Raw genomic sequence first — 72,089 nt, 5'->3', positions numbered from 1 at the left:
CTCCATTATATGATGAGTCACTTTTCTCTGTCTGCCTTCAAATTTCCTCATTGTCTATGACTTTTGACAATTTGCCTATGACATGCCTCATAAGGCCCTTTAAATTTATCCTCTGTAGACTGGAGTTCTTTAGACTTCTCAAATTTGTATATTTAGTCTCTCATCAGATTTGGGAAAACTTCAACAAGCTTCACAAATTCTTTTTTGAATAGGTTACCTGCTCCTTTTTCTTGTCCCAGAACTGCCATTCATGTATCCTATAGTTCTCGACTCTATCCTGAAGTCCTGTGGACTCTATTATTATGCCTATACATTTGTGCCTTCACTTTGGCCATTTAAGAAATCTTCCTGAGTGGGGGGAAGGATAAAAGGACCCAGAGGAGACAGGAGCTTCACAAGAAGACCAACAGAGTCAACTAACTAAAGCCTGGGGTGGGGGTACTTTCAGAGACTGAAGCACCAGCCAAGGGCTAGGCAACAACTGGACCTACACCCCTTACACAGATGTAGTTGATGGGGAGCTTGGGCTTCATGTGGGGTCCCTAGTAAGGGGAATGGGGATTGACTCTGACATGGACTCTGTTACTTGCTTTTTGATCACTTCCCCCTGGCCTCACCAGGTTACAGGGGAAGAGGATGCTCTCAGTCCTGATGCAACTTGATGTGCTGGGGTGGGTTGGTAGGAAGGTGGCTTCTCTTTTTTAAGTAGGGGAGGGAGAATAGGGGGAAGAGGGAAGAAGGGTGGGACCAGGAGAAGAAGAGGGAGGCGGCTAAGATCAGAATGTAAATTGAAAAAAATAAATATATAAATAAACAAGTAAATAAATAAATAAGTTTCCTTCCCAAGCTCCCTGATTATTTTTCTTTTTCCTGCCTAAGCAAGTCTGCTGCTGAATTTTTTCCAGTTACTGCATCCTTCAGATCATAACTTCTATTTTGTTCTTGATTGGAAATTTTACTTTATTCATGAGTTATTTTCCTGATTTCATTTATTTGTATAACTATGTTTTTTTAATTGAGCATATTTATGGTTGTAATTGTTAATTATTTATATGGCAATTTACATTTCTTTTTAAAAGAGCACATTTCTAAAACTTAACTTGTTTCTTTTTTTAATTTTTTTATTTTTAAATAATTTTATACATTCACTTGTATCCCAGCTGTAGCCCTCTCCCTCTTTCCCTCCCAATCCTTCCCTCCCTCCCTCATCTCCCTGCCCCCTTTCGAGTCCACTGAGAGGGGGTGTCCTCCTCTCCTTCCGTCTGGCCCTAGCTTATCAGGTATCTTAAGGATGGTTACAATGTCCTTATCCGTGGCCTAGCAAGGCTACTCCTCCCTCAGGGGGAAGAGGAAGCGCATGAGTTCGTGTTAGAAACAATTCCTCTCTCCCTTACTAGGGAACCCACCTGAATACTGAGCTACCATGGGCTATGTCTGAGCAGGAGTTGTAGGTTATATCCATGCATGGTCCTTGGTTGGATAAACTGTCTCATAGAAGACCCCTGTGCTCAGATATATTTGGACCTTGTGGGGCTCCCTGTCCCCTCTAGGATATACTAATTCCTCCTTCCTTCATATGATTTCTGACACTCTGCCGAAGGTTTGGTTATGGGTCTCAGCATCTGCTTTGATACACTGCTAGGTAGAGTCTTTCAGGTGCCTTCTGTGGTAGGCTACTGTCCTGTTACTTGTTTTCTCCTATTTCCAATGTCCATCCCCTTTGTCTTTCTAGATGAGGATTGATCATCTTACCCCAGACCTCTTTCTTGTTTATCTTCTTTAGGTGTGCATATTTTAGTATGTTTATCCTATCTTATAGGTCTATATAAGTGAGTATATACCATGTGTATCTTTCTGCTTTTGTGATACCTTATTGTTTTCTATTTCTTTTCATGTCTCCGGGTTTTTTGGTTGTTATTGTTGTTAAAATTTGGCATTTAAAGAACTGTGCAAATCTTCCAGACTTGGTGATTTGAGTTTCTATGAAGGGAATTTTTCCTAGTCCGATAGACAGACATTCTGGAAGCCTCTCAGGACTTTCCAGGGATTGTGTCCTCTCTGAGCTCTGGGTATAACCTATTTGAAGAGGTTTCCCGGTTTCTCCTCAGGAACATCAGAGGTCTGTGATGCTCTACCCGTCTGGTGCTGTGGTAAACAATGGTACACATACCCCATGTATTTTAGCCACACCGTAGAATTCGGTTGACTATCTTCCTTTTCTGACGTCCGAGATCTGGTGGGCTGTTTCTGCTAGTATAGTCCTATGGAACAAGACAGAAGGCATCCTCTGTCAGAAAGTCTGACATCCAGGAGTTAGAAGTTTCTTCTTTATCACCTGGTATGTGGTATGTGGGGTGTTCTGGTGAGAAATACATAACAGAGGGCATCATAGATTTCCTATTCAGCTTCATCATCATCTGGGGTATAGAAACCTTTGCTTGGTCCCTGGGTTTTTTACGGGTGCATTTAGAATGTTTCTTATTAAAACCATGTTGCAGTGGGGGAAGGTGATGCAGGCCCTCCTGGTCCACCGTTTTGCTAATACAATTCCTCTGACTTTTATCAACATAAAACAGAACCTTGCAGTTTTCTCCAAACAAGCACACACAATGTGCATTTCTCATGATTCACATCTTCCATCACTTTTGCTGACAAAGGTCTTGAGCCTAATTTCTTTAAAATGCCCACTCTTGAGATTGAAAGCTTACATCCTGATTCTACCTTGTTTTCTACAGCTAAAATCATTTGTTTCAGCTGAGAACAGATTCTCCCCTTTCCCCTGGACAACTAGTCTAAATGCAATGTTGTTACATAATTGGAGACACAGACATTTCTAAGGAGGCCAGGGAATGCCAGGCATAAGGAATTGCCTGTTAGATACCTACAGGCTATGGCATCCTCTTGGAAACTCATCTCCAGATGGCAAGGGCAAGAGAAATGGAACACCAAGGAGCAAGAGACATCAGTTAATAAACAAAATGACACAAGACTCTGAGCCCTGCCAGGGAGCCATTTGTAAAGCATGCACTGCCAAATGCGCTCCTATGGGGGACCTGTTGTAGAGATACAAGCTGTTGACCGTCTGTGGCATTTCTTGTCCCAGCATTTCTTGTCCATGACCGAGTTTCTGAACTGCACCAGTTAGCCCTACATGCTGGTGAGGCTCCAGAAGTTTAGGTCACAGCAAAGTACATTAAGGAAAAAAAAGAGTGAAACACATCTTCTGGAGGACTTTCGCCTGTTTTCTGGAATAGTCACTTCTGAGGCCTGGCAGCTTAATGTTCTCTGTCAGCAAGAAAGGCCATTATCTAACAGTTGGTGGAGTGGGCAGGAACCACTAAGCCCAGCATGTTACCTCTGCTAAAACAGGCTGCCATAGAGGTAGAGCCACAGAGCAAGGCACTCACTTCTTCTACCCTGGACCATTCAATAGAGGAAGGTGAGTTCTGCTATGGAACAGAGAAGACTGTAGACTCCACACTGTGATACAACTTCTGGAAAAGTGGAAACTGGTTTTTTGTTTATTTGTTTTGTTTTCGTCTCTATGGTTCCACAGGTGCCAGAATATAATTTTGTACAGAGGCAAAACCCAGTGAAATGGCCAACTATAGGCTAGAGAATCTGCTAGTGCCTGTGGACATTTCCTTACTCATGTCTGTTCTATGTGGTCCAGATTCCAGTCATTTCTGAGTATATGCCTTCGGACTATTAGTCATTTCTCAAAATCCATCCCCCCATCTCTGTTCTGTTTAGCTTTACTTTCATCTGTAAGGTGGAGATACTATTTCAGAATGATAGAGATTGTGCACACGTTGAGGTGATTTGTGAAATGGTTTAAGATGGTAAGCGCTGTTGTTTCTGCGATGATGCTGAGAACATAGCCAGTAGCAAGGACAGGGAGAAGATGCTCCATTTTAGATTGGATGGAAATGGTATGAAATGACCAGGTGAGATTTATGAGGAGTGCAGCAAGGAACAAGGGTAAATGTGAAGAAAAAACTAAAGGTACACAGAAACATAAACCCCACCCAGGCTTTTTTTTTCCTCATGTGGCTTGTGTAGCCACCCTTTGTGTATTAGCTTTGAACCCCACACACCCACACAAGAAAAGCACATCCCAGGTATAGAGTGTCTGGCTTCTGCTTCTTCCTTGTGTACTTTATATTGTATATTGTTCAAGCAAGCAGTAAACATTTTTTTTTTAAAGGAAGGAATGATTTGATGAAGGGTGACATCAGCCCAGTGGCCAGAGAGAAATGAGGAACAGAAATTGCTCCCTGAATGCAATTTGTCCAGGCAGATTCAAAACTCTTCTTGTCATTTCCTGATTTAAAAAACTCTGTTGGCTCATTACAGCACAAGAAATAAAGTCCTAGCATATTAGAAGGGAACAGAAATGTCCTTTAAAAAAACAGATCCAACCTGTGCCTCTAATCTTATCTCTCACCAAAACATTTCTCTGAACTCTAATTCCTTGCACAGTAATAGTCCAGGGTTTCCCAGCTTCTTAGAGTTCCCTGAGCACGCTGTTGGCTTCACAAGCTTCTTTCTTACGTTGGGAAACTCCTATGTTCTTGGGAGATTTAGCATCAGTCCTTATTCTGTAACATGCTCCCTAATGTCCCACTGCATGCATCCATTCATTTGTTCTTTCATTCGTTTATTCATCCAGCAAGCTTTTTCCTTGTTGCCCGATATGAGTGAGTTCAGACACCGGTCTAAATACTGGGCACCACAGGGAACCAATTGGACCAGAGGTCTGTCTTCATGAGAACATAATTCTGAGGTGGATATTTACAAAGGAAAGACAGCATGAATGTTGTTAGAAGTGGTAAAAATGAGGGGATGTGGAAGGGTTGAAGAAGCCTAGGAGTCTTTTTATTTACATAAATATAATGTATCAGTCAGAACTGATTATGTTGCAATGACAAACAACCCCTCATATCTTAGTGATTAATAACAACAATTATTTGCTTCTAATGCATCCTTTATGACTTCTGAAGAGCTTCTTAGGTTTGGATTCTTTATTCCTCACTCTGAGCACAAGCTCTAGAGCAGTGGTTGTCAGCCTGTGGATCATGACTCCCAAAGAGGTCTCATATCAGAGATTTACATTAAAATCCATAACAGGCGCAAAATTACAGTTATGCCTTAGCAATGAAATAAGTTTATGGTTGGGGATCACCGCAACATAAGGAACTGTTTTAAAGGGTTGCAGCAATAGGAAAGTTGACGACTACTGCTCTAGGTGAAATTTCTTGTTGCCCTTCTAGAGCTGAAAGAAAATAGGGTGAGACACGGCACTAGCTATTAAAGGTTTTACCTGAAAATGGCAAAAGTCAGATATACTCACACTTCCTTAGCCAAAACTTGACTTATGGTCAACCTCAGTTAAACAGGCTATAGAACAGTTCTCCCGTCTTCTTACAAGGAGAGTGAACCAGATGTGTGAACAGCCCTGATGCTCGATACATGTGGCCAAGGAAGGCCTCTCCGAACAAAGGGCATCTGAGCCAAATAACACAAAAGCAGGGGGCTACCTAGTAGATCCAGGGAAAATGTCAAGCCCTGTTTCTCAGACTCAGCAGCCTGGAGGGTTGTTGTTGTTGTTTTTGTCTTTGTCCTCTTACCTTTTCACAGCCCACATCCAAGCCATCACAACTGCTATAGTTCCAGAGCATCTAGAACTGGCTGGAGCTCACTGCCTCTCTTTCTGACTCATCATCCTCCAGAGGATGCAGGAGCCTTCTAACTTGTGTTTGCTTCTGTCTCTGCAGCCTGACCTCCTTACATCAGCCAGAGGGACCTTTCCAAACCTACGTTATCATGATGCTTCTCTGCCCAAAGCCTTATGAATTTCCATCCTTCTCTTTGAGTGAAAGTCAAAGTTCTTAGAGGTTCTTACATCATCCATGCCCAACCCATCCTGGTATCTCTCCAGCCCCAGCCATTGCTTTCATTCTGGGTCACTTTGCACCAGGCACCAGCACTAACCACTTTGCGTTTTGTTCATTCAATACACACTTGAAGGCTGAAGGTATGGTAAGAAATGTCTGTGAATATTACAATTGTTCTACCTATTTGCCTCTCCCACAGAATCATCTTGTTCTCATATTATTCGTTCGTGAATCTTAGTGAAAACATCATGTGCAGCACAGCAAGCTTTCATTGCATATTGCAGTGGAGAATGAAAAACTGGCTGTCAGGGTAGATAGATAAAAACAGGGATGGATTAGATGAAATCATGAGTGTATGGATGGATAGCTTAAGTAGATAAAGAGAAACCTCTCCCCTCCAACGGAGCTGTGGTGTGTGCTGTGGGCTTCTCTGAGTTGTTATGAACTAGTTGTTATTAACTCTCACAATTACAAGGAAAGCCTGAGTGCAGAACACCCTGTCTACATTTAATCAGCATTTTAAGGAGACAAAAAAGGTAAAATATTTTCCTTCCTTCTGAGATAGATGCAAGTTTAAAAAAAAATTAATATTAGTTACATTTTATTAAGTTTGTATCCCAGCTGTTCCTACTCCCTCATTCCCTCCCAATCCCATCCTCCCTCCCTCATCTCTTCCCTGCACCTTTCCAAGTCCACTGATAGGGGAGGACCTCCTCTCCTTTCATCTGTCCTTGGTTTATCAGGTATCTTCAGGCCTGGCTGCAAAGTCCTCCTCTGTGACCTAGCAGGAGTTCTCCTCCCTTGGGCCGGGGGAGGGGGGTCAAAGAGCCTGCCATTGAGTTCATGTCATAAATAGTCCCTGTTCCCCTTACCATGGGAAACTAATTGGTTACTGAGCTACTACGGGCTACATCTAAGCAGAGGTTCTAGGTTATATCCATACATGGTCCTTGGCTGGAGAAACAGTCTCATAGAAGACCCCTGTGCCCTGATATATTTGGTCCTTATCAAGCTCCTGTCCTCTCCAGGTCATATTAACTCCCTCTTTTTTCATATGATTCTCTGCACTCTGCCGAAGGTTTGGTTATGAGTCTCAGTTTCTGCTTTGATACACTGCTAGGTAGAGTCTTTAAGGAGCCCTCTGTGGTAGGCTCCTGTCCTGTTACTTGTTTTCTCCTACATCCAATGTCCATCCCATTTGTCTTTCTAAGTGAGAATTGATTATCTTACCCAGGGTGCTCTTTCTTGTTTATCTTCTTTAGTGTATAGATTTCAGTATGTTTATCCTATCTTATAGGTCTATATAAGTGAGTATATACCATGTGTGTCTTTCTCCTTCTGGGATACCTCACTCAGAATGATCTTTTCTAGATCCACGATTTGCTGCAAGTTTTGAAACCATTTTTTTTTCACATTAGATGAGTCAACCCTCAGAGAGAAACAGACTCTGGTGGTCAACCTCAGGTTATTTCTGAACCTCATCATTTGCCACACTTGATAGGGGGCAGGAAGGAAGACACAAGTAGCATATCAATGCACAACATTGTAGTCAAATATGTTAGGGCCTTTCCAGGATCTGTTTAAGCTAACATTTTATGTTCAAGGCTTGTAATTAGCTTCCTCAGATAGGAATATAAAATCTTACCACTTCTGCCCATGTGACCTCAGGAAGCTAGAAGCACTGAAGCATGTCCCAGAAGCAGTTATACCTGAAGAGTAGGTTGTGACCTTTGCTGCTAAGAGACATGATAATATTTAGTGTAAGTCTAGGAAAACAAGATATAGAGAATATACCTCAACAAACCGGCAACCCATCTATCTACATGGATGACAATTCCCTTCACTTTTGGAGAAAAGAAAATGATTCCTCTCTAGTCAGGAACAAAGAAGCCATGAGGTTTTGCTACATTTCATGGAGACGGAGTTCTGCAGTTTGTCTGTCTGATATGTTGTCAAGTTCCTCCTCCTACTGCTTGTTGAAAGAAAGAGAGGGGCCAGTGAGTGGGGTTGTGGAGAGGTCTCTCAATGAGTACAGAAGCGTTGGGATCCACAGGCTTGCTGATAGATGACTCAAGGCAACACCAGACAACTTGTAGAACTCAGAACACTTAGGAACATTTTGTGTGGTTGTCTTTTAGTCATCTTTCACAGCTCAACCAGACAGTAAACTCCTGTTAAATAGGGTTCCTGGGATCTACTTTTAAAGCACATTAATATGTCATATGTTTGAGTATTTACTTACATATGATAACTTGACTTAAATTTTTTTTTTAAATTATGTGGAGCAAAAGCAACATGTTCTTAGTAGAAACCAGTGTTGGAACTTTGGTCCTTTCATGGGCTAGCAATATGCGATGCAAACTTCCCTAGGATGCTGGGTAGTGGCACCAGCCGCAGGCCCTTTGGTCATGTGCCAGAAGACCCAGAGCTGATCTCCAGCTGATACCACTGTGTTCAGGTGTATTAAATGCACTTTCAACTCACAAGATATTTGACTTCTATCACAGTGCTATCCTATTGTAGGATGAGAAGCAGCTGTACGGCAACGTCCCTGGCTCTCTGCTGGCTGTCATGAAACAGGTTTCTTAACAGCTTGTTTCTCTAACTGTAACCAGTTCTTAGCAACACGGTACATGGTTAAATGGGTTCAAAACCCACCGTTGAGTCAGCTGCTTACTCTACTGCTCTAAGTGAGCATCTTGCTCAATACGACGTTTGTGTGGGACGCTGTGGTGGAGGGAATGGCGCTATACGAATTCAGTTAGGTTCACTGGCAGCTGCCGTGCTTGCCCTGGCGTAACTCTAGTTGGATTTACTCATATGATTTTTCATATTGCCTTAAGTGGACAAAGCCATTAGAGTAGTATACAGAAAAAGGGCAAGGATATGCCCTGTGCTGACAGGACACATCGGGTACGTTCTGACCGATGTTTTCATGTCTTTACTGACATATACCTTTCCTCCTGAGCCAGGTAATGAAGACACATTTGGTATTGCTGGTCATTGAGTTCTCTCAACTGACTGCACTCTATAAAATCCTGGGTATGTTGTTCTCTTTTTCTTCAGTCTCCTATAACCTTGAAGCTAGTTCTTATGTACTGGAACCAAGTTCTCCTAGAACAAGGATTTAATAAATCCACAGATAGGGTGGTAGTTAAATGTTGGCAGACAGAGAAACTATATGCAGGCCTAAATCTCTCGGAGGTATTGAAACCTGCTGGGGTGGGTGTTAGTCCAGATGATGTGGCAGGCAGGCTAGCAGTATCTGGAACGTATTCAAGCTCTCTGCAGAGGGACAAGTTGCATAAGTCCAGGGAGTTGATGTATCTCTGAGGCAACACCCTGACAGTGGAGACGGTTACTTAATACACTTTGACTTAGAACGTTCAGTTTTTCAATACAGTGGAAACAGTGCAATTCAATTGAAACTGTATTTAATTTTTCTTATTTTAATCTCTTCCCGGGTTAGAAATATCCAGTACCTAAAGATGCTGGGCATCAAATGTGAGCTGCCGCTCCCAGTAAGTCACTCAGCTATCAGGGTAAACCACTACTCACAGTGAGCTATGCTGCTGAACTGTGATGTGTGGCAAACTGGTTGTATTAGATGCGTTTCTGTGTCAAAATATTTTCAACTTCTGATGAGTTTTTCAGGTTGCAATTTCTTTATAAGGGAAGAACTGTCTGTATGTTCTATCCTATTAGGTCAAATCGAACTATGCCTGGCATTTCTTGCTTTGAAAGAAGAGGATCGATAGGTGCATTTCAGATGCTGCAAGATGCTCATATACTTAGATTTATTTACTTTGTATGTGTGTGTGTATATATGTATGTATCTATGTATATGTATGTACGCTGCATGGCCAGTGACCATGGAAACCAGGAAAGAAAGAGCACTGGATCCTTTGAAACTGAAGTTGTAGATAGTTGTGGGCCACTATACTGGTGCTGGGGAACAGAACCCAGGTTCTCTGTAAGAGCAGCAAGTGCTCCCAACTTCTGAGCCATCTCTCTCACTCCAGATGTGTCTATTGGGCTCACAGGATAGGCACATTTGCTTCAGTCAAGAGACCACATGAGTAGTTATAAGTTATAATTAGAATAACGCCCTGATTGGGCTTACAATAAATTACTATCATTATCTAGTTCTAATAAGGAGCAAACTGTTAACTAGATGGGAATGTGAAAGTCTATGTTTTCAGACTCGCAATAATGGAGTTTATGGCTTCAGTTGACTATGAAGTGCATTGTGTATTCTTAAATTGTTGAGGATTATCCCATAAAATGATTGCTTTCAGAGAGAGAGAGCCCTTAGAAAATAATTAGGATTTGAGGAGACCATAAGGCCCTTAGTCCATTGAACTGTTGGTCTTTAAACCAGACTCACTCACTCTTTCTGACCACCCCCATACACATGTGTTTACACATGCCATGAAGCATACATAGTATGAAGAAACAGAAAGGCCATGTGAACACATAAGGAGATGGAAGTCAGCTGCAAGCTAAGAGAAAAGGCCTCAAAATGAAGCCCACCTTAACACCTTCATCTTGGACCTTCCAGATTCCAGAGCCATGGGGGACACCTTTCTCTTGCTTAAGCAGCCCAACCTGTGATACCTTGTTAAGGAGACCCAAGCAGACTAAGACATTGAAGGCGAAGCATTACTCTTGACTTACTCCTTTGGTAGAAGGGAGCAAGAGTCCAGTTAGTGGACTCTGAAGACCTCTGAGTAAATCTATTTTCATGTCTATACTCATGATGCACTAAGAAACTAGGGCAATAACCATAGGGTAGGCTTGAGCTTTCACTGAGTTTCCTGTGAGGTATAATTCAAGTGAAATCTGGCTCTGTTGGATTCTCAATACCCACTGAAGGGAATGAGAGCTAAGCCTGGCATGTGGACATTTGTGTTGCTCAGGGACTGTGCCTAAAGTCCTGAATAAGCTAACTGTTACCTTTTCGCGTAGTAAATAACCACAGAATCCTTTGAGAAGCCACAGGATAATATATACAGTACAGATGTGATAATTACATGCTCTTCCCTAATTAATCCAAACCTACCCATCAATCCTTTCAGGGGCTGCTAGAATTTAAATTGACCCCTGCTTTTTTTTTATTTTAAGTATTTCTTTTATGTTTCCTCAAGTGCAGCCTTTGTTCATAATACTTAATGCTTTGAGGGCTTTGCTACGAAGAAAGCTGTTGGTTTTTTATTTTATTTTATTTTATTTTATTTTATTTTATTTTATTTCTTTATTAATTACACTTTATTCACTTTGTATCCCCCCTGTGGTTCTCTCCCTCCTCCCGTCCCAATCCCTCCCTTCCTCCACCCTCTGCATGCATGCCCCTCCCCAAGTCCACTGATAGGGGAGGACTTCTTTTCCTTCCTTCTGATCCCAGGCAAGTAGGTCTCATCAGGAGTGGCTGCATTGTCTTTTTCTGTGGCCTGGTAATGCTGCTTCCCTCTCAGGGGGAGGTAATCAAAGAGCAGACCAATCAGTTCATGTCAGAGACAGTCCCTGTTATAATGCAGTCTTTATTTTTGCTTTCAGTGTGTCTTTGGATCCCAGTATCAATATAAACTGGGGAGTTATCTGAAATGCTAGTCCTTGGTTCTCATCCGTATTTACCGAGTCACAAACTCTAGGGATGGACTGCAGGCATTGATCACATTTTTATTCATCTATTGTAACTTAACAAACTTTCTAAGTGTTTACGTAAGCCTGAGGACCACTGATTCACTCACACAGCTTGTTAATTCCCATGTATACACCACGTACATGGAATGATAGCCATACCTGCTCTGCCTCACCTGGTTACCTATGCTGCATGCCTTTTGCCACACTCAGCGATCCTAGGCTTTCCATGTAATGATAGAGATTTCCTTTCAGCTTTGTATTAGAATCTCTGGCCTATGGGACTTTCCAAACAGCAGTGACATCCTCTTTATCAGTCACACCGTGTATCCCAAAGCTGCTGAATGAGTGTGTATGTGTGTGTGTGTGTGTGTGTGCTGGGACTTCTTGGGACATCGTTAGCCTATGGATAAGTATTACACTAAAGAATTTTGTTCTTCTGACCTTCAACAAATGAAAACCTGCTAACCTGAGTCACTAGTCGACCAATGAAGGAAATATTTAGAGACACTCTCAGGCACTTTAACTAGTAGACGGAATCGAAAACCTTTCCTAAGTGACATATCTTAAACTCTTTCTGCTGCTATAGAAACAGTTATTTATAAATCACTATTTACAAAGGAAAAAAAACCCCACTTATTTCTGGCAGTTCTTGTTTTTCTGTGTTCTCAAGAGATGGAAAGGTCGGGTGGTTGTCTGGAGACTCTCTCATAGGAAGTTAAACATGTCCTAAAAAGCCTGATCTCCTAACATCACCATCCTGGGGGCTTGAATGCCCACATCCCATCCCATGTTGAAACCTAATCCCAATTGTCAGGAATAAAGAGCTAGAACCATGTGGGATCTTGAAGAGATAATCGGGTCCTGAGTGTCCCCTCACTAATGGCTTCCTCTGTTAATACGTCGATATATTAGTGGGTGAGTGGATTATCATGGGAATGGCTGTCTTAAATGACAGAGTTGCTTTTGGTAGGTTTCCATGTTCTCACCGTATGAGTCCCTCCACCAAAACCATGACACAGCAGGAAGACTCTCACCAGGTCCGCAGTGGGTATGGTCATGCCCTTAAACTTCCAGAGCCACTCTCGAAACGACCCTATTTACTCTATAAATGACCCAGTTTTTGGTTTTTCAGTTGTAGCAACAGAAAACAGAGTCAAACAGGGTTTTAGTTCCAGCGTATGAATTTTACAGGGATGTGCAATTGTATGTTCCGTGAGAGAAATCCAGCTTGATCTAAAATTACATTCTTTGTTCCTTAGTCTAGAGCTCCCACATCCATTTTCACAGGTAATCACAATATTTGCTGAAAAAAATGACAGAATGTTTCAACTGTTTAGTCATCCTTTCCCCTCTGGGTCTGATTTGGATATTGGATCCCTGCTGGTGCTGGGTAGGTTCTGATCCTGGTTTGAAGCCTAAAAGGTAATGAGGAGGAGGGAAGATGAGGTTTGAGAATTACCTGATCCTTTCCAGGTAATTACCTCAGACAGGATCACTTTTAAAGTGTGAAAGCAAGGTAGGAATACCTTCTTACCCAGAGCGCAGGAGCTGGCTCAGCTGTCAGGTGGCCTTGGTGAGGCATTAGGTAGTATGTCCTCTGAAGCTGTGGCATGTATGACTCAGGTGTGCTTTCATAGACACTTGCTCCTGTTCAAGGTTATAGTGTTTCTGAACAACGCCACATTTTTTTCCACAAGAAGTATAGTGCTTTTTAATGACTTCCACAGCAGGCATGTGTCAACATGGCCCCAGAATTACTGACCTATGTTACCCTCCCATGCTTAAAGCATTGTTGATACTGTTGATTCCAAAATTAAAACCCTCTCCAGTTCTTTCATTTGTAAGTTCACTAAGTCAGATGCTGCAGAACGGTCCTGAGCAAATCTATAGGAAATCAAACTCCCAAAAGTTCTGAATTCCTCCCTCCACACTGACGGTATCCAGACAGGTGCAGTGGACTCATACTTACATTGGTGGTCCTTCAAAGCTTCCCTGTTTATGTAAGAGTCCTCTAGTTCATGTCACATGGCTCTAGAGACAAATGTTCATGCATTCTTACGCAGCCCTTTATGTGTGTTATCGGCAGTGAGGTCTCCTTTCTACATCACAGCTTCAGGGTTCTCAGGGAAAAGAGTGAGGGCTGTTCTGTCTTTTACTGCATGCAGGCCTCAGGATAGCAAAGTTTCATTACATCACTATCCTATCCAGTTCTGTGTTTAGCTTTGTGACCTGGACCCTGAAGAACTTGTTGAGCTCCAAGTATCACAAAGTCTCTGTGACAATCATCCATGTTTCTGCTGGGAAACATTCATTCAGAGTCAAATGTGGTCCCTGGTGCAGTGTGGGTTCAGAGGAAACTGATGCTGCCTTTCTTGTTGTGATCCCTTTTCTGTACCTCTGATGCTTAACCTATCCTTTTCCCCCATGATCTATAAAGGTCATCTCCATCTTTAGCATGTTATGTCCAGATGGGTTTGATTTCCTATAGATTTGCTCAGGACCGTTCTGCAGCATCTGACTTAGTGAACTTACAAATGAAAGAACTGGAGAGGGTTTTAATTTTGGAATCAACAGTATCAACAATGCTTTAAGCATGGGAGGGTATTTCAATGTTTGTCACAGTGGCTTGTCATCATGACTCATACTTCACAAGCCTCCATTTAGCTCTACCTCACCAGAACGTTTTAATCCAGCAAGAAGTGAACTTTAGTCATTGTCCCAAAGCAACATAAATAGATGTGCTGTCACCAACGCAGAGATCAGCATTTTCCTGTATCAGTTCTTGGGCGCTTGCCTCAAAGATGACACATACATTCCCCATACCAAAAGTTCTGTTCAAGAACTTGGTTCTAGCAGCTGAAATCTCTCCTGGTATAGGGCATGTCTGACTGAGACTCAGTCACAAGCCTAAGACCCATTTCTTCATAGAGAACTTGGGCTCAATTCAGGGGTCCTCATGACTTCTTAAAAGATATCCAAGGACACGTCTGCTAATGAAGAGATGTATTCCAATAACGAACTGTGTGTTCAGAAATGTATCTGGATTAAAACTAAAGCAGGCATCTAGGGATTCATCCTTTCAAATTTATAGGGTTCCTAATAACCCTCCAGTAACCAAATTAAATGAAATCCTCTTGATCATCCTATTGATGTCTCTTCTTCCTTTAGTAGGTATGAATCAAAGAAACAGGAGAGAATAAAGGAAGTGTTAGATCCAAACCCTTTCTCTTATTTAGTAGCCATTTAGCTCCAGGAAGACTGCTTAATTTCCCTGAGCCTAAGTTTTCTGCTTTCTGTAGGTAAAGCAATGTATTTTATCTTTCCAAGGAGGATATAGGGTATATAATGGTCTGGAGATACACCAGGTCTTCAGTAACTGTCAGTTATTATCATACAGGGAACAATTTTTACTCAATGCTCCCCCCACACATTGTTCTCTTTCTACTTCAGTTTTCTTCTCTCATTTATTCATTCACCAGTATTAACAAAACATTTATTATTTATCAGATATTTTATTAGACACGGGATTTTTAAAAAAAATATAGGTTAAAAAATAAGTAACATTCTTCTATAGAGGAATATCAAATGGCAGAGAAACACTTAAAGAAATGTTCAATGTCCTTAGTCATCAGGGAAATGCAAATCAAAACAACCCTGAGATTTCACCTTACACCCATCAGAATGACTAAGATCAAAAACTCAAGTGACAACACATGTTGGAGAGGATGTGGAGAAAGGTGAACCCTCCTCCATTGCTGGTGGGAATGTAAACTTGTACAACCACTTTGGAAATCAATCTGGCGCTTTCTCGGACAATTAGGAAAAGTGCTTCCCCAATATCCAGCTTATCTACTCTTGGGCATATATCCAAAAGATACACAAGTATACAATCAGGACATTTGTTCTACCATGATCATACAAACTTTATTTGTAATAGCCAGAACCTGGAAAAAACCCAGATGTCCCTCAACTGAGGAATAGATACAGAAATTGTGGTACATTTACACAACAGAATACTACTCAGCAATTAAAAACAAGGAAATCATGAAATTTTCAGCAAATGGTAGGATCTAGAAAAGATAATCCTGAGTGGGGTATTCCAGAAGCAGAAAGATACACATGGTATATATTCACTTATAAGTGAATATTTGACCTATAATATAGGATAAACATACTAAAATCTGTTCACCTGAAGATGCTAAGCAAGAAGGAGGACCCTGGGTAAGATCAATCCTCACTCGGAAAGGCAAACAGGAAGGACATCGGAAGAGTAAGAAAACCGGAAACAGGGCAGGAGCCTACCACAGAGGGTCTCTGAAAGACTACCTAACAGGGTATCAAAGCAGATGCTGGGACTCATATTCAAACTTTGGGCAGAGTGCAGGGAATCTTATGAAAGAAGGGGGAGATAGAAAGACCTGGAGGGGACAGTTGCTCCACAAGAAGAGCAACAGAACCAAAATACTGGGCCCAGGGGTCTTTTCTGAGATTGATACTCCAACCAAGGACCATGGGTGGAGATAACCTAGAACCCCTGCACAGATGTAGTCCATGGCAGCTCAGTATCCAAGTGAGTTCCCTAGTAAGGAGAACAGGGACTGCCTTTGATATGAACTCAGTGGCTGGCTCTTTGATCACCTCCCCCTGAGGGAGGAGCAGCCTTCCCAGGCCACAGAGGGAGACAATACAGCCAGTCCTGATGAGAACTGATAGGCTAAGGACGGATGGAAGGGGTGGAGGACCTCCCCTATCAGTGGACTTGAAGAGGTGCATTCGAGGAGATGAAGGGGGATTGGGAGGGAATGAAGGAGGGGCTACAGCTGGGATACAAAGTGAATAAACAGTAATTAATATAAAAACATATAGTCTACTAGGCTAATAGGTAGAGCAGCTTAGAATCTCCAACTATCATCAGCATGATAACTGAGTAACTGCTGTAGCAGAGACTTGCACACTCATAGCCTAGACATCAGCCCCAATGACCTAATGTGAAAATTTGAGCTTTGTGCTGAAGAACGAGCCAAAATTTTCCAAGCAAACAAAGAGGAAAATATATCTTCATAAAAGGATGGTTTTCTACAGAATGGATGAAAATCAGTTACTATGCAGCACTATGAGGCTCAACAGAAAGTATTTTACCTCTTAATTCAACCTTGGAACAAATGCGTTATGATTTTTGCTGTCCACAAAGTCTGAGATATAAAGGCATTCTCACACAGGTTGAAATTGGTCCTTGAACGTTTACAAGCACAGATGTAAGGACTTTCAAGGGGGTGGAGGGATGGCTTTGTGGTTAAGAGTGCTTGAGTGCTTCCTGCTCTTGCAGAGGACTCAGGTTCACTTCCCAGCACCCACACCAGGAAGCTTATGACCACTTGCAACTCCAGCTCCAGGGCTTCTGGCATCCTTTTCTGGCCTCTGTAGGCACCTGTGCACATGTGGTGTAGATTAATATATGCAGGTACATATATGTACATATAAGTGATTTTTTAATCTCACTTAAAATGGGAAATATTTATGCAATGGGAAGAGAAAATAGAGCATATAAATCTTAATTTCAAAAGAAGTTTCAATGTGGTACCAATATCAATGTTTCTGATCTAAGGGCCCAAGGGATAGAAACCATATCAAACCTAGGATCTCAATCTCTAAAAGACGTTACCCTCAGACAAGTCAAACTAAAACTAAGACCAACTAAAGAATAGCAAGTCCGGTTTTTCCTCCCAAACACACTTGTACTGAGTGGGATGACGGAAGGAAACACTTAGGTTTAAATATAGTCCCTTCTCTGTCTCGCCCTTCCCATGCCTTGCCTTCCAAGCGGATATACTGATTTTGCTCCAATCCAATTCTTGTCTAAAGTAAGTTTGAGTCCTTCCTTATATAAGAATTTCTCAGCAATTTGATAAATTAAAAAAAAAAACTGGTGAAATATTTAACTGTACACTCTTATCCCATGCTTTATCGCAAGAATCATAGAGGCAGTCAGTGAGTGTTAAAGGCCTTTGCGGTGTCTGTTTGGCAAGCTCGTGAGGGGCTGATGATACCCAAGATTTGAGAGGCAACTCTTAGCCAGTCACGATGGTGATGATGGTGACAGTGAGTGCAAAGTTCCGCAAAATTCTTTTCCCCTTCGATCATTAAAAGCAGTTAAATTATCTTTAAGCCACATTTTATGCCTTTATGAAAAGGAAATGCCCAAACATTTTAATTCTATCTGAAAATAGAAGAAAACCTCAAGTGATAACGCTGTGTGAAGATTGTAAAACAGGAACAGACTCACTTTGAAATGCCTGGAAAGCACGGTTGTTAAGATCAAAACAAAATAAAACAGAATGGCGAATACTCCATACTGTTTAAGTACATTTTAATGAACTTCCAAGGGCACACTGTCCATCAAAGTGTTATTCAAGTGTATTAAATTAATCCAGAGTTTCTGAGCATTTAGTGTGTTTACTGTATTTCAGTTTTTCCATAAACCAGATCTAACAACATGCTATGTTCCTCATTGCTTGCCAAAGAATTTTATATCTTAAAAGAATAATCATAGCATTTCAGGTTTGTGCTTCTAATCCAGATATGTTAGTGGCAAACTCGCTCATTTTTGAAATTCCTATGGCCAGCTAATTAATATCTTACTGGTATAAAACTTAGTTTGCTAGAAAGTTCCTTATGAAAACTGGGCATGGCAGCAATGTCTGCCATCTTGGCACTCAGAAAGTCCAGGCGGAAAGATCAGAAGTTTGAGTTCATCTTCAGTTACATAGGGAGTTATAGCTATTGTCAGTTCTCTGTCAGTTAACAGAGAGTGCCTTCTGGGGTTAGAGACGCTGTTTCAACAGTTAAAATGATGCATCACAGTAATGGACTAAAGACGAGGGGATGATGCTCAGCCATGGAGGACTTGTCTATAGCGTATGCCATAGACTGAGCAACCATTTTCCTCCCATCTGAGTAAGTTACCTAGAAACCTATCAGACAGACTTGATGATATGAGTTTTACATTAAAATGGTACATAGAGCGGGGCCTCTCAAGGAGAAATGGCATAGTTGAACATTGTTCTTGATGTACGTACTGTGTTCCATCTTGTCAAAGTTTGTCTGTGTTGATTATTACTGTGTACATATGGGTGTGAGGCACAGATCTTCAGCTGTCTTTTTTTTTTAACTTTTTATTGATACTTTGTGAGTTTCACATCATAGACCCCTATTCCACTCATCTCCCTGTCCCCCATATCTAACCCCCACCCTTGCAATCTCCCCTTAAAAATAAAAATAAAAAAAAATCACACACACACACACAAACAAAAATGAACAAAACAAAACAAACTACATAAAACATCCCATCTTGGAAGCTGTCGTATGTCATATCCTCTGTCCACGCGTCTTCACTAGCAAATGTTCATCGTAAATGAGCCATTGGTCTGCTTCTAGGTCCACCATCAATATTGACTCATCACGGGAACTTCTCTGCGTTATTCTCTTGGTGCCCTCTGTCGTGGAGATCCCGCAGCTCTGGGTCAGCAGGACCAGCCCTTGATATGCCCCAGCAGTTCACAGAGGATGTAGATTTTGGGGTGGGACAACCCAGAACCTTGGTTCTGGGCCTGGGGGAGGGTAGCTGAGCCGGTCAGTCTGCTGGTTTTCCCTTATCGGTACCACCACGGCGAGCACTCCAGCACTGCTCTGGTTAGGCCACCCAATGCAGGGGCCAGGGTTAGCTCTTTATAGCGCCCTTGCCCTAGGGGCCGGCTTGCCTGAACCCACACCTCCAAAACCAATTTCACTGAGGGGCCTACTTTCCGTTTATCTTTAAAATTGCACTTCTCTTAATTGTACGAGAATTTAATACAAAGTCTTCTGATCCTGTTCACCCCCACTCTTCTTCAACTCCATCCAGATTCACTCCCGCCTCTCCCAATGCTGTGTTTTTAATCGAACCCACAAAGTCCAGTTAGTGTCGCGGCTATATCCTTGGGTGTGGGGCCATCACCTAGCGCATGACTGATCTCCCAGGGGCCACAGCCTTAAAGAGAACCTGCTCTCCCTTCCCCAGGATCCATCAGCTACCCACAGCTCCTCGGCAAAGGTCGGTACCTCACCGTGCAGCAGGTACTTCATCTCATTGATTCATCCCCTCGGCCTTAGGTCCAATGAAAACAAGGCTACTGATGAGAACAAGGCACAGAGTTGCTTTGTTTTTCTCTATGAGATGGTCCAAGCTGGATTTAAACGCGACCCTCAGTTTCAGCCCCCCTGAGTGCTGGGATTACAATGCGCGTTACCATGCCCGTCCGGAGAGTTGCTTTTTAAAGCAATAAATACCAGGCTGCTATGAAAGTTTTGATTTTGAATGTGGTGGAAAAACAGCATTACATAAATCTAATAGAATATATTGTTTTCTAGGTGAGTAGCATTTCAGCACTTATTAAGAATTTAGGAATTAAATAAGAATGATTTGTTTTATACTACATTCATGGACCAAAAAGCTCCTCAGGTTGATATTTAAAATCTCAATTTAAAAATGTCAATTTTCTGTTACAAGTTTTTATACTCCTGTTTTTCATTGCAAGAATGTCTGTTGAATTGTCCCTTTCTCATATTTGAGAGTTTCCTAAGATCGATCAGATGGTGATGAAATAATCCTGAACATACTTGAAAGGAAATGTGTACTTTGATGATTGCAGGAAAAATTTTACCTTGATGCTTTTCTTCAGTAGTATTTTATAATTAATCAAGATCACTTCCTAAACTATATAAAATTAACTTGCAATATGAACATTTACAGCCTCTGAACTATTAATACTGTCCTTCAGCACGATCATCAGTTAACAGTAAAATAGCTTTGGTGATTTTTTAAAATATATTCTTAGGAAATGCCTTTAAAAAGAGCACTCTAAAAATACAAGATGTGAAACCATTTACCCAGAAGAGGTACAAATCGCTGAAAATTTGTGCAGTAAGTATGAGAGAGAAATGTGCTTTAGTAAATACGGCACTTTATTTCAAATATGCAATAAAATTAAAGGGCATCACATAGCACATGTTTCTTGAAGAATAAATTTAAAATTACTTAGTAATCGAGAAACATGTTTATCTAATGTGACATGGTGTAGACGTTTAATGGATAAAAAACTAATATTTAAAAGGAGTTAAAAGATGTCACTCACGTTATCCAAATCCTGCAATGATGATAACCACATAAACCAGATTTATTTTATTTTCTTACCTTAGTTCTTTTCAGACAGAGCGGTATGCAGCCCAGGTTGGTCTCAATCTCTCTCTCTCTAGCTAAGTTCTAGCTTTGAACTCCTGGTTCTTTTACCTCTACCCTTCAAGAACCCAGATTATAGACACACATCGCAACACCCGGCTTCAGTTTATTTATTTTTCAGTATTTCTTTTAGAGTATCATGTCACTCTCTTGAAAAGGCGGTGCTTTGGTTTCTCTGTTAACTGGAATGATTACCTAAAAAAATAAAGCAAACCACAGGTACTTAGGTGTTTATAGCAAGATTCCTTGACCTTTTTTATATCTGACATCTATTTGAGAAAGGTAAACCAAGTAATAAAATCAGTTTTAATAGTTTTCATTGTCAATCTCTATGCACAAGTGTGTCCCTGAAAGTGCACCCTATGCATGCTTGTGCCAGAGAGGCCAGAGGAGGCCACTGAGCCACTGGAACTGGAGTTACAGATGGTTGTGAGCCTGAGTGTGGGTGCTGTGAAGCACACTCAGGTCCCCTGCAAGAGCAGCAAGTGCTCTTCACTGCTGAGCTATCTCTCCAGCTCCACAAAAATCTTTTATGAGAGTAAAGTTGTTTCTGCTTGTTGCTTAGGAAACAACAGATTAATTAAAAACTTCACATTTATTATTTGATTTTTAGATTCAGATAATTATTCCTCTGGGTTATTTATGTAAAAATGATCTTTATCACCCTAAATTTCTGACATTAATGATGAGAGGCCCCTGCACATTTTTTCCATACCCAGTTTCTTGTGGATTCACTGTAGCAATGTAAAGAATAATTACATGGGAATTTTATCTACTACTAAGGAATAGTGCTAGACATAAAGATTCATAGTTGATATATCAAAAGTTGGCTGATACAGTCTGTGGCTGTAGCACCAATATGGCATTATCCAGAGCCATCAACACATGTTCATATTTTTCCAAATGTTGGTAAATGTCCTTTATGACAGGTCTCTACTCACTTTAGCAGGTAATCACTTTGCATCTCAGTAAAGATGCAACACAATAACATAAGTGAATTCTATATGAAACTACTTTCAATTCCATAATTGTCCCCTGAATATGGAAAAATACCCTAATTTCACATGATTAGACAAAAAGCAAATTTTAAAGACATCATGCTGGCAGTCATTTTATGGCTCCGAGTCTTGGTTGGAAAGCAAAGTATCAAGTACTTTATGTACTTGAGAAAAGCACATAACTCTAACCAAGCAAATGAAAGACCTGAGTGAAAGAAACTTCAAGTCTCTGAATAAAGAAATCGAAGAAAATATCAGAAGATGGAAAGATATCCTATGCTCATGGATCAGTAAGATTAACATAGTGAAAATGGCTATCCTACCAAAAGCAATCTACAGATTCAATGCAAGTCCCATCAAAATACCAACACAATTTTTTTAGAGGTATTGAAAGAACAAATATCAATTTTATATGGAAAAACAAACAAAAAAAAACATAGAATAGCTAAAACAATCCTCTACAATAAAAGACCTTCTGTAGGTATCTCCATCCCAGATTTCAAGCTGTATTATAGAGCAATAGTAATAAAAACAGCATGGCACTGGCATAGAAATAAACTGGTGGACCAGTGGAATAGAATAAAAGACCGAGAAATAACCCACACACCTATGGAGACTTAATTTTTGACAAAGAAGCCAAAACCATACAATGGAAGAAAAGACAGCATCTTCAGCAACTGGTGTGGGTCTAACTGGATGTCTACATGTAAAAAAAAAATGAAAATAGATCCATATTTATTGTCTTGACCAAAGTTAAAGTCCAAGTTGATCAAAGACCTCAGCATAAAACCAGACACACTAAATCTGTTAGAAGAAAAAGTGGGGAAGAGCCTAGAACTCATTGGCACAGGAGACAACTTCCTGAATAGAACACCAATAGCACAGGCTCTAAGATCAACAATTAATGAATGGGACCTCATGAAACTGAAAAGCTTCTGTAAAGCATAGGACACTGTTATCAGAACAAAACAGCAGACTGGGAAAGGATCTTCAACCCTACATCTGAGAGAGGGCTAAAATCTAGAATATATAAAGAACAGAAGAAGCTGAACACCAACAAACCAAGTAACCCAATTTAAAAAACGGAGTACAGAGCTAAACAGAGAATTCTCAATAGGGGAATATTGAATGGCAGAGAAACACTTAAAAAATGCTCAACATACTTAGTCATTCAGGAAATGCAAATCAAAACAACCCTGAGATTTCACTTCACACCCATCAGAATGGCTAAAATGAAAAATTCAAGAGATGATGTATACTGGAGAGGATGTGAAGAAAGGGGAACCTTCCTCCATTGTTGGTGGGAATGTGACCTTGTACAACCACTTTGGAAATCCATCTGACACTTTCTCAGAAAATTAGGAATAGTTCTATCTCAAGATCCAGCTATACCACTCCTGGGCATACACCCAAAGGATGCCCCACCATTCAGTAAGGACATTTGCTCAACCATGTTCATAGCAGCTCTATTTGTAATAGCCAGAATCTTGAAACAACCTAGATGTCCCTCAGTGGAAGAATGGATACAGAAAGTGTGGTGCATTTACACAATGGAATACTACTCGGCAATTAAAAACAAGGAAATCCTGAAATTTGCAGGCAAATGGTGGGCACTATAAAAGATCATCCTGAGTGAGGTATCCCAGAAGCAGAAAGATGCACAGGTTATATACTCACCTACAAGTGGATATTAGCCATATAATATGAGATAAACATACTAAAATCTATAGCTCTAAAGAAGCTAGGCAACAAGCATCAACCCTAGGGAAAATGCTTAATCCTCATTCCTAAGGGCAAACAAGATAGACATTGGAAATAGGAGAAGACAAGGAACAGCACAGGAGTCTTCCACAGAGGACCTCTGAAAGACTCTACCCACCAGTGTATCGAAGGAGATACTGAGACTCATAGCCAAACTTTGGGCAGAGTGCCGGAATCCTTATGGGAGAAGAGGGAGACAGAAAGACCTGGAGGGGACAGGAACTCTACAAGGAGAACAACACAACCAAAATACTTGGGACTAGGGGTTCCTGCTGAGAAAGATACTCCAAGTAAGGACCATATGTGGAGAGGACTTAGACCCCCTGTTTAAAGGAAGCCTACTGGCTGCTCAGTTTCCAAGTGGGTTCCCTAGAAAGCGATACAAGGGATGCCTCTGACATGAACTCAGAGGCAGGCTCTCTCATCACCTCCCCCTGGGGTGTACAGCCTTATCAGGCCACAGAGGAAGATCATGCAGCCAACCTTGATGAGATCAGATAAGCTAGGGTCAGATAGAAGGGGAGGAGGTCCTCCCTTATCAGGGGACTAGGATAAGAGCATAGAGGGAGAAGAGGGAGGATGGGTGGGACTGGGAGGAGACAGGGAGGGGGCTGCAGTGGGGATACCAAGTGAAAAAATTGTAATAAACAAATATTTAAATAAAATTAAATTATTTAAGAAAAAGAAAAAAGAGAGAGAGAGTGGTGCTCAAGCAAGGACCATGCATGGGCTGCACCTAGGCCCCCTATACAGGTGTAGCGGATGGGTACATGTGGGTATATGTAGCTCAGGCTTCATGTGGGTTCCCAAGTAAGGGGAATGGGGAGGGAAGTGACGGGTGTCTCTGACAAGGACTGTGTTGCCTGCTTTTTGATCACTTTCCCCTGGTGGGGCTGTCTTGCCAGAACACAAGGGAAGAGGATGCACTCAGTCCTGATGCAACTTGATGTGCTGAGGTGGATTGGTGATGGGGTGCTCCCCTTTTCTGAGGAGGAGGAGAGAGGGGATGGGGGAAAAGGGAGGGAAGGGGGGAATGGGAGAAGAAGAGGGAGGGCACTACAATGGCCATGTGAAATGAATGACTAAATTAATTAAAAAGTGGCACTATGACCTTTTTAAGAACTTACAGAACACAGAAACCTTGAATGCAGACTTCTCTATCTGAGAACGTATAAGAAGATAGTTGTTAAAGCGGATGCTCAGACTCATAGCCAAACTCTGGGCAGAGTGCAGGGAATTTTATGAAAGAAGAGGGAGATAGAAAGACCTGGGGGGGGGGGCAGGAGCTCTACAAGGAAAGCAACAGAAATAAGAGATCTGGGCACAGGGGTCTTTTCTGAGACTGGTACTCCAACCAAGGACCATTCATGGAGATAACCTAGAGCCCCTACACAGATGTAGCTCATGGCAGCTCAATCTCCAAATGGTCTCCCTAATAAGGGGAACAGGGGTTGTTTCTGACATGAACTCAGTGGCTGACTCTTTGATCACCTCCCCCTGAGGGAAGCCTGACCAGGCAACAGAGGAATACTATGAAAGACAGTCTTGATGAGACTTGTTAGGCTAGGGTCAGAGGGAAGGGGAGGAGGTCCTCCAATATCAGAGGACTGGGGAAAGGGCATGGGAGGAGATAAGGGAGGAAGGGAGGGCAGGATTGGGAGGGGACAAGAGTGGGGCTACAGCTGGGCTATAAAGTAAATAAATTGTAGTAAATAAAAAATTATATTAAAAAATAAAAATATAAAGTTAGGGTAAAATCTCAAAAAAGATAATTATGGCACTTCAGCTCTTCTCATTATAAAACACATGATGATTGAGTTGTATTTTGCGCATCTCTTAGAGCTGTATAGAATTTCACGCCTATGAAACACATTGGAATTCAGAAGACACTGACGTGTTATCCATTTTAGTAGAATTAGGACAGGTCCGCCAAGTACCCAGTTCAGAAGGTGTGTGTAGCACACACATTGTGCACGTCAGGTTTCTAAGGCAAGCAACTTCTCCTAATTTCCAAGACTTACCCCCCCCCCCCCAGAGCTTCAGAAGTCAGCATATTTGTTTCAAAGCAATTAATAGATAAACCAATTTCCAAAAGCAACTATTCATTTTACAAGGTTTCAAATGAAGTATTTCACGTAAGGGGGTAAGAATATTCTCTTTGACTTGCAGATTAATCCCAAGGTGAACATTACCCTGCTTCCTTTAATGAACTCACCTTTACTGTTCCACAGAAAGCAGTATCGCCACCAGTTTCTCAGACTCCACAGTACGGAAAAGGAAATATCCTAGAGCTGCCAATTTCATTACCATGTGTATCTGCTAGCCCGCCTTTATTCCAGTCCATGACCTGGTCTGGCAATGGGACAGGCAGCTACTTAGGTTAGCCCACAACTGCTTGGAGACGTCCGAAATGCATGACGTCGCTAACGTATGTGCGATAAAAATTCTAGCGTTTTAAATCAGCCTGCGTAGCCCTCCACGCGAAACAGTGACACATATCTATAGCCAAGTGAGCAACTAAAAGCAGTGCTTTCATCGGATGACAGCAGCGGTGCAGTGATGCACACGTGATGATGTCTCATACCTTAGCGCCTTGAGTCATAAGGCAGTATCCAAGCTTGGCCTTATTTATACATTAATTTTATTAGGCCTCGGTGTGATCCGCTTCCAGTGGTTTCCACTTACGTGTCCAAGAAGTTTTCAATCTGGAGGACTAACACGTCTCACTCACGCTTTTGGCAGGCTTGCAGTTGCTTAGGATGTGTAGTGTGTGTGATGTGCCCTGGCACAAACAAGAAGAGCAATTCTTTGTGAAAGTGCTTGCACACCCCAGAGTGAGCTTTTTATACACAAGCTTGCCAGGAAAAGGGTAGTGGTGCATTAACCCCTTTTCTCGGTATAGTTCCACACAAAATAATTGAATCTATAATTTCTGTGTTCTTGTATGGTGTTTATTCAGATAAGGAGTAATTAAACAGGCGTGCGAACATTACAACACTACAAAGTGCAGTTAAACCTTAGGGTTTGGAGCAGGCAACCAAATATTTGGAAAGCTGCATCCTGGCTGCACACCGCCAGGATTTCTGCCATGACTTTCACAGGGGAAAACAGCACACAAGCCTTATTCAGGTGGCTCAGCAGCAAAACAGCGCCTGGTTTACTCTTCATAGAAAGAAAGTGAATGCAAGTATCACTGAGGAATAGACAATGGCTTTATTTGTACACGGAGAATCTGACTGTCTCTGTGTAATCCACCTGCCGATCAATGTGCAGTCTATTGAAGAGTAAACAAATAGTTCAGGGTGGATTTTACTAAACTGTAAGACTCTTGGTCACCTGAAATCTAATTCTTGGTTGACCCTGCAGAACCCCAGTGTGTCAGTTTTCTGCACTTAGCTGTCATCTCGTTGTACACATGAATGTCATGTGTGTGTGGGATTGACCACATTCCCCACAAACTTCCCCACTCTTCAGCAGATCCAGCTCATAAGAATGTGGAAGTTTTAGTTTTAATTTTAGACTTTTAAAATTGTTTTTATGTTGTATCTGCAGAACATTAAATGGATTTCTTCAGCAGACCATTTACTATTTTGTTCCACAACTGCTGACCCTCATCCCATAAATAATCCAGGTAGATGGTGACCTATGGCTCACTTCTCTCTGGATGGCTTCTTCATCTTGATTTTCATCTGATCTTGGTTTATCAACTTTTGAAATGTCACCTTGCTAATTTTCTTGAGACCAATATTTCTTCCCAAATGGCATCCTGATGTTTTTTTTTTTTTATCCAGTGTCCATCCCACTGATCCTTACCAGCTGATACAGTGGCCTTTGAATAGGGTAAGTGGAAGAGCATGCACATAATTTTTGACAGCTGATTTGGTATGCCTTAGTCTCCGTGCATACATGAACCCACATTCTCCCCCTCTGTAACACTAATATTGCTCACATAGGAAGCTAAGTAAGCTTGTGCAACATCTTACAGCTAGTAAGGAGCAGAGCAAACATCCAGACACAAGCACCCAAACAGAACTTCAAATATTGTGCACTGAATTGTACATGCTACCGCCTTCCATTGTGTGAAATGCTAACACAGTGTCCTTCTGGGACTCAGTCCATAACAAACATTCCTAGTCATGGGCAACAGTATATTCAAGAAAATTTATAACACAGTGTTATATGTAATTGGAAGCAACCCAATTGTCCAAACACTGAGGAACAGTTATATTATTATTTATATATATTCTATATATAAATATATATAGTCTTAACAGTTGACAACTTTATAGCGTTAAGAATGGTTAGATAAATAGAATAAATTGGACCCATGCCTCGACTGTTACTCCATTCTCAATGACAGTGGTAAGACTGTTTCTTTTTTTAAAATACTTAAAGCTACAAGGCCTGTCATGAAAGAAGAGACAGCATCGGTGTTAACTGTGAGGCATGGAACCATATGACCTGTCAAGTAGAATATGACATAAAGAATCTGAGACCGAAAACCTGTAGATTATCAGCAAAGAGAGGCATAAATCTGAGTCTAAGGTATCAACTTCCTTTATATCCAGGGTTTTCAAAGGCTCAGAAATCTCTGAAATCATCAGAAAAGAGGAGTGGAGGATGGGGAACTAAAACATGGGGGAAGGCTGAAAGGCTGGGGAGCAATTTGCTGTTCCATTATCTCTTTTACAGGTCTATGTAACCCAGGGGATGTTTGTGCCTTTCCCAGTCCCAACAAAAGCCAGGAAGTTTGTTCCTTAGAGGTTAATGCACGTTTTCTGGGGTGGGCAAATTCAGGGTCTCGGAGGCAGTGTTTGTAGGGCAGTGTTTGACCACTCACTCTTCCTTGAAAAGGATTAGCAGTTGACTTCCACATAGTAATCTCTTTCAATTTCTCTGCCTTCTTTAAAGGAAAGCTCTCCTCAGTCTTTTTTATTGTTCCTTCTCATCTCCTCAACCTTTAGACACCAGAAGATCATGGGATTCAATCAATGGAGCATTTCTCCGTCTCCATCAGTCCCTAGGCAGTTTTACCACCGCTGACCAAGGTTTCTTTACCTTGTCTTGTGGCAGACACTCAATAAGCCGCGTGACTGGGCAAAACCACCCATACCTAAAGGTAAGATATAGAGAACAGTTTTACATTGGAGCCTGAGAATCTTGCCCTGCTCTCCTCTCTCACCCCCCCCCCCCAAAAAAAAAGTTCAGACTCAAGACTTTAACCACCAGACACTAAATTGGAATCAAATGGTGTGAAGAGTTCTGTCATCTTAAGGGGAATGAAAAGGATGTCATTAGGTCCCCAATACAATTCCCAGACAGTTTATCAAATAGAGGGCCTAACTTTTTACACGTACTTAGTATCCTGAGTGCTAAAGCTGAAAGAGTTCTAGACAAACCAAGGCAGGTGATCACCAAACAATGATCAATAAATAATCCCTACATGATAGTCAGAGTTTCCAGTCTCTCAGCTATGACCAATGTCACTAGCTGTCTGAAGCTGTTAGCATGTAACACAGGACAAATACTCAGGGGAAAAAATCAAGTAGATGAGAACAAAACCCAGACATGGAGGAGGAAAACACTGATCCCTCCAAATACATGTATGGACGTTACAGCCATGAAAGGAACATTAAGCCAGCTTAAAGAGGATTAGAGCATTAATCCAGAGACCTAACAGCTCTGTAAACAAAATTACTGAAGAGCATTTTCCAGAAGGGAAAGTGATGACTTTTTAAATGGAACGGCTTGTTCAGTCATCAGAACATTGGATAAAATTAGACATATGTAAATAAGAAATGGCAATATGGAACTTCAGATCCTCAGGCTCATAGGGAAGTTCCCCCAAAAGAGGAAAACCACACACAAGATGAATGGCCACAGACTTCTGAGTATTTATCCACTTATTTAGAAAGTCATATGAGGAGCAGTGTCTTCAAAGTTCTGAAGGGGAATTATTTTAAACACTGAATCCCATAGTGAACTAAATCATTGATGAGTTGTAAAAATGAAAACATGTTCTTGCATGCAAAGTTCATCATTCTTACTTCTCATGTACCTGTTTCTCACAAAGCTGTTGGAGGATGGTCTCTTTTATTTTTTATATATTAATTAGAGTTTATTCATTTTGTAACCCAGCTGTAGCTCCCTCCTTCATTCCCTCCCAATCCCACCTTCCCTCCTTCATCTCCTTCCAAGACCCTCTCCAAGTCCACTGATAGGGGAGGTCCTCCTCCCCTTCCATTTGACCCTAGCTTATCAGGTCTCATCAGGACTCACTGCATTGTCCAATCCTGCGACCTGGTAAAGCTGTTCCCCCTCAAGGGAAGGTGGTCAAAGAGCCAGCCACTGAGTTCATGTCAGAGGTAGTCCCTGTTCCCATTACTAGGGAATTCACTTGGACACTGAAGTGCCATGGGCTACATCTGTACAGGGGTTCTAGGCTATCTCTATGAACAGTCCTTGGTTGGAGTATCAGTCTCAGAAAAGACCCCTGTGCCCAGATATTTTGGTTCTGTTGCTCTCCTTGTGGAGTTCCTGCTCCCTCCAGGTCTTACTGTCACCCCCTTCTTTCCTAAGATTCCCTGTACTCTGCCCAAAATTTGGTTATGAGTCTCAGCATCTGCTCTCTTTTAAAACCAGGGGAAGGACTGGGGTGTTATTCAGTGGCAGAGCACTTCTCTAGCATGTACAAGGCCCTTAGTTTTATTCCCAGCACTATGAAAGCAAACAGACATCATGACCGATGGCATAAGCCAGTTAGATAAAGGACATATGGAGACTGGGAACAAAGAGCAAAAGGCAAAGCGAACCACAGGAATAGCATTTAAAGGAAGTCTTGCTCAGAGTAAAGCTGTGAGGCAGGCATATGGAAGGACCACACCTGATAGAGGAACCCACTGAATACTGGATGTGATTAAAAAAAGAATAAAGTAGTTAGCTTTGCAAGTTTGCCTTTCAGGAAAATTTAAACAACTGGTGGGGTATTAGGGACCAAAATTCTCTAAAGAGCAAGCAAACAAAGATGAAAGGGGAAACCAGACATCGGCCAGAACAATAAACATGATCACAGTTTTCTTGATTATTACATTGCCTGGTTGTCAGTAGCACTGACTCTGTTGCCTGCCTTTGGATCCCTTTCTTCTAACTGGGATCCCCTGTCTAGCCTCAGTAGAAGAGGTGCCCAGTTCTCCTGCTACTTGATATTCCAAGGCAGGTTGATATCCTTGGGAGGTCTCCCAATCTCTGAGGAGAAAGGGAAAAGGATGGGGGAAGGGGGAGCGAAGTGAGAGGGAGGGATTGGAAGGAGAGGAGGGAGGAGAATCTCCAGTCCGGATGTTAATTAATTAATCAATTAATGAAAATGTAAACACTGATTATTAACCAAACTCAAATAATTGATATTTGGAAGTAGAAGTGAGAAAGATGAACCTAAGTAGAGAAATGAGCAAATGGCAATGAGCTGTAGGACCACCAGCTCAGGGGTGGCACTGTCCCCCACCAGTGATCTGTGCCCTTCCACATCAATCATTAATCAAGAAAATGCACCCAGAGACTTGACTATAGTCTAATGCGATGGAGGCATTTTCTCAATTGTAATTTCCTCTTCCCACATGCTCCTAGCTTGTATCAAGTTGACAAAAACAAAACAAAACAATGAACAACAAAACAAAAAAACTAACCAGTACAAGGGAAGACAGAAAGAAGGAGATATGAAGGAAAGGACTCTATAATTATATATGAGATAAATATTTTGAAGTAGAATTGCAGTGATCTAGCCTAGGGTCAGGCACCATTTACATTGAGAACCAAAGATTCCAGAAGATAAGGAAGAAAAAGCATGCAAAGAAGGAAATGCAGAATATATAAAAGGCCCAAGGAGTAGCCCAGTGAGTTAATCCAAGTGTACCTATGACAAAGAAAACGGAAGTTGTCCACAGGCCTCAGCTGTATCAAATGTCTGAGAAAACTAACACTGAGAAATCCAGGGTTTAGAACATGGTGACCTTCATGACAGCAATTTCAATGGTTCAGTAAGGGTAAAACCTAGAATGGAGTATATAGAGATGAATAGAATATAAGGACAGAACTATTAAGACTCAATTTGATTATTAAACTCTGGCCCAGAATGAGAATGAGCCAAGCAGGTTCAAATGCATTCAGGATGAAAAAAAAAAAAAAAAAAAGAAGGGAAGAAAGCGAGAAAGCGAGAAGAAAGCGAGAAAGAAAGAAAGAAAAAAGAAAGAAAGAAAGAAAGAAAGAAAGAAAGAAAGGAGCAGTTGCCTGCCTCCTTCTCAGGTAAACACAGGGAAGGCATACCTTGCAGGAAATGGTGTCTGCATAGTCATTTTTGCTAAGGCCACAAAATGTTGAAAATACAGAAGATTTCATTCTATGGGAAACTCAAGGCATAAGAAACCTAAACAACTAGGAATGTTTAGGGGGAGATTACTCTCTTCCTCATGAATTTCTGTTTCATTTGAACACGATCTGTGTATCTCTTAACATTTTCTTTGTTGAAATAGCAGTTCATGGTTAATGACTTTCAACACCAGACTAACAAAAAGCAACTAACAATGTTCTATCAAATTTACCCCACTTATATTCAACCAGCAAGGCAATGAGTAAAGGATATAAGACTTTAGTTAGTATGCAATTGTGTTTATGTTTCTTCAAATATGCCATAGTTTTCCATGTCTCTTTGGCCATCAGGTCACTGCTATTACTAAAGGGGCAAAAACCCAACACAGCCTGTATTCTAATAAGTTTTGAGGTACTCTTCTTGAGCAGCGAATAATAGTTTTAGCCACACAGGATATTGGCCCAGGATTTGAGCCAATTGCTTGTACTATTATTCCTTTTTCTGGCTTACTTTCATTCTTAGTAGTTATGTCTCCTAATTAGCATTATGATGATAATGCAAGCCATTGTAATTAATTTTACTCATGTACTCTTTATTCCCAAGAATCCATGACTCATTATTGTTAATTTGCAAAACATGCTTTATTTTTAAATTTTATTTTTTAACATAATTTGATGAAAATTGATTTATTTGAAGTCTTATCAAAATAGACTTGCTGAGATCAAATTAGAACACAATTACCAAGTCCCTGGTCTTAGTGTGGTGTCATAGCTATTCTTCTGACAGTTGAAGTCATCCATCCATTAATTCATCCATCTGTCCATCCATGAGTTTATCTATCCATCTATCATCTACTTAGTCATTCAGAATCACTTTAAATAAAGTCATAAAACAGCACTGCATTTAGGGAGTTGGCAGTTGGTTGACAAACAAGAAAACAGGAAGCTTTTTAGAAGAAGAATGTTTACAGGGATGAAAAAGTGATAGAAATGATGTTTTTCACATGCATCTACAGTTTTATCAGCTTAAACTGAAAAAGATGCTTCTTAGAAGACCAGGCTGTTTCTTCCCACAGTTACCAAGATACCAGGGAACTCATGAAAGGATGATATCTGAGAAGAGTTAGCTTGTCATGTGACCGTGGCTTTTGAAAAGTTTTATTTTTTCTGTTTATCTGTGGAGATGTTCTTCAAAGAAAATCCATAGACATAGAAGCAAAACAAATAGAACTCTGGATAAAAGTAGCAAATTGGAGTTCCATTCAGTTGTCTTTCCCTTGGCTTCTATGATCCCTCCTCAAGGTGCCCTGGAACACTGCTGAAAGCCAATGAGGAACAGTCACCGTTTTATTTTATTATTTTATTTTATTTTGTTATTTTATTTTATTTTAAGTTCAAGTGCTATGTGTGGGATCAGTCCAAATCTGATTACCTGCAATTAACATAGGGTCTAGTAAAACTGGATGAAATCTGGCTGGTACAGAAGTGATCCACAATTTGGAATTCTCCACCAACATGATCCAGAAATGCTTCCATAGTTTTCTCGGTTCATCAACAATATGATTTTGTGACACTGTTGTTTTTTTTCCTAACAACATGCAAAATGCCTTCAGAAATGTTAAGTAACTTTGCTTTCCTCTTAAAAACAAAACAAAACAAAACAAAAACTTCTTTTGAAGCTCCACTGTGTATAAGGCCTAGAGACAGAGTGGTTGGCAAGACAGACATGGCTCCTTGCCTGGGAGCCACATGCAGAAGAGTACGCGGCTCTTAGAGACCCATGAATACTAGTAAACATACACATGCCCAGCATGGCCATAGCATTCATACTACTATACCTGCAGTCAACAAATAGCCAGTGTTAACTCTTAAATGCCAGGCTTACATTAGGTAAAACCGAAATGAATTATTGTTTTCACTCCCAGGAAGCTCAGGATTTATATACCCCAATGAAAAGACAAGCATCCAGATGGCCATTAGATGTTAAGGTGGATTACCACCATGGTTCTCATGTGGTGAAGTTAAGAGTTACTTTTGAAATCTGATAAGGAAGAGCTCATCTGCAGAACTCATTGGGATGAAAAGTTTCTGGGGGAGTCCCAAGGACTTCCAGCTGTCTCCCAGAGGTAGACTGGAAGAGACAGAGGCAATTTCACCCAGATGCTTCCATTGGATTTAACTCAGAAACCTGATTGTCCTGCATCTTCTCTATCTAGACAGATTACATTCCATCTAGGTCTTTCTTATAAGAAGTTCCCTGTTTCATTTTCACTAACTACCACTGCACCCTCACCCACCTCTGGTCTGATGGATCACCAGAGCTATGGATTCAACTTGCTAAACATCACTTCAATGTCTCCTCCCTCTGTCTCTCCAATTGCTCCCTCTACAAGCCTTCACCTCAACTATGATACCCATGAGGTCAAATTCCATGTCTTCCATGTTCACTGATATATCTTCACTATCTAGAGCACTGTTTGAACACGGTACATTCTCAGAAAGGTGAGGTATGGGAACAAGAAAGGAGGAGGAAGAGAGGGAAGAAAGAAAAAAAGAAAGAAAGAAAGAAAGAAAAGAAAGAAAGAAGGAAATTGATTAAGACAATAGTTTTTTCCCTTCAAATGCCTTAATAAGAAAATATAGATAGAAATGAATATCTACTTTCTGATTCTGATATAAAGTGATATCATTATTTCCCTCACTCAACTCCTGACAATATCATATGTTCAAGATTACTCAATATTATTATGGTCAATTTAAAGATTAAAAAATAAAACCATGTATCTCTTCAAACATTGGCTTAATGCAGCAATAGAGCCTATGTTCACATTTTTGTATCTTTTAATTAATTTGTTTCTCTTTAAAGATTGTATGGCTTATGGTTTGAAGAAGGCTCAGCCAAGTTCTCAGCTAGGTCTTAGAGTCCATCCTGGACATTTATGTCAATAATCCAAACTCTACAATATTCTCTATTTGAGTCACTGCTTTGTTCTCAGTTTGATTTCATTCACTGGGAAATAAAGCGCCTTTGTGTCCAGTGTTGGCCTAAGGACATGTCTTCTGCTTGTCAAGATTGCTTTGTTACATAGTCACAGGTATATGTGACACATACCAGCATTTCCCAGATCAACAGACTGTAAAGTAGAACAGAATTTCAACCATATAAGGAGAAAGAGCTTCTCTCACCTTTCAGAGTTGAACATCTGCTATCATTTGGTAAACAGTCATATTTCATCCTCTGCCCAGCTGCTACAGAAAACCTCATATCCCCAAGCCCCAAATGCCACTGGAGGATTCAGCCTCTAGCCTGGATGCTCTTTATGAGGTACCATCCCCAATTCTCAGCAAACAAAGTCAACCTCATTAAGGTCCATCCCATCTGCCTCTAGTCTTGGAAAAGGTTAAAACTTTGCAGAAACTCAATGAGCCATGACCAGCCCTGAGAAATACAGATTTGTTATTGTCTTACACAGAATCAAAACAAGGGGAATAAAAACAGGAGTAGATCCTATGAGTCACAGGATGTGGAGGAAGAACTCAAATTAAATTGAGGATTTAGGACTCATTCACTAAAAGGAAAGCCAGGAAACTTAAGGTCAAATTTCTGCTCTGCACCAGTGAGTTGGGTGAACCTGAGCTAATCATAAAACCTGAGACTTTGCTTCCACACCTCTAAAATGGGCATGATTGTTTTTGTGTTGGTATCCTTCAGGCTGATAAAGTGATGAGATAACTGTAGCGGGCTTTTATAAATGTTACCAAAACAAACAAAAAAATAAAACAAGAGACAAATGAAGAAAATCTTATAAGCTAAAAGGTATTCTGAATGAGAAGAAACCAAAATCATGCCAGATGAGAATGAGAAGTTAATAGATCGGTTCCTTTGTTACAAGCTTGTTATTCTACATGAAAATTAATTTAGAATTTGTAAAGTACATATCTACGTTCCAATCAGGTTGTAGAACTGGGAAGGACAGCTCACATTTCCAATTCTCCTACAGAAATTCAGACTCATTCATTCATTAGTTTGTACATTCCTTCTAGAAATGGTCATTCAATTCCACAGCTGTTATATTGCACCGACTGTACCGAGAGCAGAGTGTGTACAACAAAGATAAAGACAGCTCTGAAGTCCTTGCCCTTTTGTACCTTAAATAAAACTTCCTACTCCTCCCTCCACTGGAAGCCATGGTCCCTGCCCCGTAGTATTTATAAACCAGTAGAAAACGGGCTGGCTAAAAAGTGAAACTGAATCCACTGTAGAGAGCTGTGTGAAGGGAAGAGCCAAACAGAGAACTGGAGCACATCAACTGTCCCATTTTCCTGGTTCACCATGTCACCAGCATGCAGATTGGGCAGCTTCTGTCTTAAATCTTTTGAGATTTTTCATTTTCGAAGAAAAATAATCACAGTACTTGCCTGTGGTCACCGTCTCCATGCCTAATATACATGCTCTCTTTAAACAAATCAAGTTGGGCTTCTCTTCCTCCTACTTTATTGAAACATGTCTGGGGAAAAGACACCAGTGGCCTCCATCTTGCCTGATTAAGTGACCACATCCTGTTTTAAATCTCGACATCATTAAAATTATTAACCTCTTCTTTCTTCTAGAATGTTGGCTTTGTTTTGCCAACTTCCATCTGTCTGTTGTATAAGACAATAATAAAAACCCAGCTTTCACCTGAGTTTCTACTGATCTTACTAAGCAATATAATCTCGCTTTCTGGTTTGCCATTCATTCTCTCTGAAACCTTTAGTGTGGGACTGTGTCTGGTGGTCTGTCTTGACCTTTCTTCTCTACATAAACACTTTCTGACTGGCTTCCCTCTGTGCCTTTGTTTTAGTTATCTGGTTACCTGGTTTGTGGTTGTTGATCTTGACTATCAGCATGGTGGGATTCAGAATCACCATGGAAACACCTCTGCTGTGTCTGTGAGGCAGTTTCTAGATTGGATTGAGATTGGAAGATGTACCCTAAATGTGGACAGTAACTTACATTCCATGGGTTGGGGTCCTGGACTGAAAAAAAAAAACACCAAAAAACCCCAAAACAAACAAACAAACAAACAAACAAACAAACAGAGAAAGCAAGCTGGGCACCAGCATTCATTTCTCTGCTTCTTTACAGCAGATTCGGTGTGACCAGCTGCCTCAAGCTGCTGTTGCTATTCTTGCCCTGCCATAATGCACCGTATCCTAAAACTGTGAGCAAAAATAGATCCTTACTTCTTTAAGGTGTCTTTTTCAGGTATTGTGTACAGCATAAAATTACAGAAAGTAAATAATATATGGTTCCATCTTCTATCATCGATTTCTGTCTATTTATATAGATATCTATCTATCATCTATCAATCATATCTAGCTAGCTATCTGTCTGTCTATCTATCTATCTATCTATCTATCTATCTATCTCCTATCTAGTCTATATACATAGCACTGACATTTTCAACTCTAAAACATGTATCCACTTGACATTCTTATTTACTTGTATAATAAAGACAGCAAACTCAACATTGCAAAAACAGACCTCCTTTTTCTATCCCCTAAAGAAGTCTGCTCTTGATCAAGGTTTCCTTTCTCAATACTCAAGACAGAACCTAGGATATTCCTTATTTCTTCTCTTGTACTTATTTCCCATATCCCCAAACTATCAGGAAATCTCACTGCCTTTATATCCAGGACATCTAAATTTGTCTACAGTGCTCTCTCTCTAATGCTTCATCAACTTCCCATTTTCTCCAGCCACATGGCCTCTGTCTTTATTTTTTTAATGTGCATGTTTATTCCTCTCTTTGCCCAAGAAGCTTCCTATGCTTAGAATCTTTATCCCTGTGGCTCTGCGTGTCTCAACATCCTCTTTTCACCAAAATGCCAAATTAAGTGCTGTCTTTTCAGAGGTGTTTTTAATGAACATCATATTAGAACTACCTACCCACATACTTCTTGTCCATTTCTCCATTGTAATATCAGAAAATATTTATCTATGTAATACGAAATGTTGTGTACATTTAAGCTTCACAAGAATCTTGTGAATTTCATTACTGCTGCGTCCTTGGTATCCAAGAACACAGAAAACACTCAAATATATTTGTTGACCCTATGAGAAAACAGAATGTGAATCGCTGTTAGGAAAATTGAGTCTTCCAAAGTCTAAAGTTGAATGGTGTAGGGACCCAGCTTAACCCAACTACAGCCACCTTGGTTCTAACTACAACTTTGCCTTTCTGGTGAGCCTGATAGGTATCCTTAAGTGTTCTAGGTTAAATGTTCATTAAGATAGTCAGTGAGCATTTTATGAGATGACAGGATTGGTAGACATTTCAGTTAATGCAGGTATGTTCTGCTTGGCTGTGGCTCCCCTTTGTCTAGTTCCCTTCTGCTCTAAGAGTACACTTATTCTCCTGCCTTACTGTCAACCAAGATATGGTTCTGTTTTTAAAATGCTAATAAATCATCCTCTGTGAATTCTTGAATCTGTCTATCTATTTCTTTGGACTGGAATCACCTTGTGCCTTTGGTGACCAGTTCTCACAATTACGAGATCTCCCAAAGCACCTGAGTTTATTTGCCATTGCTAAGTCTCTGAAGCAATATTCTTTCTTTCTTTCTTTCTTTCTTTCTTTCTTTCTTTCTTTCTTTCTTTCTTTCTTTCTTTCTTCCTTCCTTCCTTCCTTCCTTCCTTCCTTCCTTCCTTCCTTTCTTTCTTTCTTTCTTTCTTTCTTTCTTTCTTTCTTTCTTTCTTTCTTTCTTTCTTTCTTATTTTTATTTGCAATATTCTTTCTTTTAAATTTATTTTAATTAATTTATTCACTTTACATCCTGATCGTATCCCCACCCTCCTCCCAGCTCCTCCCTCGCACAGCCCTGTCTCTCATTCTCCCCTTTCCTTATCCTCAGAAAATGAGAAGGTACCCCATGGGTACCAACTCACTGTGGTACATTAAGAACTAGGCACTAAGTCCAGACAAGGCAGCCCAGTTAGATGGATGGGATCCGAAAGGAGGCACCACAATCAGAGAGGGACCCATTTAGGGGGATCCACATGAAGAGCAAGCTGGACATTTGCTAAATATGTGCAGGGGGTCTAAGATCAGTCCATTCATGCAGTTTGTTTGGTGGTTCAGTCTCTGTGAGCCCTCAAGGGCCCAGATTAGTTGATTCTTCTTGTGGAGTCCTTGACCCCTCTGGCTCTCTCAATCATTCCCCCAGCTCTTTCTGTAGAATTCCCTAAGCTCTGTCTCCTGTTTGGCTGTGAGACTCTACATCTGAGGTGGCGACTCAGACTCTGTATCTCCTGCTTCTAGGAATATCAGCTACCGTGGTCCACATAGACTTCTTGGGGCCCCCCTTACCCTAGGTCTCTGGCAGGCCTTCGAGATGGTCCCCACCTACCATTTCAGTTTTCTCAACGGGCTCTCTTGTCCCCAGTATTTTCTTTGTGTGCTGTAAATCTCATGTAGAATCATTTAAAAATCTTAAAACAAAAACAAATGTACAAGCATTTGAGCAAATGCTAACATGATAGCAATCTCAGGATTTCCCATATTGATACTTTGCTCTGTGTTTGTCAGATTTTAGTTCTATGGCCCTTTTTTTTTTTTTTTTTCCTGGTCAATCTTACTCACTGTATCAAGCAACACTGGACACTGGATAGTGTTGTGTGCAAGTTCCTATATCCTAGACGCTTCTCAATACTTTCCCAATGGCTCTGGTTTGTAAGAAAGATGGCATACATATTTGCCATCTCTGGCTTAGAGGAAGTGAAAATTGGTTTTAAGTAATGTAGATTTCATGTAGTCGGTTGCAGAGCACTTTTGTTTTGGAGTCTTGTGGGCTTAGTAAATAACCTGTTTGGCTAGAAACCTCTGACTAGTTCTAATGGTCTCCTTCCTTATTGGGAAGACAGGCTCATGCTTCAAGCATTTCTTTCTAGTGGGTTTGTGTAATTCACTCATAGGCTCACGGCTCATGTGCCTATTCCCTTCTGCAAGCTACATGCACAATGACATGTAGTGAGCAAACATGAGGGGTGTGAGTCATTGCTTTGCTTTACTTCTTACCAGCAATGGACTTCTTGAGGACTGGTTTTGTTGTGTTGGCTTTGCTTCTTGGACATGACCTAGAATATCTGTGTTGAAGGGTTGTTACTTGAATTAGAGATAACACTTAGAAAGTGCCTGGTACTAGGTAGGTGTGGACAGGGCGGGCAGGTGAGCTCAGAGTCTAGCCACTGTGTGTAGGTGTGAAAATAAACAGAGGGACCAAAGTCCATGTTCAGGGAATATGCAATGCTGTGGTTTGGATAGGTAACATTCCCTAGAAAGGCTTGTGTGTTAGGCTCTGGATGGTGCCATTATTTTGGGAGGAGGTAAAATTTTTAAGAAATGAGACCCAACTAGATGAAGTAGGTCAGTGAGGGCCTGCCTTCGAGGGCTATCCTGTGTTCTTAGCCCTTGAATTTCTCTCTCTCTCTCTCTCTCTCTCTCTCTCCCTGTCTCTTGTATGACAAGTTTCTATGCTCCCCACCATGATGTTCGGCCTTACTTCCAGCCCACAGCAATGCAACCAATTGACTGTAAACCAAAACCTCTTACCTGAAAGACAAAATCAATCCCCTCCACTTTAAGTTGTTTTCCTTAGGTATTTGTCACATGGGTGAAATACCTCACTAACATGGGTATAACATTAAATCTCGTCCCCGGAAGTCTCAGATGTTCACGGACCTCATAAGAATGTCAGTGGGAAGAGAAGGACAAGAGCATCTTCAGGAAGTGGGGGGTGGGGTGGAGATTTGGAGGAAACACTGCTGAAAGACCTCTCCATTAAGTGCATGCATGCCAGTGTGAGTGTGCGTGTGCGTGTGTGTACCAGAGTGGAGGCCACAGTATAACCTCACATGCCATTCTCAGGAACACCAAGCACCTTATTTTGAGACAGGGTTGCCCACTACCCAGCCCACCTATCTCTGCTCTCCCAGCATTGGGATTGTTCGTACATGCTACCTCGCCTGGGTTTTTATGTGGGTTCTGGGAACTGAGCTCAGGTCTTGGTGGTTACAAGGCAAACATTTTACTGACTGCGACTTTTTAGCCTGTTGCTTCTGTGCCCACTCGTGTTTCGGCAACAGGGTACACGGTGCTGAATGAATATGAAAAAGGAAGTGGTGAAGATAAGAGTCAGTGGGCTCTGGTTGTTTCAACAACAACAACAAAAAAAAATAACAAAGGCTGCTGTAGGTAATGGGTATAGAATGAGTGCTGTAGGCCAGGTCAAGTCCAAAGCTCAACCAAGGAAGAGCTTGAGAGGCCAGTTTTGCCTTGTCTTCCCTTCAGCTCTGAGCTGAGCGGTCTAATCATTTTTCTTCATGTAGTGTTCGCCAGCCTGACCTGAGAATGTAAAACTGACAGGCTAAATGGCACAATCCTGTACAGCCATCGATCTTTTCCCCAAGCAGCCATGACCTCGGGCTCAAGAGATATTTTTCAAACTCTACATCTGGCTGGAAATGGGTCTAAAAGTTTATGCTCTAAAACTGATGCCCACCCTCCAGCTTGACTTTATAATCTTTTCAACCCACACCCGCCCTCAAGGCTGTCTAAGCCTTAAGAGGCTCTCTGCTTAGAATGACTGAGGTATTGGCAGAAAAATTTTCGTCATACTTTCTCTTCTCTAGCCAGTCAAGATCACTTCCTTTTCAGACCTTCCCTCAATGTTGCACTTAAGTTCTCAGGTTCCCATCCTGGATTGTGAGCCCAGCTGTCACTGGGCCTTCCTGGACTTTTCCATTCTCCTCTCCTACCGCTGCAGTCTGGCCATCGTCTCTCATGAACTCATTTGTATCGGTCTACGAGAACCCCATGGCTCTCCTTTCACCCATGCTGACCCTCTCACTTGAAGTGTGCTTGTTTTCTCATTCTAAACCCCATGGCACTTTCTGTCACTACTCTGAGGAGACTCTCTCCACACTGGATTCCTAAGGAGCGTTCCTATCCACATGCCAAAAGTCACCACTCCATGATCCGTCACAATTACCATTGCCTGACATAGAATCTTTTCTCTGTTTTTTTAGTTTTAAGCTCTTTTACTCAGAAGAATTTCAGATTTACAGAAAAATTGTAAAAATAACGGGGTTCCTACATACCCCTCACCCAGTTGGGTTTTCCCTACTGGTATATCAGTCAAAAGTAGGAAAGCAAGATTGGTACATTGGTACTTACTAAATTCCAAACCTAATTTGGATTTTACCATTGTTTTTTAAACATTCCGTCCTGTTTGAGGATCCCAGGATCTGGGACACTGTGCTGCAGTCACTCCTTTGGGTCATCTGCTCCTCTGCTCCTGATTTCACATTTGTTCATTTTTATTTTTTTGTCACTAACTTGACTTTGACAGTTTCAAGAAACACCAGCAGATGTTCTATAGCATGGCTTGGTCTGTTGTTTTTCTTGTGATAAGATCAAGTTTCAGGACTTAGAGCGAAATACCACAGAGCTTACGTGCACTTCTCGTCACACTGCCTTAGCCATACGTGACTGCTCTACAGTGCCACTGAGGGCTGTGTGCCTGGTCACTTGCCTCGGTGACATTTCCCGAGTTTTTCCAGTTTTTCCTTTATTCTTTCTGTCTTTCCCTTTTCTCACTCTGTTATTTAGGAGTGAGTCACTATGTGTAGCTCATACCAAGTACGCCCCCCTCCCTCGCGCACACCTAAATATGCAGAGGGGTTTTAAACTCCATTTGGCTGCCCTCGGGGGGAGAACATTCTGAAATCTCTGTGACTCTCCCCTGAGTTCTTTTGTCGAAGGAATACAGTATCAACACGGTGTCTTGTCCATTCAGGCTGCTGTGGCAACATAGCATAGACCCAGTAGCAGTAAGACACTTATTTCTAGACTGGGAGTTGAAGATCGGAGGGTCGGTATGATCAGGCTGCAGTGGAAGACTGAAGTTTTCCTGTATCCTCATGTGATGGAAAATGAAGAACTCCTAAGCGCCCCTCTCATGGAGATATTCATCCCATTCCTGAACATCCCATTCTCATGACTTGCTCAACTTCCCTACAAGACTCTTGCCTCTTGATACCATCCCATTAGGGGGTAAGGCTTCAATATTTGAATTTGAGAAGGGCACAGATATTCAGCATGTAACAGATTTTAGCAATAGGATGATTTTTTTTTTTTTTCAGGCAGGTGGTAGTGGTACAGCTTTATTCCCAGCACTTGGGAAGCAGAGGCAGGCAGATCTCTGAGTTCAAGACCAGCACGGTTTATAGAGCCAGTTCCAGAGACAGACAAAGCTACACAGAGACACCTGTCTCAAAAAAAAATATATATATATATATATATTTTTTCACATTACACTCTGGTCAGCCATTTTTACCTTATCACATTACCCCACTTCACAGTTCCATTGTGGCTATTGAAATTGACATTCTGTGTGTTTATTTAATCCGTGTCTTTCAAAGTATATTGAAAACTATATAGAACAGAAAAGATACAAGACAGACCCTTTAAGAAAGAATATTAGAAAAAAATAGCTGAGACAGGACAGCCACAGAGGGAGAGCAGAGGTGGGAGCATTTCCGCAGGCATCTCTTTCCTTTGTTGTGTAAATAGAAGGAAAGGGCAGACCATTTTTACAGTTAGATTAACATTGGTCGAGAGAAAGAAGCAAGACCTCCTGAGCCCTTACTGAGTCCAGGACTCTGCAGTACTCCTGTTAATATTGTGCCTGTTCAGCTCAGGCCAGAGCCTCTTGTTCTTCTGCAGCAGAACCTCCTCTTCTGAGGAGTCTGAGTCAGTAGTTTTTTAAGACTTTTTGCAGCATAGACTAAGACTATGAAAACTATTTCTATAAAAGGCCAGATAGTAGTTTGGGTTTTGTTGGTATATGGTCCCTGACACATATCCTTCATTAAAAAAAATATAGTTAAAAAAAAAAACACAACATATACATTCTTAGTTTGAGGATTTTACAAAAACTGGTCATGCGCCAATAGAGACTGATAGTTCTGCTACGGAATCTTCCTAAGTAAAAAGTATACAAGAACATTAAAAATCATGAAGAGATTTGTAGGATAGAAATCTGTCTACCATCGCTTAACTTGATATATCTCAAAATTACTTGGTCAAGGAATTTCTTTAATTCTCTTATTCACTTAATGTCTGTGTAATTTAGTTTCAAAACCCTGATATTTTCTTTGGGATATTCTGATTTTATTCATATATGGAGAATAACAAAGTTGATCTCTATTCAACCTACACATAAAGAACTATTCAGGGTGTGCTAAAATAAATAAACTCACACTAGAGACTATCTCTGGACCCTGAAAGATTCCCAAGCAATGTTCCAAAAACATTAAGCATGAGACATAAATTATATATTAAGCCATATTAAAATCAAGACTTTCTATTCAACAAACATCTCCACAAAATTAATAAAGAAAAAATTTGCTAAGTTCAAAACCGTAAGAGATTAATGTGGCAAGGCGTGTTTTTTAATTAATAAGAAAAGGACTGGGTCTTCAATACAAAATGGATGAGTAATATGAGTAGACAATGCCCAGAGGGAGAAGTCAGAATGACTAGCATGTATATGAAGATGTTTGAGCTCATTAGCAACTGCAGAAATGAAAACTGAAAAGAGATTAAAATGCTTATGCTATTGGCAAGGATTTTTCAAACTGGTTAATAGCCAGTGTTGGCAGGAATATAGGAAAACAGCTTTTCTTATGCATTGCTGTGGAAGCATTAGACCATGCAACTTCCCTGGAGACTTATTGGCAAATCTCAATGAAATTCAGTATACTGCATACTCACTGTTGACTGCAAACCCGGGAAGGCATATCCGTGGATCCAAGGATAACACACACACAGAGAAACTCATTTCAGCATTTAGTTTAATATAGGAGGAGATGGAAGGCAAAAATACTTCCCATTTCCAGGGAACTTGATTAAGAAAATACAGCACAGGCTCACTATGGAACTATACAACAGTCAAAACCGATAAGCAGGTACATCAAAGTGAGCTGAATGGGGCTTTCAAGAACAGCACTAGGCAAAGGCGCCGGGGAGGTGGCTCCCTGGGTGAGAGCACTTGCCATGCTAGCCTGAGTGCAATCCCTGGAACCTGAATTAAAAAGCTAGATGTAGCAGCCTGTGTCTGTGACCCCAGCGCTCCAACTGCAGGATGGGAGATGGAGACAGGATAACCAGCCAGAAGCTCCTTGGCCAGCTAGCCTGGAGTCTGACAAGCAGAAAGGAGAGGAACCCTGTCTCATCATGGTGGAAGGAAAGAGCTGACTGCTCACAGCTGGCCTCTGACCTGCTGTGGCACTTGTGCATCTCTACATGCAAGCAAAAACAAATTGATTAATTAAAAATAGTGTTAGATAAGGACTATATAAAATGAAATATACGTCTACACACGTGTGTGTGTGTGTGTGTGTGTGTGTGTGTGTGTGTATCGGGGGGGCAGGGAAGACACAGATATCAAACACAAGGTGAAATGTTAGGGATCAAGGGGTAAATTAATAAATGGAAGCTAGAGATTAATGCTGATGTTTACGATCTGAATGATATGGTGAAGTCAGCTCTTGACAATACTGGTTGTATCAGTAGGTATGTCTATTGTATTCTACTGCCCTGAAGATTCACCCTCTGTCACAGAGAAAGAATCAGCCCATCTATTTGGTTTTCTCCTGGACCTTAATCTATTTACCAGTATCAGAAAACAACCTCACTTTAATGTATCAATGGTTTTATGGTAAATCTAGTGCCTTTGCATGTGTAACACCAGCACTGCCTCCAAAGCCTGTGTCATCATCATCAACTACAGTGTTCCTGCTCTCCCAGCCCCCAGTACCCATGCATTAGTGGCTTTTATCATTGCATTCACCATATACCTCACAGAAACATCAGGAAAGATTTATTTTACCTCACGGGATCAGAGGGTTGAGTCCACAGTGGCTTAGCAGAACATCATAGAGGCAGGTATCTGTGGCAGAGAAGTTATCAGCATCATTGTAGACAACAGCTTAAAAAAAAAGAAAGAAAAGAAAAGCAGACTAGAGATGTGATAGAATGCTCAAAATCACAGGCCCATCCAGTAAGAACCCAGTTCCTCCAACTGGACCTTTTACACCTCCCTTTTAACCTAATAACAGTACCACAATTGTGACTCTGGCCAGGGATGAATCTGCCACTGGGTCAGAGCACTCAGGATCCAACTGTCTCTGGAAGCCATCACAAACACACCCGGGGGGTGGTGATTTGATATCCCCTAGGACTGTCTCAATCATACACCCTGGCAACCACCATTTCTGCCCGAGAATCCCCCTTTTACAAGCAGAACGATATAGCATTTATCACTCAACACAGTGCCCTAAAGAGTCATCCAGGTTGTAGTCTATGTCAGCATTTTCTTCCTTTTGAAAGATGAATGATATTTCATTGTAGGTATATTCTGCACTGCATTTGTCTAATCATTAATTTATCAATTCATCAATGGCTACACCCATCTTCTGGTTTTTGTGACTATGCTAAGAACCTAATATGGAGACACCTATTCAAGTCTCATTTTCATTTTTTTTTGGGGGGGAGGGAGTGTATACACAAAAGTGAGATTGGTAGATCAAAAGTAATTCTGAGTTTCATTTCTCAAGGAGCCTCCACAGGGCTATGTGCAGTGGGTATACCATTCTTGCTTCGCTGGCAATACATAAGATACAGGCCCTCTGCATTTTAACCTGCAATCTTCTCTTCTGATTTGCTTTTTATATTAGAGATTTGAGTAAGTAGGAAATGATATCTCACTGTGGCTTGTGTGTATGAATGTGTGTGTGTGTGTGTGTGTGTGTGCAATGCATTTAGAAGTCAGAGGGCAACTGACAGGAGTCCCTTATCTCCTATCATGTGGCTCATGAGGATCAAACTCAGCTCAGGAGGTTTGGTAGCAAACACGTTCACCTGCTGATCCATTTCATCAGCTGAACCCTGTAGTGAGAAGAAGCTGGCCAGCAAGCTCCAGGGAGACTCTCATATCTTCCCACAGTTCCCAGCACCCCCAAGGCCAGAATCAGCCCACAACCCTCTCAGGGTGGTCTGGTTTTGCATTTCCCTATTGATTAGTGACACTGACAATCTTTCACATGCTTAATGGTCATAAAAAGGTGCATCAAAGTTATATGGTAAGTTAAGAAATTAATTTAATATTTATCTCTACTTAATTTATTTCATGGAGTCATAAGCATTGACCTAATGACTTGTAGTAATACACACACACACACACACACACACACACACACACACACACATATAAAACAAAGAGATAAGTAAAAATAAAAATAACTCTCCAAATATTTAAAGATGTCTAGAATAATCAGCAAGCTCACTGGCATACACTGTATTTTTTCTGATCGGTTAATCTTTCCCTAGGGTTTAAACAAGAACACGCCAACTCTGGTAACCACACCTAAACCTTTAGGGAGTGAACACAGTGGGTGCTCTGTTCCTCCTATGAGAGTCAGGGTCAGGGTGAGAGTCAGCGATGGAGCCACTGAGGGATCCAGGCTCCTTCCACATCACGCTTCTGCCCACACTAGGGAAGCCTTGGCATCCCACCACCATATCCTCTGCTGTAAACCTGTAGCCCCTTACTGCCAGGTCACTTCCTCTTAAATGCCACTATGGTGCTAGGGAATTTATCAAAAGAAGAAAACGTGGCTTTCAGTGGAAAATTATCCAGTATGTGCCACAGATAATGATAAGAGATTAGAGGAAAGGAAAAATTCAGGCTTGGGAAGATTTTTAAAAAAATGACAACTTTTTCTTTTATGGTCAAGACTTCAAATTATTTACTGGTTAGACTTCTTTGATTTTATAGTAAAAAAAAAAAAAAAAAAAACTAGTTTCCCAAAGGATACATTAACTAAACACCCAGAGTGATACTTTTATCAATGATAGGTCTCTTAAACTATTCATGTCCCCTATGTAAACAAACACCATCTGAAAAAACAGTTCATTCTAAGAAATACTATACTCTATTTGAGAGTGTCTTAAGTGGGTGGAAATAATGTAGATTAATTTCCCCAGATGGAAAAGCAGAACTGGAGAAAATACACCTAATAGTGTCTCATTACTTCTACATTTGCATATTTTCTTTCAGTTCCAAGCAAGAGCCCGGCTATATTCTGCCTATTACAGAATGATATAAAGTCAGAGTAAATATCCTATCAAAAAGAATCAAGGGGGGGGCAGTGGGGTGGGGGTGGGGTGAAGAGTAAGCCTAGGAGAAACTCAGGCAAATCGGCTGAATGAATTAGGGCTATTCAACACCAGCTCTGAAAGACACACGCGAAGCAACTGCAAGCAGGCGATAAATTGGCTGAGTTACACCATAATGATGAGACAGATGACCTGGAAAATGCGAGAGGGCAGTGCTGCCTGAAATTCATCAGTCGGCCACCCTAATGCTCAGGTAATAGGACCCTTTCAGCTCCAGCGTGCCGATTCTGCTCCAGATTTGTTTTCCCAGTCAGCTTAGACATTAGAGGAGAACCCACTGCTTCAGCGCTCCGGTTGCGTGGGAGCTCCTTCTGTTCCCAGGATCCTGAGGTACGCAGACACCATCCTTTCTCGTCAGGCATCGCCAAACACGGCGCACGTTCATCCGATGCAATCAACACCCAAAGGCAGTGAGCACGTCCCAAGAGATTCTTTCCAAAACAAAGCCGCAAGCCAAAAGAGACAGCTATGAATATGCCATAAGATTGAAGAGAGAGATTAGAGGGCAAATTGATCACTGTATTGCAGATTCCACAGGGTAGCTAAAAACCAGCAGCAACTCCAAGCCCGCAGAGCAGAGCCAACCTGCGGTGTAAGGGATGAGTACCCGCGAAGAAACAGAGAATTTCATGGCCAAGTTTTTGGAGTCGTGCAAAGGCCAGCTAAGGAGACTGGTTTGCAAGTACTCACTCTGGGGTAAGGGATGCAAACTTGACAATGATAGGGATGAAGGCCAGTTTAAGATAGATGGATGGCTCATAATATGTCACAGCTTCTCACCCAGCGGCCAGAGAGATAACTCAGCAGTTCAGAGTACTTGCTGGACTTACAGAGGACCTGAGTTCAGTTCCCAGCACCCACAAGGATGGAGGCTCCCAACTGTCTATAACTCAAGTTTTAGGGCATCTGACACTAGCTTCTGGACTCTGCAGGCACTGGGCATGCACATATCATGCATACATACATGTATACATACATACATACATATGAGGCAAACACTCATTCATATAAAATGAACATATTAAAAAAATCTCCTATATGAATTGTGATACTTTGAGCCACCTTCTCTCGGATTTCACTTCTGGGATCCTTGTTAACTTGCTTTCTTCTGGGGAGAACTCTAGACTATTCCAGCATGAGACTTTCAGACAACGATTCAGAGCCACCAAAAGGCATAGCCTAATGCCCGAGAGATGCTAACTACAGACACTACCTGCACTCACGTTCAAAATGAAGTTAGTTAAATAGAAAAAAAAATGCAAAACCCTGTTTGCTTAAGGCTTGTGGTCTGATTTGAAATCTTATTAGACTGTTTATACATCAATGAAATTACATAAAGACAAGGCACTTCAGTATTTTACCCATTCATGTCAAACACTCTAACCATCTACTTAAGCCCTTCAGAAGACCAAATAGGCAGTTTGCAACCAGAAGGAACAATGCTTTTCCTCAAACACTTAGAGATTTATAAATACGGTAAATTAAAATTTTTAAGTTATCGGAAATAGTATCCAACTCTTTATAATCTAAGTACATTTTCTCATGTCTTTTTAAAATGATAAGCCCAAATCCAAATTTATATCTTAAATAGAATCCATAAGGCTAAATTTTGAATTTCTCACATAAGAAATTCCTTATGACATATGTACTTTTACTCAAGTGTCTGTTTCATGGTCTTAAATTTAAAACAAATTTTAATGTTATGCTTTGAGGACTGTCATCTCTATATTCAAATTTTTCTTTTATTTCACATTTTAGGGAGGTTGAGGCTTCCAGACTCACAATGGCCACACAGGATCATTATCTTATGCAGCCTGAGATTGCTTAGTCTTTAGAGAGCTTGAGCCACGATGCAGGTCTGGGGGATGAGTCAGTCTCAAAGAGATTCTTTCTGCATCATGATAGGACACATGGATAAATTTTCCTAATAACAACTACGGCAGTAAAGAGTGCAAAACCCATGTCAATCAGATGGGTGTTTCTGATTTACAGTTATACATGATTCTTTCATCCTATGACCTGAAATTTTCAACCTGCTGTCCAGGCTAAGCTATTTTCTTTTTTATCTAATTGAATTTTAAAATCACTTAAAAATTTTAATTGATTTTTTTATTTATTACAATTTATTCACTTTGAATCCCAGCTGTAGCCTCCTCCTTCTTCCCCTCCAAATCTCACCATCCCTCACTCTTCTCCTCTTATGCCCCTCCCCTGGTCCACTGATAGGGGAGGTCCTCCTCCCCTTCCATCTGACCCTAGCCTATCAGGTCTCATCAGGACTTTCTGCATTGTCTTCCTATATGGTCTGGTAAGGCATCACTCCTCCACCCCCACTCCCACTCAGGGGGAGGTGATCAAAGAGCCAGCCACTGATTTCATGTCAGAGACAGCCCCTATTCCCCTTACTAGGGAACCCATTTGGAGACTGAGCTGCCATGGCTACATATATGCAGGGGTTCTAGGTTATCTCCATGAATGGTCCTTGGTTGAAGTATCAGTCTCAGAAAAGACCCCTGTGCCCAGATTTTTTGGTTCTGTTGCTCTTCTTGTGGAGTTTCTGTCCCCTCCAGGTCTTACTATTTCCCACTTCTTTCATAAGATTCCCTGCACTCTGCTCAAGTTTGGATATGAGTCTCAGCATCTGCTTTAATACCTTCTTGGTAGAGTCTTTCAGAGGCCCTCTGTGGAAAGCTCTTGTCCTGTTTCCTGTTTTCTCCATCTGTGAGGGCTATCTCATTTGCCTTTCTGAATGAGGATTGAACATCTTACCCTGGGTCCTCCTTCTTGCTTAGCTTTCTTAGGTATACAGATTTTAATATGCTTATCCTATGTTATGTGTCTAATATCTGCTTATAATTGAATATATAGGACCTAACAGACATCTATAGAACTTTCCACTCAAACACAAAAGAATTTACCTTCTCAGGACCTCATGGAACTTTCTCCAAAATAGACCATAAAATAGGGCACAAAGAAAGCCTAAATAGATACAAGAAGACTGAAATAATCCCTTGTATCCTATCAGACCACTATGGACTAAAGCTGGACCTCAACAACAACAGAAGTAGCAAAAAGTCTACACACACATGGAAACTAAACAACTCGCTACTCAATGACAGCTGGGTTAGGGAAGAAATAAAGAAAGAAATTAAAGTCTTCCTAGAATTTAATAAAAATGAAGGCACAACATACCCAAACTTATGGGACACAATGAAAGTAGTGCATAAGAAGAAAGATCATAGCACTAAGTGCCTTCGAGAAGAATTTCGAAACATTTCATACAAACAACTTAAATTCATTTTTTATTGTTTGGATTAGGTAGACCTTACCACTTCTAGAAGTCTGGATAGAATCCAGTAGAATTCTTTACATCTTGCAGCTTTTCAAACTAAGAGGTTAAAACTCTGTGGCTGATAAAGAGGCCTGAGAAATGCAGGACTGGGCCAGTCACTGCCTGGAGTCTAATGCTGAGCCAGATTGAGCCAGGCAAATTTACATCCAAGGTCATATTTGGTTTACACAACTTCCTCTTAGAATGAGAATCTGGGCCACGCTTGATCTTTCAGTGTTCTTGTAAAGTGTGGCATCCTACTTTACAAAGTGTATCGCAGAACACACTGTAAATTAGTTGCTCACCCCTAGTTCCAAGCAATCCCGTTCAATGGACTCAATCCAAACATTGGTATGCTGAATAATCTCATCCCAAAGATGCGTATGTCCTAATATGGAAAACCTGGGAATATGCTACTGTACATGGCAAAGGGTGCCTTGTAGTTGTAATGGCATGCAGTATCTTGAAATGGAGATTATCATAAATTATCCTGATGTGATCAATGTAATTATGATGAGTTCTTATAACAGGAGGCAGAGGTTATAATCAGAGGAGATACAATCATAGATGCATGAGACTAGAGTAATTAGAGAAAGGGGCTTTAACCAAAAAGGGCAGGTAGCCTCTAGAAGCTGAAGGTTTCAATATGATGATGATGATGATGATGATGATGATGATGATGATGATGATGATAGCCACAATCTTCTGAAGTTTCTAGAAGGAGCCAGCATGGGTGACTCTGACTTTAGGTTAGTGAAATTAATTTTAGACTTCTAACCTCCAGAATTGTAATGGAAATCTATGTTGTGTTAAGTTGTGCTTGTTACAGCAGCAACAGGACATTTATATGACTAGTGTCTTCCAGACAGGTGTGCTTTTACTTATGCTGTTCAATCCCTTCTCAGATCTTGCCTTTGAATAACACAATGGCCTTCTGGGCTAAGTGAATGCTGTCTCCACCCTGTGTGGTCACAGTTTATTCTGTCCCTTAGTGTATTCCCTTGTGATCTGCATTTTCCATGTTACCATTGCCTAGTTTCCAGCTAAGTCTACATATGAGAGTGTGGAACAAGGAAAAGTTCTCCCTCCGGTCTCCTTCCCTTCTGTCCCCTTTCCTCTGCTCTCCTATCCTCTTCTCTTCCTCCCTTTTCCACTCCCTCTCCCCTCCCCTCTGTCCTCCCTCTCTCCTTTTATAGAGGTAGGTGGTACTCTCCACATGTGTTCTAACGAGTCTGACTCCCCAAAGTCACCAGGGTTTTAGGTCCTGGTTGTTCCAGGGCAGAAGCTCCCTCTTTAGCCACAATCTCCTCCACTCTGCCTTCCAGCAATTCTGGAACAAAAGCCTTTTCTATATTTCCTATATTCATCTCTGTGTTGTGTAATCTTCTCTTGCCTTTTAAAATTGTTACAGATCTATCTACTTTTCCATGTTGTATTTTCAACCATTAAAAACCTCTAAGTCATTTCTGTATTGTTGACACAACTACCTCGGTTTTCTCTGTTCATTTGGTTGTTTCCTGTCTAACTTTGCGGTCTACTTTGGAGCCTAAGAAGCTGCACTCACCTTAGGTCTCTCTGCATTCTGCACTTCTAACCCAGACATTTCTAAGGCCTGACTCTCATGAGCCTTTGAATGCTCTTTATTTCATAGCATTTCAATAGCTTTTTCATATGAATTCACCATTTGTCTATTAGTCATCTGGGTTGTCTTCAGTCAAAGGAATTTGTTGGAAGGACTTAGGGTTCAGAGAGTCCCCAGGAGGCTGGAGAAATAAGCATTGAACCAGTAAGATCAACAGAAGGCAAGGCACCAGGAGGCTCAGGCAATAAAATCCAACCACAGCTGTGAAGTAGAATGGGCTGGGTAGCCACGGCTTCTGCCTTGGAGATGAGTGAATTTCTCAACTTTGTTGTCCATTTACTTGAGACTCAGATTCAAGACACAAGCACTGGGGGTGTAGATGAGAGGTGCAGCACTTGCCTAGCATATATACAGCCTCAGGGCCAGACTCTAGCCATGTAAGTCAAACAAACAAGTAAGAAAACAAACTTGTAAGACAGGGAGTCCAGTCAGTTGAGCCAACATGTTGTGCTCATCTCTCACAGAGACAGATCATGAAGATCTTTTTTCAGTTTGCTTAGAAGAAAGGGCCTGTTCCTTTGGCCAGTGGATTGGTATGTGGAGAGGAAGAACGTGCTCTTAAATGAATTCAGAAAGGAAGAAAATGGTGGAAAGATGATTGATGCTGGGTTTCCAAAAACAACAAATGACCACCATGTCCTACCCATTGTCTCAGTATTCAAGACTAAATCTTCTGACACTGCTGATCTTAAGACCTCTGTCTCTTACTAACAGCTCTACTTTGGCTCACCTTTAAATTCATATCTTATGAAAGGATGTTAATGTTGGTCTGAATTACCAATGGTTCATCAGAATTTTGGCTGAATATATTGCCATCTCTTCTTAGGAAAGCTCAGACAAGATATTATTCTTCCAAGATCTGCAAGGTTCTGGAATTTAGGACATTATGTTTTGGGTAGTTATCTTAGATTAATAAAGAATATGGATTTTTTTTTAATCTTCTGGTTTCTTAGTAGGCAACACAGCATGTTCTCCATACAAGTGCTCAAGCAAGCAGGGTACAGAACAGTCTTCAGAATAAGACTGATATTCATTTCATTTCTGTCTTGCTTCCTATTGGGGGAAGTGGTTTCCCTTTGTTTTCTCCTTGCTTCCTCTATACCATCCACGTCTCCTTCCTGAGAACCCTCACTGTGTTTTCTACAGTACTTGGTATCTAATTAAGTATTGTTGCTACAGGTGTCACCCATCAGTGACTTGGTGCTAGGATGGAGTCCATTGCCTTGAATCCCATACAGCTCCTTTCTGTCACACAGCATTTGGAAAAGGAAAGAGTCCATGTGGTTGAGTGGTACCACAGCAGTGTTTGTCTAAACCAGCTACAGTCTTCAGAATGGCTTCTGTTTCTGTCACATAGCCCTGCAAACACTGATCTGGGTCTGGCAAGTGGCCTGTGTCCTTCCTTTCTGAAGACAGAAATTTAGAGTAGCTCACACTGTCTGCCTGTGATGCACTGTGCAATGCTTTCCATGGGCTACCTGTGACATATTACGCTTGTCCAGAGCAGAGAAATCCCTAATGAAAATGTCCCAAGACACTGATGAGGGGGAAGGCTGCTAAAATTCCTCCCATCAATTTTAACTATATTGCTAATGTGTACTCTGTGTTATTTTTGGAAGTGATTTTCTTGCTTGCTCGTTGGTCTCTGGTTGCTCATCTAACTCTACCATAGCTCATAAGATGAAGACCAGTCTTCTTATCGAGACTTATTTTTCTTTCTTAAATCACAGCACAGAATTTATATACCATGCACTAAAGGACTACTAAAAAATACAGAACTGTTCTTTCTGCCTCATAAAGTTCAATAAATACTTGTTGGCAAACTGCCAAACCCAATCCAAGAAGAGAAGAAAAGCTAATTATGCCGTGATTCTTCTCTATAACAAATACAAAGTCACTCAGTTGTTAAATTTGAGTGGCTACCATGTCAGGCATAAGATTAGACACAGGGAAAGCAACAGTATACAAGACAAAATATTGTTATTGCAGGATAACAGACAGTTATCAAATAATTCTCTAAACACACAAACTCAGTGGTGACCAATATGCAAAATACTGTAAAATCCTTTACTGATGAGAATTGATTTGTTGACAGGGCAGGAAAGTTCCTTAAAAAAATAAACAAATTAAAAAAAAAAAGTCCTTAGAGCTTAGCTCAGAAAGATGAAAAGGAAGGCACTTATCTTTGTGTGTGTATGTGCAAGATAACAAGTGGGGCAGGCAGGTCACAGTTGTAGATGGCAGAGTTTGTAGCTGGTCTGGGGGTAATATTTCTCATCTGCTACTGTGCAGAGAATTTTCTAGTACCGTGAACACTTGACTGCTCAGTACTGATGAAGACTATGAGTTAGGCACCACTCAGCTTCTTCATGTTCAGTGAGGTATCTAACTATTGTCTTCACTGATAGGGCCTTACCACCAGTTTATGGAGAGCAACCAATAACACTGACGGGAGCTTGAAATGTCTCTGGGGATTCCATGGTGCCCTCTTCGCCAACACTCAACTGTTGTAAGCCGCTCTTGGCACGGAGGTTTCACTTGGTGGCGAGAAGATATTTAGTTGGGGATTTGTTGTCCTCATTATTTTGCGACTCCATGTTCACTTCTGTCATGTGTTACATATTTTAAGTAGTTTCTGTAGTTGTAGAAACTATTATGGCCCCTCAGATGGTCCTTAGTATTAGTTGTTCCTCTCCATAGTCACTCCTTTAGCTCCCTCTTCCATCCTCCTCCCCATTTAATCCTCCCGCTCCAGTCTCCTCAACCCCATCTCTTCATAACTATAGATTTTATCTCCCTTTCCTTGGTAGAACTTCCCCTCTCTTAGGCCCTTACTCAATACCTAAGTTCTGTGGTTATACAAAATGTAGTGTTTTGATGGAAGGACTAAACGCTCATAGATTAGAAGATTCCTTAATGCCTAGAATAGGGTTAGGTTTCAGTATTGAGAAATCAAAACCTGCGGGCACCAAGTAGTTCCCCTTCCAAGGTTTTGAGAACATAATAAAACAAAACAAAAAATGAAACACCTGAGTATGTGGCTCATGCCTGTCATCCCAGCACTCGGAAGGCTAAGGTAGGAGGATTGTCATGAAATTGAAACAGTGTGTTCCACAGCAAGTTTCAGAATGTCTGGTTAAAGAATAAGATGAGGTTCAAAAGAACACAGCAAGGAGTCCAGGTAAATGGAAGATTGGAAGCTGCTTCTCTATGAACTGGTGAAGGAGAATAGTAGGAGTAAAAACAGACTAAAAGAGAAAGAATGAGGCTAGAGAGATGACTCAGAGGTTAAGAGTACTTTATGCTCTTGCAGAGGACCCTCTTTTGGCTTTTGGCACCCACGTGGTATCTCACAGCCACCTTTAACTACTGTCCCAAGAGAATGCCCCCACCTTGAGCACCAGGCATGTACATGATGTACATACATATGTACAGGCCCTCATAGATATGCATAAAATTTAAAAAAATCCCTTAAAGAGATAATGGATGAATGATCTCTTTTCTTTTCAAAAGGGGGAACACTGTAACAGAAAACCGTGGAGAGAGAAATTAGGTGTGAAACAGAAATGAGAAGTAGCAGAGATGAGACTTACAGAATTCTCTGTGGGGAGAAGCGATCTGAAGTACTTGTGGCCTGGTGTCAGGCTGTGCCATGTGACCCATGGTAGTTTCCAGGGAGTGACATTCTGGGCCCTCCTCAGCATAGGCTCCATGCAAGCCTTTTTGGACACAGATACAGGCTCTGGGAGCACCAGAGGTGGGAAGAGGTGGCCAGAGCAATGCTGGTGACGGAAGATCAGCTGAACTGTGGCAACTGAAGCTGACATTACCCACTGCTGTCCCCAAGCGACTGTCCTAAGGATTATGTGGAAGAGAGTAGCTGAGCCCTCGCCTAGGCAAGCAGTGTGCTTCTCACCCTGCGCAAAAATCAGTTTGAAATTGTTCAAAGACCTTAATGTAAGACTTGAAACTTAGAAAATACTAGCTGGGCAGTGGTGGTGCGTGTCTTTAGTCCCAGCACTTTGAAGGTTGAGGCAGGCAGATCTCTGAGTTTGAGGTCAGCCTGGTCCACAGAGTAGTTCCAGGACAGCCAGGGATATGCATAGAAACTCTGTCTCAAAAAAAATCAGGAGAAAGAAACAGAGACAGAGAGACAGAGATAGACAGAGACAGAGAGAGGCAGAGAGACAGAGAGACAGAGACAGAAACAGAAACAGATAGAGACAGAGAAAGACAACTAAAATCCCTGTCTCGAAAAACCAGAAAAGGAAAGAGAGAGAGAGAGAGAGAGAGAGAGAGAGAGAGAGCGAGGGAGAGCGAGAGAGAGAGAGCGAACACCAGAAGATGACATAGAAGGACATTTCAAGGTATAGGTTCTGATAGTACAGAGAATAATCTCCAGAATCGACAGATGGATTACATGAAATTAAAAAGCTTCTGTCCAGCAAAGGAAGCAACTACCAGAGTAAGGAGAGAGCTTATAGAATGGAGAGAAAAATCTTTGCCAACTCTACACCAAACTAATTATTAATATCTAGACTATAGAAAGAATTGCGAATACTGAACACACGAAATTATCTAATAAACTGGCATGTGAGAATTGCCCACTCTAAAAAAATTAAATACAAATAAAAACATTTGACAAAATGTTTGACTACTTTCAGGTTCTGCGTTGCTCTATCCAGAAAGGCTAGTAAAAGAGAAAAATGACAGCACATCCTGGTAAGGAGTGAAGTGGGAGAAAACTGAGCACAGTGTTCATGGGAATAGAAACACATAAAGCCACCATAGATGTCAACATGTTGGTCCTTTGAATCACGAAAGTTAGCATGACTGTGTGACCTGGGCCACTCCTGGGGGCAGAGATCCATGGCCTTTGCTGAACTTTTCACAGTTGCTAGGAAATGGAACCAGTTTAGAGGAACAGAAAAGGCAAATATGGTTCTTACACACAACGGATTATTATTCAGCCATAAATGGAATCATGAGATCTTCTGGGAAATGGATGAAACTGGAGATAATTATGTTTACATGAAATAAACCAGAGTCAGAAAGAAAAGTAGTATGCTTTTTTTTCTTTTTGTATGCCGAGTCTAGATTTAAGTGTGTGTGTGTGTGTGTGTGTGTGTGTGTGTGTAGTACTTGAGAGTAGAATTTGGATACAGACTAAGAGGGAGGAAGAAGAGATAGTGAAAGGCTAGGAGTGTGGGGAGAGAGTAATGTAATACGTGTGACATGAAAACAGAAGGGTTACATTTGGAGGGTGAAAGAGACTAGCACGGGGAAGGCCACAAAGATACAGTGGGCAATGGGTGACGTGGGTTTCTAAGGACAAAGCATAATGATGCACATGTATGAAAATGCCATAATGAAATGCATTACTTTGTATATGCCAACTTAAAAGATTAATTTTAAAAACGTAATTATCGTAATTATTCTCACAGTGTTACTAATTCTCTAAGTTGTCTTTAATGGAAAATATCAATGCAGAGTTCTGACTTACTGTGAACTCTCTGGAGTCTGTCACCAATTGGGAAATGGTTTCCATGGCACAGTTTCTCTCTTTGAGGTGGTGTGAACACAGGATTCTCACTGCAGCTCCAGCAATCCCAGTGATTGCTCATCCTTAAGCAGCATTTCAAATAGAATACACGGTTCTTTTGTGTTGAAAATGCTGATTGGGCAGAAGAAGAAGAAAACAGGAAACAACCTAGGAACCTGCCACAGAGGGCCTCTGAAAGGCTCTACCCTGCAGATTATCAAAGCAGACGCTGAGACTTATGGCCAACTGTTGGGCAACGTGCAGGGAATCTTATGTAAGAAGTGGGAAATAGTAAGATCTGGAGAGGACAGGAACCCCACAAGGAGAGCAACAGAACCAGAAAATTTGAACACAGGGGTCTTCTCAGAGACTCATACTCCAACCAAGTACCAGGTATGGAGATAACCTAGAACCCCGCACAGATGTAGTCCATGGCAGTTCAGTGTCCAAGTGGGTTACATAGTAATGAGAAGAGGGACTGCCTCTGACATAATCTGATTGGCCTGTTCTTTGATTACCTCCCCCTGAGGGGAGAGCAGCCTTACCAGGCCACAAAAGATGACAATGCAGCCATTCCTGATGTGATCTGATAGACTAAGATCAGAAGGAAGGAGAGGAGGACCTTCCCTATCAGTGGACTTGGGGAGGGGCATGCGTGAAGAAGGGGGAGGGAGGGTGGGATCAGGAGGGGAGGAGGGAGGGCCTTATGGGGGGATACAAAGTGAATAAACTGTAATTAATGAAAATAAATAAATTAAAAAAAAAAAGAAAATGCTGATTGGGTAGGCCTGAAACAGGTGATAAAAAACAAGGATGAAATGGTGGTAACCTAAAGCTCCTGAGGCTGCAGATGAAAAATATTCTTCATTAGCTTGTTCAAGTACGGACTTGAACTCATTGTGTGGATGTTGACAAATATGAAGAGATATTTCAAATTTGATCCATCCTGCCCACGCATGTGCATGAGATAGTTGTGCTGTAATGAAATTTGAAGTGCTCAGTTTTTGAAAAGTGAAAATAAAAGCAAGATGAACCAAGGCATCATCTGTGATGTGAAGTCTTCAGGTGCCTTTTCCATGCCCAAGTGTCTTAGGTTTCAACAGTGGTAAATGTTTATCAGAATGACCACTTATTTAAGTATGAAAATCCCTTGAACTACAAGGTTTCCAGTGTTTATTTTCACATCACATCTAAGGCCAACAGTTCCTCTACTCATTGCCACATTGCCCAGGCCTCAAGTCTTGGTCCCATGGCATGAAAGCATTGCTGGACTACTCTTAGCAATTTTCTGTCTTCTTTACAGAACCTGGGGAAGTCTCTGTTTATGTCTGTTCAGGGGCGTTCCATGGCAGGCTGGCTGTCACTGGCCACTAGGATTTAGGGAAAAGGTGAATAATATAAAGAGAGCTTTGTTTTGCATGTACCACTCTGGCACCATTGTGTAGACAAGCTCAGCAGGCGGCCTGCAGGAGATAATGAGGCCAATGGGAGGTGGTGGTTTAGACTAGTGTAGAGATGAAAGCCATCATGCCAAGCGGGTAGAGCCAGGGAGTATTTAAGAAATAAATATAGACAGGGCTACGTGGTAGCTACAGATGAGAGCCTGGGGTTATGAGCCACACCACTGGATGAATCCTTAAGATGACAGAGAACTCATAGCAGTGCCATTCTCTGAGAGAAGAAACCAGAGAAGAGGACTAGATCAGATGCTGGGTAAAGCAATGGCCATGAAAAGAAGACATTCTATGTACTAGAGATGGAAATCAAGGCCATCGACAGGCTAAGTCAGATGCTCTACTACTGAGCTATACCCCTAGCATTCCAAAATCTTTTAAGGTTCAATGGTCTCCATTCTCAGGAGGAGCTGTGAGAATTATACCATAGGTGGAGAGAAATGTGTGGGAATGGAATGAGAAACAAAGTGGGAAAACCTATGAGCAAAAGTGTAGCTTCAGTGGAAGCCGTGGGTCATTTTTATGGTCCATCTGGCTTCACTAAGACTGGAGAACAAGACATTTAAAGATTCTGCCGATAAATGCGAAAGAGGTAATAAGATCGAAAGAACTTCCCAACTGTTCATCCTTGACCAATTAAAGTCGTTTGCTCAGAGGTCAAAGGCAGGCACAGAAACTGGCTGGCTTTATGGACCACAGTGGTGTTCAAAGGCCTGGCTTCCAGAACAATAGCACTAGACATAGTCAGCAAAGGTTCCTTTTATGAGAGCACACCAGATTCCCCCAGCATCTCTGGAAGAATTCCATTCTGAAACTTCGGTTACACTAACTTCATTCCAAACAGGCCAATAGGCTGTGTAGACTTGATGTGGTATATTTTTAAGGCATGCACTTCATGGTGGTTTTGGAGGGTCATTAGCTTAAGCTAGTGAAGAAGTGGACTTCCAGGCTTACCCAGTTGGATGTTTCCTGATAAGCCCAGGGATTCAAGGAGTGATGATGGAGCCTAAGAGGGTAAGTTACAGATGGCAAAAAACAAGTATCAAGGGGATTTGGGAGGAATAGTCAAGAGAATGGATGACAGAATTCCAGCTTCATGAGTGTGGGTCAGAGAGCATATGGATTAGCAACAACACAGACTTTAGGGGTCTACACTGCTTAAAAGTCAGTATGCTACAACTATGTAAGAATATTCAGTCTTGGGTTCCATTTATGAAGTAATGTAGTGTCCACAAAGCAAAGGTGGGTGTTCTACTCTGGTGAGATACCATATAACCCAGCCACTGTATCGGTTTCTGAAGGACAGCTGAACAGGACCTGGCTTAGATGAGTTATGTCTAGGCTGTCAACACAAGGGGATCCAGTGACATAGCAGTGTAATGCTGCATTGTTCGTTTTCATTTGTCTGCTCTTCTGTGTTACAGTCCCACAGAATATGCTAGCCCGACACGAAGCTTTATTCCACGAAGCCATCCAGGAAATCAAATTCTTTTCATACTCATTCTGTCACCATCCACCCAAGAACTGTCATCAACCACAGGGTTGAAATAAGCACCAGTATGCCCAGGTTACAGTTGAACTGACACAGGAAGGGAAGGCAAAGGACATACTTTTGCCTTTTGATACTGGTCACTCAGCATTCATGCTCACGTATCACCGAAGTGGGATGCAGGGAGGCAGTTTAGCTACTGTCAGTATGCAACTATAGTTCCATTTAAAAGAAGAAGAGGAAGAAGGAAAAAGAAGAAGATGAAGAAGACGAAGACAAAGGAGAAGAAGAAGAAGAAAAGAAGAAGAAGAAGAAGAAAGCCATGACTGATTTTGTGTGCTTGTAATTTCAGCTACTCAGGAGGCTAAGGCAGGGAGATCACAAGTTCAAAGCCAGCCTGGACAACTTAGTAAGACCCTGTCTCAAACATAAAAGGTAAAATAAAAGGCTTTTTATGTATCTAAGTGGTAGAGTGTTTGCCTAGCATGAGCTAGGCACCAGGTTCCTTAAAAACAAAAGGAAATGGGAAATAGAATGGAGGATTTGGGTGGCCAGGGCTAAATCTTATACAGTTGTTAGGAGAAACACCAATCAGACAGAGAAAGAATGGTACAAGAAGAAAACAGTTTTTTGTGAGATGCTTGGGCTAGTCATAGGTGACTACCAAATCAAGGCAGACCAACAGGTAACGGACTTTCTAGATGACCAGAAAATAAGAGAGCTTCAGGTTGGAGACAAAAACTCCCTGTTATTCCCAAAGCTATAATTCCTTTAGATTTCTTACGAGATGTTGAATTTGAAAATTTCTGATTGGCTAAGTTAGGTTCCTGGTGCTCCCTCCCAGGGGAACGTCTCCAGTAGATTTTGTGCTTCTGTCTCAACTTGTTTTTCTAGCTGATGGGGTAAGAGAAGGAAATCCCAACACTTTCTAGGTGACTGCTGTGAACAGATGCTTTCAGCTCTCCTGCAAGGCCTGTGCTGTTCACATGGCCTGGCTGTCTAAACACCTAGCCACTGGATGCCATCGTTGGAACTGCATGTATCATGGGCATAATGGCTAGCCACGTTTCCACTATGGTACTACTGTCTCCCAGGAAGAAGTCCAAACTAAGTCAAATGTCTCTCCCTGCTTCCCCCATCTTGCACCCTTCTTCTCCACATCTTTTATTTTAACAGGGTTGGTTCCTTGGTTGGGACTGGCAGTTATGCAAGGTTTAGCACAATAGCAAGATAGGATCATGTTCACATCCCTTTTGAGCTTTTTTTTTCCTGGTTCAGATGACTGATTTGTCACTTGTGCTTTTTCTGGCCCCAAGGCACAGCCGTTCACCGATCTTGAAGTTTCTGCCTGTCTCTCAAGTCTCCCTGTGGAAGGCAGGCTTCTCCTGTGACCCTCTTCCGTACACCACCAAGTCGATGAGTCACTTTCTTCTATCACCTGCCAGCCTGCTGCCCGAGCTTCTGCCTCCCTAGCTCCGAGTGTTGTCGAAGGGTAAGGCTTAATTTGAAATTAATTCTTCATCTCCTGTGCCCTGAAACGGATGTCAGAAATGAATTAATCACTGCTGAAGCTTCCGCCATAGAAACTACACCCACATTCTCTCCAAACAGAGGATGAGTCAGAAAGAGCACCTTTTCGGTCTCCTTAGTAACTGGCCTCTCCGATTTCCCTCCTGTATTTGCAGGCAGGGGAGCAAGGCAAATGGACTGGGGGAGGGAAATGGCTCGCAGCATGCGGAACGTGCTCTGGGCAGCATGTCACCTGTAATGCTGTTTGCCAGCCATCTCCTGCTTCACATACTGGCTCTGTGTCTCTGTTGTAACTGGAGCATTGATTCAACCCCAAGCCAAGTGTAGGGATAAGTCTGGAAAATTAATAATGGCCTCAGGAAGGCTTGGTGACACCCAACAGAAACTGACACTGGTGGATTCATTTCTGCCTTAGAAATGGTAGTAACCTTGACTTTAAGCTGGGCTTGCAATTAGAGGTTTACAGCCAGTACTGTCAAGACAGAGGTGGACAGAGTGGAAGAGAGATGTTCAATTAAGACACTTATCCACCTCTGTACCGCAGGCAATGATATTGTAAGAATCAGATTCATGCAGATAAGTTCTGTTTGATTTGCTTGCTTCATTCATAAGTACCCTCCCCCAACCATTTTCTGACAAATTAAAAGTTAAACCAATCAAAATCTAGAGACCCATGGTCCAGGAAGTTCTCAGCCACTAAAGAATGAGCAAACTGCTCCACTTTTCTATGTTTCCCTCTGGAAACTGGAGGACTCAACTAACTGATGTGCTCATCCAATGAGAAGTTTAGACTCCACGTCTTGGGATCATACTGCATTTTAAAGCACAAGCCAGCTAACTGACCATTTAAGTTTATTGGATCGGAGGCCATCTGAACAGAAAAGTTAATCTGTCTTCCCCTGCATTTTGCAAATGAGGTAAATAAAGGCGAAATTACTTGCCCCAAGATGACATATGCCTAAGAGTTTTTCTTCTTTTGTTTTTGACATAGAGTCTCATTGTGTGGCCCATCAGCCTTGAATTGTTGATCCTCCTGCTTTTGCCTCCCCAAAGTAGCTGCCTTAATATGATTCTTAATTTTTTCTTTTGCTCCCACTTTAGGTATTGCTTCAACCACAGTTTGTTTGTTTTTTTTAAATTATAGTTGTCATATTGTTTTATAAATTCAAGTCACTTGCTATCACATTAATGTTAAGACACTGTGAAAATATGACATGAAGAAACGTAATGTACCTGCAGGCATTAGTTCAATAGAGTAAAAACCTGCTCTGCTGTCATACGTCCTCACTCCAGAACTTGGGGTGCTGAGACACAGGGATCTTCAGACAGGGAGTAAGCCCACACCTCAGTAAAAGAAAAAGAAAAGGAAGCACGGAATCATAAAATAAAAATAAAATAGAGCACCAATAGTAGATTCAAGTACACAATTAAATATCTTTGTTTGATAATCAGAGGACCCCCCCAAAAAAAAACACAATGAAATTCTTCAAAATAAATATTGCTAAAATTATCCACAATGATGGGAAATATGGAAATCTGTGAAACAAATAAATCAAATTAATGATGTTCAGAAATTAGAACTGATGTTTCAAGATATCCTGCATAGGAATTCTAGGTTTTTAAATTTCCTTCCTTCCTTCCTTCCTTCCTTCCTTCCTTCCTTCCTTCCTTCCTTCCTTTTTTCTTTCTTTCTTCCTTTTTTTCTTTCAATAGATTCACTTTGTATCCCTGCCTCAGTCCCCTCCCTCGTCTCCTCCCAGTCCCATCTATCCTTCCTCTTCTCCCCCTATGCCCTTTCCCTAGTCCTTTGAGAGGGGAGGACCTCTTCCCCTCCTATCTGACCCTAGCCTAACAGGTCTTATCAAAGCTGGCTGCATCCTCTTCCTCTGTGGCCTGGGAAGGTTGCATCCCCCAGGGAGAGGTGATCAACCGCAGCTTTTTATTCCCTTCCTGTCCTTGTATAATTTCAAGGTAGATTTTAGATCAATAAATAATGCTTACTTACCGCAGATATCTATATTAATAGTTGAACTGTGAAGTGTATTATAATTATTATTTTATTCTGTTTACTTTTCCCAGAGTTAATAATTACCATGTTTTGTTTTTGCTTAATTTTTCTAGGAGTAACCACAAATTCTACCCAAATTCTTTGTAATTGTGTACATTTTGTATGCTTAAACACATTTACATGTAATGCTAATGTCATCTTTTTAAATATTCTGTTTTCTATTTTTAGTTACACTTACTGGTTTGTTTGTGAAAGTGCATGCTGTGTGTGTAGAGAAATTTTAACCCAGCAACATGACTGCTCTGGCAAGGGACCACATTTAAAGACCTTCCACGTCTATGTAATCTGGCTAGAATGCAGACACCCTCTGGATTACAGTATGATCTGGCTGGACTACAGACAGGCCCTTAGGACACATCTTTAAACCCAAGAAATGAAAGCAAAATTAGTTTATAGATGGAATCAGGCATGTTTTAAAGTGACAGCTAACCAAGCAGCAGACAAAGTGAAGAATCAGAGAAAGATCTGACAGAATGAGTCAGAGAAAGGATACACCCAACTCTCAATGAGAACAGGACAGGAAAGAGAGTTTAGTTTCATGCAATTGAGCTCATGTAGTCAGTGCAGTGCAGTTCATGGAGTTCAGAGGCCCTTTTTCCCAAGCAGAGCAATTCAGTGAGAAGCCGGCTTGAACCAGTCAGCTTGTTCAAGAGTCTTGAGCTAGACAGCTGAGTTGCACCAGTCAGCCAGAGTTTAGAAAGAACTGGAAAGGGTGAGCTTATTCAGCAGTAAGTTTTAGAGGCGGAAAACATTCTAGGCCTAGGTTAGCAAATGGGGGCTGAAAGCTGAAGCTTTCAAAGTCCAGTCTTACAGAAGATTAGATTGTAAGGAGGCTAGAAGCTTCCAGGCCTAGGCCTAGCAATAGAAAGAACAGAAATAGAAACACTCTGGGCTCGGCCCTAGCCATGTATTTGTAAAGCTTGGGTATGGCCCTCATCTCATCTCCTCATCTAAGGAAATGAAGGCAACATTTCTCTGTGTGTTTTGTAAAAGTCAAAGGAAAATTTGTGAGAGTTGTTTTCTTCTTCCACTATGTGGGTCCCCCAAATCAAATTCAGGTTCTCAGACATGGCAGCAAGCATCCTCATTAGCTAAGCCATCTGGACAATCCCTAATTTCATCTTTTCCAAGAAATCCATCTAGTACTCCTCTAATCTGCTTCTGTCTGAACCAGTTGCTGTCAAGAGTATCTCCACCATAGTCAACTTACCTGTCCATTTAACAGAGGTGTCCTTTCTACCCCTCTGGATCTTTTATTTCCTTAGCCCTACATCTCCTGACTTGTCTTCCTCACTGAATCCCTAACATCGGCAGAAATGCTTCCTCCAGTGAATTCCTAAGGAAAGATAAGAGGTAAGTTCTTTGACACCTTGCAGATATCAGAAATGTTTCATTTTATCATTCCACATGACTATTGGGTCAGGACTATACAATTCTAGTTAAAAGAGTTTCACCATTTATTACCACAGAATTATGTAAGCAGGTGTCTGTTTTAACATGACCCAGTGAAAATGGCATTGCTTTCTATTTGTGAAGGAATGCGTTCTAGTTTTATGCTCAGGATATCTCAGAGATCATTTGACTACAGTTTCTATCCCTTTAATTCATTTTCATTCTTTCCTATAACTGTGTCTACTTGTTTGTCTTGGAATTTGGATTTCTGGATTCCTCTTGGCTCACTTACAATGGAACAATGTGGGGTTCAGTGATATCACAAGGACACCCACGGAAGTTTGTGTTTGACAAATCACGTCTTGATACAAACTAAAACTTCCCAGGAATCTTATTTTACTAATTCCTAATGGTTTACTTCGCAATAACTTTAATAACAAAGTAATAAATATCCCATTGCAATGGTTTCCAAAGTTGGTTTCATTGAAGATCTGCTGGTAGCACTTGCTTGGCTAATGCCTTTTATGTTATGTATATACACGCAGGTAACAGAATCATGAAAAGATCCTTTGTGAGGAGAGCTTCCAGATAGCAAGGCAAACATCCATCGTTCCTCCTCTCCCAAATCACTTGAAATAAAAAAGGACTTTGAAGTTGCTTGTAGTATAGGTATGCAGCTGATTTTCATATAATGACCTTATGCCCTGAGACCTTGTTAATTAATTTTAATTACGTTTATCTTTATGGATTTCCCATGCACTCAGTCCTAGCACCTACAAATTTTGATGGTGTTGTGTATTGCTTTGTTTTTTGTGCTACTTTGTTGCCCGAAGCCTACAGTGCAATATTGATTAGGATTAGAGGTAGTGACAGCAAACATCTCATCTAATTATTCATGCTGGCAGAAAAATCACTTTGTATTTTCTTTCCATTTAAAATCATCCTGTATTTTTTAAATTTAGATTTCAATGGTCTCTTAGGTGCAATTTTCTACCATTTCTTAAAGTGATGAAGTTAGTCAATAGTCACGAAGTGATGAAGTGCTGCCCTTACTGGCGGTCTCTTCTTGTTTGCATCTCTGGAACGTGGGTCCAGGGTCTTGCGCAACAGGACCCGTATCCTTGGCCCATTGGGATGATGCTAAACTTTCACTTTCATTATGCCAAGGTAGAATTACATGGATTAATTTTTCTAATATTAAACAGCATATCATTTTGTTCTTCAAGGCTTTTCTGGAGTATTTTTGGCCTGCTTATTCAATGTAAAAATTTAGAGGCAATCTGTCAGTTTACACGCATACTTTCTGTTGCTGTGTTAAATACCACAACCACGAGCAGCATGGGCGGTGGTTTGTTTCAGTTACAGCTGACAGTCTGTCATTGAGGAAAGCCAAGGCAGGGACTCAAAGCCGGAGCCTGAAGCAGAAACCGCAGAGGAAGGCTGCTCCCTGGCTTGCTCCTTTTGGTTTGCTCACATACTCTTCACATGCCCAGGAGCAACTGCCTGTGGATAGCACCTCCCACAGTGGGCCGAACCCTCCTATATTAATTAGCAATCAAGAAAATGCCCCCACAGACATGCCCACAGGCTAATGACCAAGGCAACCCCCCAATTTTGACTCTCTTAGATAACTCTGGGTGCATCAAGATGACAGTTGAAGCTAAGATGTATCCTTGGACTCACACACACACACACACACACACACACACATACACCAAGTTCATATGTAAGTATTCTGCATGTGTTTTTTTTTTTTTTTGCATCTGTGCTCATGGATGTAAAATAGCTTGCCTTGAGCATTATAGTTCTGGCTGACTGGGTAAATAACTGGATTTTAAAACTTGATTTATGGCTTTTAGGATTATTCTCAGGGGAACCTTTTGCCACACAGCTTCACACTCTCAGCTGCTTACATTTGGATAAACAAAGGGAATCCCCACTTTCAGCCTTCTGCTCTAGTTCAGTTCTTGTAAAAAAAATTTGTGCTACCAGAAGTGTAGTTTTGGCTCTGTCATTTAGCTTCCTATATGTTTAGGCAGAGTTGTGGAGATATAATGAGAGTTAATCATGGTCATAAAATCATATTCCCTTAAAGGGAAAAGTCAGAAAGAGGATGCAAACATTTTATTGAAGATTAAAATGCAGGACTTGATTATTCCATCCTATTCCAGTTCTCACTAGGAAGATTCTCTGGGCAGAAGTAGATAGTCAAATTCTACACATCAGTTTTAAGTGAATAGCAAGTTAATTTCTCAGATATGGCTGAATAATAAGATACACAGCCTATAATAACAAAACATACCATTAGGTCAATCTAAAAGTGATGTGAACATTTAACAGGGGCTGGGGAGAGAAAAGAGACTTCGGGACATCTCCACTGTTTAGTGAACTCTTCATGCTCTGCTCACGGCTGTGCTGGCTTTATCTCTGTCTCTGCAAACACAGTGAGCTGACTTTATCCCCATTTTACAAAGGAGAGCACTGAGATGCAGCCAGACTAAATAACTCTGCAGCCATCACAGAGACTCATGTCCGGCTGTGTGACACTAGAGCTCTTGCTTTCTGCTAAGCCAGGGTGACATTAAACAGAACAGAAACCAGGTGTTCCGGCCAGGAAAGCCTTGTGTTCTGTGAGTGGGCCTTCTGAAGGGGTACTGAGAAAAGGAGGGTGAGCTGCAGGCTCACTGTTTACTGGGTGAGGACTTTATTTTGGGTGTGCAGTTCCTTTGTCTCCGGAGTTCTTGGTATATTCTCAAATACAAACATTTCCTGTGTATTACAGACTGGGCTAACATCCAACAATCAAGAAAGGGTTCCAAATCCCAGGGTTTTTCTATCTTAAGTAGAGTTAGGATCTGTATATTCATGATTGACCTGCTCAGTGGTTCAGGAAATAGTGCTAAGAAAAGGCAAGTCATGAAAGAAGTGCATTTCTTAAGTGTATTTTACAGAATGTGCTAGTTCTGTAAAATATTGTCAGAGTTGAAGGGGTGGAACTCTGGGTATGGTGCATTGTTATTTACATTAAATAAGGATCAAGTATGTTTTAGTAAATTTCTCTTAGCATTTTCTAAACGTTAAAATACGATGATGCCCTATGACTCTTTAAGAAAAAGTATAACATGTGCCCTTTGCTCACTTACTTGGCTCCAGAACACTTGTTTGAGGGTGCTTTCTAGGCCAATTGGTTGTACAGCGAGACACTAAATCACTGGTCTCAAGTGAGAAGGTTTAATATGACCCAATCAGCCCGATGGGCCGGTTCCCCCCTACTGAATGTCTTCCTGAAGACATCTAGAACAAGGATGTTAGTTAGAAGGGAAGTTGGACAAGATGACGTTCAATGTTTTCCACAGCGGAAGGTTTTTTGTGTCTGTGGAAAAGGTAATCCCTTAGAAAAATAAGTCAACAAAAAGTGTTCTCATATTATGACTTATGATAAAAATATATAGGCTGTCTTCATTTTTTTTTACTTGCCACAGTTCCTATAACCTTGGAATCCCCCAAATGATCATTATTGTTTCCTGTGGTAACAATCAGTGAATAGTGAATAAAGGCTTCTAGCTCATCTGAGGATGGGTTTGTGGCTGCTAAGGAAACCAACCACAGTATTGCACTGAAACTTTCATTCCTACTGTTAGATCTTCTAATAAGAGGGTAACATTCGTTTGTGTTCTGTTAATATAACACAGTACCCAAGACTGGGCAACATATAAAGAAAAAGGGTTGGCGTGTTGTTTGTTTTTTGTTTTTTGTTTTGTTTATCTCAGTTCACAGTTTCAGAAACTGAACAGCCAGGATTGGGTAGCCCCATTGGTTTGAGCGTCTGGTGAGAAAGCCTTCTGGGAGCTGGCTTCCCAGTGGTGAGAGCATATGCAGATGAGGTCACATGAAGCAGGAATCCAGAGAGGTTCAGCAACAAGCCTTGCTCTTTTGCATGACAGTTTGCTCTTGGGGGAACTAATTGGGGTCTCAAGAGAACTATATTAATCCTTCCCCAAAGGCAGTACTCCCAGTGACCCAATTACTTTATGCTAAGCTTTGCCTACTAAAACCCTAGCTTCCCAACCTCTGCCACACTGATGTGCAAGCACATGAACCCCTGAGGGGACAATTCCATCCCAAATCATAGCAGGGACTAAAGCTGCGGTTGATTAGCCACGGCCAGTGATGGAATCTAATCCATCACACATGTGTAATTAAGCCTCCATAGAAACCCAAATGGACCAGGTTCAGAGTGACCTATAGGAGTCATGAGAGCTCTACACCCCCTCTCCTCACTTGGATTCATGTGTCTATTTCATCAGTGTCCTTTATAATAAATGAGTAAAAAAGTTTCTCTGAGTTCTTTATAAGCTATTCTAGCATATGAGTGATTTGAAGAGGGAGTGGCAGGAACCTCCAATGTATAGTTAGTTAGCCAGAAGCACAGAAAGCAACCACCTACAGGGGGTGTGCTCTTTCAGGTTTTATGTCAGAAGTCAGAAGACCATTGTATTTGAGAGCACAGTAGAGAAAATCAGCATATTGTATTTTGTCTTGTCTTACTCAAGTGGCATCTTATGAGTGTGTGGATTACTTATGTAACATTTTGGAAGCTACAAGGAGACCACAATACAATGGTTTAAATAAAACTGAAATGGATTCCTTACATAATTGTCCCAAGGTGAGCATTTCAGTTGTGATCACAGTCCCTTCTTCTAGCCAACTCGCTCAGCTTCTCTAAGACATATACCACTTCCAGATAGCCCAGATGGCTCCCTGCCATGTTCTGTTCCATTTTAAAGTAAAGGGGAGACCCAGGTAAACAATTCTCTTCAATAAAGCAAGGGGAACATTACCTATGTCAATTTGCTTACATTTCATTGGGAACAATTTAATCACATCAAGCTACAATACTGGTTGGGTAGTCCATTGTCTAGCTAAGCAGTTATGTGCCCTAGAAGAAACCAAGCAGAGATTTGGAAAGAGCAATAAAGCCTACCATATTTTTGTTGGACCCATCACAACTTGATGATTTTTCCTTGAGTTGTACTAACATTACTGAAGAATGGAATAGAAAAAAAAGTGTGTCCCTATCAATGATGGATACTCAGTTACTCCAATTTATGAAGCATAGACCATCTCAGAACAGCTGATTATCTGCCAGGGCTGGAGGACTAGCGTATCAAGTCTAAACACTTGTAAACACTTCATATCCTATACACTCTGCAGGCTCACTCCCTAGTTCCCTAGAGGCTACACTTTCTATCTATCTATCTATCTATCTATCTATCTATCTATCTATCTATCTATCTATCTATGTTTTTTTTGAGGAAGGGTTTCTTTGTGTGGAGTCCTAGCTGTCCTGAGCTCACTCTTTAGGCCAGGCTGGCCTTCCTTGAACTCAGGGATCCACATGCCTCTGCCTCTAGATTGCTGGGA

The 72,089-nt window shown here is 41.3% G+C and overlaps 1 long non-coding RNA gene and 1 pseudogene across 1 annotated transcript; one reads left to right on the top strand and one right to left on the bottom strand.

Annotated features, from left to right (window-relative positions):
• Positions 1–20,978: 20,978 nt before the first annotated feature.
• On the bottom strand, positions 20,979–58,783 carry LOC132656632 (uncharacterized). Its single transcript, XR_009594349.1, has 3 exons — positions 58,694–58,783; positions 45,870–45,968; positions 20,979–21,009 (listed from the first exon to the last, which is right to left on the bottom strand). It is a non-coding gene; the product is annotated as an uncharacterized LOC132656632 (long non-coding RNA).
• Positions 58,784–69,998: 11,215 nt separating this feature from the next.
• The window catches only part of LOC110564106 (NADH dehydrogenase [ubiquinone] 1 alpha subcomplex assembly factor 4-like), a 22,905-nt pseudogene continuing 20,814 nt past the window's right edge, over positions 69,999–72,089 (top strand).

The sequence above is a fragment of the Meriones unguiculatus genome, chromosome 9 (assembly GCF_030254825.1).
Source record: "Meriones unguiculatus strain TT.TT164.6M chromosome 9, Bangor_MerUng_6.1, whole genome shotgun sequence".
NCBI classification, from domain to species: Eukaryota; Metazoa; Chordata; class Mammalia; order Rodentia; family Muridae; genus Meriones; species Meriones unguiculatus.
Note: the sequence above shows the minus strand (reverse complement) of the source record. Positions and strands in the feature narration are given on the sequence as shown.